Source organism: Drosophila suzukii, chromosome X, assembly GCF_043229965.1.
Source record: "Drosophila suzukii chromosome X, CBGP_Dsuzu_IsoJpt1.0, whole genome shotgun sequence".
Taxonomy (NCBI): Eukaryota; Metazoa; Arthropoda; class Insecta; order Diptera; family Drosophilidae; genus Drosophila; species Drosophila suzukii.
In genome coordinates, this window is record NC_092084.1 from 15,422,948 (window position 1) to 15,483,895 (window position 60,948).

The following is a 60,948-nucleotide window of genomic DNA, read 5'->3' on the forward strand; positions in this document are numbered from 1 at the left end:
TTAAGAATTTTTATTATTGGGGAGTTTTTGGCGTTAATCAGGGATTTTAAAATGTTTGTTGTTAGGAGGTCACGTCTATCTTCTAGTGGGTCTGCGCGTGCTTCGTACAGGATGTTGTCGATAGGTGTCGTCCTGAATGCGCCAAGAGCAGTTCTGAAGGCAGTGTTTATCGGTGATTTTACTTTTCGTAATGTTGTTTGTGGGCAATATCCGTAGATTGGAAGGCCGTAGTCTGCTTTTGCGGTGATGATTGCTTTTGTGACGTTTAGGAGTGTAGACGTGTTGCAGTTGAATTTTGGGCTTGAGAGGCATTTTATTATGTTAATTGATTGTTTGAGGCTGTGTGAGAGTAGTTCAGTGTGCGTTTTCCACCTGTATTTGTTATTGAAATGTACGCCAAGTATTTTTAGTGATGTTTCGTTTTGTATTTGTATGTTACCCGTGGATAAAGTGCAGTTGCAGTTGTGCTTTCTGCAGACGTGCAGGTGTTTGCATTTTGTGGTCGAGAGCTTGGCGCCAGAGTATTCGGCCCAGTCCAGTATGGTGGTTATGATGGGGTTAAGGTTTATGTTGATATTTTTTCTGTTTTTTAGTTTTAGTATCAAGTTAAAGTCGTCTGCATATGCGCTTAGGCTAATGTTGGGATGAAGAGTGAGTTTTTCTGCTAGTTGGTTGTATGCTATCACAAAGAGGATCACGGAAAGTGGAGAGCCTTGAGGTATGCCGTTTTGGATGGGTTGAAAGGAAGAGAGGTCGGAGTTGATACGAACCAGTATTTTTCTGTTTGTCATATAGTTTTTTATGTAGTTTGTTATTTTTGGTCCTGTTTTCCAACTGGCAAGTTGATTGAGTATGGAGTGGATTCCAATTCTGTCGAAAGCTTTTGCGAAATCTAGGGATATGATGGATGCGTGGTTTCTTCTTGAGATAGCTCTTGCTAATAGATGGTCAACTAGCAGTAGACTGTCCATAGCTGATTTACCTTTTCTGAAACCAGTTTGGCTGTTTTGGATAAGTTTGTCGTTTAGTACAAACCACCACAGTCGTTTTGCTATAATTTTATCAAGAATTTTTGATAGACATGAGTTTAGTGAGATTGGCCGGTATGAATTTAGGTTGGTTTTATCTGTGTTTGGTTTTATTATTGGTATTATAAGACTATTTTTGTAGGTTTGTGGGATGTAGTTATTTAATATTGAGTTTTGCAGGCTTATTATTCTATTTTTTGTTGTTTTACCTATGTTTTTTATCATGGTATAGTTAATTCTGTCCAGTCCGGGTGTATTTCCTTTTAGTGTGTTTAGTGCTGCTGCGAATTCTATTGGTGTTATGGGCTTTTCTATTTCTATTGCTCTTTTGCTGGGAATGTATGACAGGGTGTGTGTGTTATTAAGTGATGTTTGCTTTTGGTGTATGAATGTGGTGGTAAAATTTGTATCGGATGATATTTCTGAAAAATTTTTGCAAAATAAGTCTGCGATTTCTAGTTTGTGGGTGGTGTTTTGGTTTGTGGTTGGGTTAAATATGCAGTGTATGTTTTTTTGAGGGTTGAGTCCGCAAAATCGTCGGATGTTGCTCCAGATTGTTTTAGGGGGTGTTTCGGGTGAGATTTGGGAAGTGAAGTTGTTTATACTTTGTTTTTTATCTTGTTTTAGTGTTAGTCTAAATAGTGCATTTGCTTTTTTGTATTTCAGGATGTGTTCTGTAGTTATGTTTCTTCTTAGATCGTGCCATTTCTTCATTTTGTCTGCTCTCAGTTTGCTAAGGTTATTGTTCCACCATGGTACATTTTGGGTCTTACTTATAGGGTGTGTTTGGGGTATTGCCTTGTGGGCGCTGGAAAGGATTATTTTGTGGATTGTTGCAGCTTCCTTGTTTATGTTTGTGCTTGGTTGTCTTTGTGCGGAGTATTCTTCAGTTAGCTGGCAAAATTCTTGCCAGTTTGCTTTGTCGGTTAGAAATGTAGGCTTACGTGGAGTGACTTGGCGGTTCGATGTGTTGGAGGTGAAGAGGGTAATAATTATGGGGAAGTGGTCGCTGCCAAACAGATTATCTTCTGTTTGCCATTTGCTGTCGATTTGTAGCATTGGGCTGCTGAAAGTTAGATCAACGTTTGTTAGTGTGTTGTGTGTGCTAAAGTGAGTAGGAGACATGTCGTTTAATAAAATATAGTTTGATTGGGTTATAAATTTCTCTAATATTTTTCCCCTTGTGTTGTTCTGATTTGAGCCCCAGTTTTTGTGCCAACCGTTAAAGTCGCCAGTGATCAAGGTGGGTATGTGTGAGGTGTCTAGTACGGCCTGAAGGTTTTGCAGTGAGAAAGATTTGTTAGGTGCGATGTAGGCTGAGATAATTCTGAATTTAAGTTTGGAGTTCAGTTCCATGCATACCGCGTCAAAATCGTCGCTAAGGGTTATTTCTCGAGCTTGCAGTGATTTGTGGGCTAGGAGACCTACGCCACCGTGGGAAGATGAGGTGTTTTTTGAAATAAGTATATAGTTAATGGGTATGGGAATGTGACTGGTAAATTTTATATGTGTTTCTTGTAAGGATACTATAAGTGGTGTGTGTTTTTTAATGATTGTTTGAAGTTCGCCGTAGTTGTTGATATATCCATTCATATTCCATTGTATAATCTTCATAGTCATTTTAAAAGCCAGTAGTTTGTTGTTGGTAAAGGATTAGTTGATTGAGTACCTGTTTTTTGCTAACTGCTGCTAAAAGTGTCACATACTTTCTGAGTCGCTTATGTTAATGTGCTTGTTTTTGTTAAGATTTTTTGGTTGGTTAGTTTTGGTGGCTTTTAAGTTGGTTGTTAGTGTCTTGTTTTTGTCCTTAGAGAAAATACGTAGTTTCAGATCTTGGGTCCTTTCGCTTGCCATGTTGACCTTTGAGGTGGTAGGGGGGTCGAGATCCATGCTGATAACATCAGTTGTTTGGTGAGCGGGTGAAGTTTGTGGGGGTGGTGTGGTGTTTGTAAATTGAGTTGGTGTGGAGGTGTCTGTAGAGAGGTCTTGGTATGATGTTAGTTTTCTTTGTTGATGTTCGTGTGTTGCTTGCGTGTCATTGTTTTGTTTTGTGTGCTGGGGTGTGGGTGTTATTTTTGTGGTAGTTGTTGTTTTGGGGGTCTGTTGTTTAGATAGGACAGATGCAAAGCTGTTGCTAAGATGTTGGTTGCGACGAGTGTAGTATAGTTCTAGTGCAGTTTTGTGATCCACTTTTTGTGTAGTTTTTATTGTGATCAGTTCTTTTTGTTTTATGAATGTTGGGCAGCTGCGGTCTAGTGGGCTGTGTTTTGCGTCTGTTTCGAACATGTGTTTGCAGTTAATGCAGCATTTTTCGCTGTTGCATTTCTCATTTTCTTCGGTGTGGACTTTCTCGGAGCAATTCTTGCAAAGTTCATCGGGGCTTTTACAGGTTGGAGTCGGGTGTCCAAATCGTAGGCATTTTCTGCACCTTAATGGGAGCGGGATGTATGGGCGTACGCGGATCTTTTCGTATCCAATGTTCAGGGAGTCTGGGAGAGTAAGGGTTTCGAATGTTATTATAATTAAGCCAGTTTCTGTTAAAGCTTGATCTTGTTTTTTTAGGATTTTTCGCACTTCAGTGACTTTTTGATGTTTTAGTTCGTTTAGTATTTCGGTTTCGTCTATACTGCGTAATTCGTTGCAGTATATGACCCCCTTAGAGAAGTTCAAGGTCTTGTGTTCGGTGGCTTTTACTTCAATGTCTGCCATGTTTTTTATTTTAAGTTATTTGTTTGCTTGTAAATTGTTCTTAGTTTTAACTAATAAGTAGCCCGATCGAGTGTTTTTGCATGACTCCACTTCTCCTCCGCACGCGAAATCGATGGTTTTTTTAATTAGGAAGGGTGATACATTTTCAAAAGACTTATTGTCGGTTCTGGTGATTACAATGTATTTTGGTTCGCCTAGGTGTTTGTTGTATATTGATGTTCTACTTATGTCAGGCGGTTTATCCATTGTTGTTGTTTTTATTGGGCTGGCGCCCGGCACGTGGATTTGTGTTTGATGTGTTTGTTGTGTTTGTTGTGTTTGTTGTTTTTGATTGTTGCGAATTTTGTTTTGTGCACTTGTTTGTTTTTTTGCTGGTAAGCTAGCAAGAGCTGCTGTTTGCGATTAGCACTACGGGAGCACAGAGGTAACACGTCTTATCTCCAAGAAGTTTGAGGTGATACTGATTTATGATGATTAGAAAGCTAAGACTTTTATAAAAAATGAAGCCTTAAGTGCTTTTCAATTGTGAACAAGATTATGAATTAATCCGTACAGAAGTAATTAGTTTCTGAAACCAATTATAGCCAAAATAAACCTTCACTCAAGCCATTCGACAATGGAAAACATTGCGATTCATTGACTGCCTTAATAGGCATTAATTGCTTATTATTTATTAGCTGCTAAGCGTCCAGAAATTTAATTCAAATACTTTGTTGTAGTTTGCCGCACTCAGTCTATTATTCCTTGAGAGCTTATTAGTATCGAACAAAAGACATCAATCAAACGGGGCAAAATGAAATTTATTTCACTGAATGGAAAATTAGAAAATGAACTATTGAAATATGGCCAAGATCATTTAATTATATTGGGCCGTAATTAAAGAGCAACAAATGCGAGGACAATGATGTCTCGTCAGCAACGGCAATTCCACGCCCACGGATTTTCCTCCCAGTTTTTCCCCCCCCTTCTATCCCGCTTTTCCACCCCCTTTTTCCTTGGTCCGAGCGACGACTTAAGCTTCGAAAACACTTCTTTGTGTCACTCCGGTATTTAACCTGGAGCTTTTGCCGCCAGTGGGTGGCTAATTGGAAATTTAAATGCCGCCCCTGCGCCCACTGATGCTGCCACGCCCCCTAATCGCCCACGTACCTACTACGCTACTGCGGCAACGTCTCATGTCTAATTAAACGTGAAAATCCTTGACCTTTGAACCTTTTGTCAGAGAGCTTGGCTCAGGAAAACTCCAGCGAACGGGGGAAAATCGAAAGAACAGGAAGTGAAATATTTGCGTTGACATTGCTTTGACAGTATTTGTATGTTCACTTTGCACTGAGCGAAAATGGTGTGCTTATTAATAATACATATAATATAAAGATTACAAAAATAAGAAACTACGACACAGAAATAATTACAACGAAATTAACATTTTCATATTTTATTCAAAAATATTTTATGTTTTCCTTTTTTCAATAAAATATTTTTATTTTTTGTTTCTTAGAACAAATCTATTACATCCATAAGAAGTTTTCAATAAATTTCTTTTATTTTTCTAACATTTTGACATTAAAAATATTTTATTTCATGAGTAAAATAAGTTTAGGTTTTTGATGCTCACTCGATTATATTTTTTTTGCTGTTTTATTTAAAATATAAATCTACCATTAACTCATTTTAAAACAAGTAATTATATTTATTTATGTTTCACTATAGGCTTTACAATGAAATGTTCTTGAACGCCATAGGTATAAGTAATCTTACCCATACCATTTAATAGAACACACTCGTCTTTATAGGCAGGATTCCCGGAGGCCCCAGATATAAACTTGCCACCTTCCTTCAATGTCCTTATAATGTAGTTACTTTTTCTAATATTAAACTGTTAAGATCGAGTTAAGCATTTACCTTGTCAAGATCAGCACTTACCTTTTTATATGGAAGCATCTTACATATATAATATTATCTAGCTAAATTTCATATCTTTAACATGCTCATTTGTTTGCTGTTATTAAAAAATATCATTGATTAAATCGCATTCTCTAATTCATTTGAGATGATTAATTTATTATCGACTTTCAATGATTTTCTGCCAGTGTGGGTATCCCCTTTTCTGGTTTTCATCGACGGCAGTCGCTCATCTCGAAAACATGTAGGGGTAAGGAAAACATTTGCTATTGTTGTTCCAAATGGCGTCACTGTTGTTGCAGCAATTGTTGAAAACGCAATTTCGATTCGAGACGCCCCTCTCCGGGGCCTTCCCCTTACTTTTGTATTTCTTTTTTTTTTTTTTTTTTGTTCTGGTCCCCCCGAGCCACTCGAATCGCATTTCAGCTGGAGTGTGAATCATTTCCGTTCGAATTTGGTTCATTGCATGATTTTCACATTAAGAACGGGGAACGGTGGGGCAGCCAGGGGTTAAGATCTTGGCAGGACCCCTCGCTTGATTGTGTTTTCCTTAACTTCTTTTCGAGCGCAATTATTGACGTGTGCCCCTTGAAAAAATAAAACGGAAACAATGAGCGACTTACAACAGTCACGCTGCTTCTTTTTTATTTTTACTCTATTGATATTTAAGTAGTTCGCATACCCCTTTTGTATTTTATTTTAAAAATGACTTCAAGGTTGTTATGCCAAGTAGCTTAGGAAGAAATCGAAGGACAAAAACATATTAATAATTTTACATCACATTCTAATAATATAAATGCTTGTTTGCTTTATAGAATTATAAGGGCATTTTTACTTTAGAAAAAGCAATAGTCATACATATACCTGAGTTATTTTATTTCTTATTTATAAATTCATTATTACTTAGAATTAAATTAAATTTTAGTTGTACTAGAAATTAGTTGAAAATTGAAAAGGGCTCATTTTAAGCTTTATAACTAAACTTTACCAATATATAGACACCTTAGAATGAAATAACCCTCAATTAAATTATAGCACTTAAACTATAACCAAACACTGAATGGATAGCAAAGGGTCTGATAAAATACTCTTTACTTTTCCCTTATTTCTTTAGTTGGTATTATTTGCGCTCGAACGGTTTGAGTAGCATAATAATTGCCCTACTAGCGGCGGAAACGGAAGCGCTCATCACGCATCCCCCTTCCACTCGCACCACTGCACCTCTCGCTCGCACCCACTTGAAATCGAACATAAAAACCAAATTTTCGGCCTGACTAAATAGAAGTATCAACGCCGAAACTCAATTTCCAAACAACAACAAGCGGCGCGGGCTATATACAAATATATCAAACGCAAATACAATAACACGGGCATCAGGCGCTAAGCACACAAAACTTTAATATTTAAAATTTTCTATTGAAATGCCCGAGCAAACAGTCAAATACCTAAAAAAAAAAAAGGAAGCGGGAGGTAACAAAACAAATCACAAAAAATGTAAAAAAAAATACATAAACCAACGGAAGTGCCAAGCGTTACAGATTTTTAGGCCACGATTCCAGGCTGAAATACAGTGGCTTAAGACAGGAAAAACATTTAAATAATTAAACGTATTTTTGGTAATAAAAAATCAGCAAAACAATATGAGTAATCAAATTGTGTAGTTACCTTGAGAATTTAATATTTACATTTAATATGTATATTTTATTTGCTAAAAATTTTTATTCGATTTTGTGACAATTGTGCCCACTGTACTTCAGCCGGCGCTTCCTTCCAATTTTCAGCTGTCATCGGCCACAAAATAACAAAAACAAGAGCGACTCGAACAACTGCAATCATAACAACACTAAGGAGGCAGAACGCAAACAACAGCAGCAACAACATCGTAAAATTCCAACCGAAATGAAAATAAGAAACTAATAGAACAGGGCAAATGTATGGGGGAAGAAAGATACAAGATTCAAAGTCGAAAATGCTCGTTTTTGGATCTTCTGTAGTGCAGCAATTAGAGTAAACTTCCCTTTCAGCCATAAAAAAGCCTTTCCTCTGCGGCGATCGCATAGTGCCGTCTCTTTCACCTCGTGTATATGCCTCTCTCTCTGCAGGCAGCTTCCGTTGTTCCGCTCTCTATTATGCGGAAACATCTTTGGAGGCTCAACCACAGTGAATATTGCTTTAAGATCATTTTTCATCATTGTGTTTATTTAAGTTAAAATAGGTTATTTTTTATATTTAGGAATAAAATATAAACGTTTGCCTATTTTCTGAAGGTTAATTAAATATTAAATTACTTTCTCTTGATAAAATTTAATAGGTACAAAAAAAGGATTGGATTTGCAATTGATTTTTTCTTATAAAGCATTTATTGCAGCAGCTCAGGGTAACTTGGGTCCAATATCAGTTCTTAGCATGAAACCTTCACTATAAAAATAGTAATAAAATAAAAAAAATTTATTACAAAAATTGGTAAAAATAAATATGGTCACTCTACAGTGACAACATTATCGGTTACCATTGGATTTACGATTGATTTTTTCTTATAAAGCATTTATTGCAGCAGCTCAGGGTAACTTGGGTCCAATATTAGTTCTTGGCATAAAACCCTCACTATAAAAATAGTAATAAAATAATAAAAATATATCAAAAAAATTTGTTTAAAAAATATGGTCACTCTACAGTGACAGCATTATCGGTTACCACATTGATTAAGGAAATTTATTTCTATAATCCCCGCTCTAATTTCTAGCAAAGCAATATAATTTATAAAACCCACTGATTTAAGTTTGTTTTCAGTAATCTAAAATTCTTTGTTGAAATCAAAGATTTCGCATGTATTCCGTGTTCACTGTACCATTCATCTGCGGCTCATTGGCATTTGAAGCGTCTCGTGATTCCGTCGCCCCGTCTCTTTCACCGCCTTGGCTCCCTCTCTGTCTAAAGTCGTTTGTCGTTTCCACTAAGTAAGTAATCCCGATAAGTAAGAGGAAGAGGCGACCGAGCACCGAAACGAGCATCCAAAATCCCAGGAAATATGCACAAAAATGTACATAAATTCGTTTGTAAGGGGGGGTGACGGCCGAATCCGAAACTGATCCACATGGACACGTGTGTCCCGCTCCGTATCGGCATCCCTGTCGCACCGCCCAGGAGCCCATGCGCCCCCTCTCACTCTGTCCGCACCTCGGCATACCGCTCAACTACCTCATCTGCCGTTCTTGGCCATTCATTCCCATTCATTCAACGCTTCATTGCTGCGGTAATTGCTTCCAAATGCTTAAACGCTTGCATTGTTGCTGTCACAGGCAGCACTGAGCGGAAATCTGAGCTAGAAGTCAATATTAATAATAATAATGAATTAATTTTTTTTTAATTAATATAAAAGGATAATATTATATTACTATTTTGTAAGTTCATTTTTCTAAAACAAATGTTGTTTTATATCATCTCAGTTAAATTATTAATTTACAAATATTATAAAACAAACCAATAAATTTAATTTATAAAAAACTAGTTATGGATTGGGATTGTAATAAATTCTACTAGAATATGAAAAATAGAAATAAGTGGTGAATTCAAAATATCCTTTTTTAATAAAAAACGGATAACATTTCGAAAAAAATATGATTGATATGATATGATGTTATGAACTTTTAAGTAAACCTTCTTTTGAAAATATCCAGAAAATCCTTAAATTTCTAAAATCCTCTAACCTGCTTCAACTCATTTAAATTGTCAATCTCTATCTCTTCCCATTCACATGAAAATATTAGTTATTAAGTATACCTGTATTTATTATTATTCCTCCCTATACCTTAAGTTTTGAACTTGATTTTTATCAAAAAGCCAAGCTTATCCCATTTTCATTTACTTGTTTAGCATACATTTCTTTTGTTTTATTAAAAAAATATTTAATATAATTGTAAACCATGTATTATTGCGTTATAAAGGTGTTGCTAAAACCAAACTTTAATTTTTATTTTTTTTTAATTTTATTTCTTGCAGTGCACTGGATATCTTGGTGTCGTCCCCACTCTGTAGTATCTCATCCGACTTCCAGTTTTCGGTTTCAAGTTGGGATGTCCAACATGTGTCGTCGTCATTGATTTGTTGTTGATGGGCATGCGACGGCTGCTGAGCTGTGCGAGTGAGACGGGGCGATGGACCGGGACATCTCGGCCGTCTCCCTCTATTGACATTCGTCTGTCACAACCCAGAAATCAAAATCGAAAAAAACTGAAAAGCGAAACGAGATCCCGGCCCGAAAAATCTGAAAACGACGCCCCCTTTTTGTTGTTTTTAGCTTCTAGGCCTAGCGTTCATTCTAGTTTTTTCAGGAGGCGTTACTCGTAAATTTTGGTATAAAAACATTTCGCACTATCAAAGCTGGGACAAGCTCTGGAATTTTAAAAAAATTTTGGAGGTTTTAGGGATTGTTTCAATATTCGACAGCTTAAACAAAATAGGCTTTAAAAAGACAGAATCTTTTTTTAGACTGTTATCAAAAATAAAGTTTAAATAAAAGTTTGTATGTAATAAAAAAATATAAAAGTAGCACTATACATATATGTAATTTTCTTTCAGCCGAAAGCCCCAGGAGCTATGGCTGTCATTCCTTCCTGTAGCTTAATTATTTATATGTAAGCCTACAATGTACAAATAAAAATATTTTTTATAAATAGAAGCACAATTGAAGCTTTATGATATATTAAAATTAAATATACCTTAAGTCGCATAATTTTTAAAATTTTACACCTAAACCAAATCTAAATAAAATAAATATTTGTAGGAGTAATGAAATGTATTTATTAGATAAACAAATAAATCTTGTGATTAAATTAACTTTTATTGAAACATGAAAAAACAAACATTTAAAGTGGAGAGAAAACATTTAGATAATCATAAGATCTTATAAATAATAACACCTAGACTTCATTAATTGTAATACATTTAAACAACTATTAAGACATCAGAAACACAAATTTAAAAAAAAAAACAATTTAACATTGACCTTAAGAGCGATAAAAAAATAAAGTATTGTTATAGGTCTGTTGAAGAAGTGAATTGTGGGTGGATTGTGGCTGGTTGGGCGGTTCTTGGGTGGGAGTATGGAAAGTTCTCAGTTGCATTCTGGGCCAGCTTTTAATTATGGGCCTGGCCTTTGTTGTAAACATCTGTTGTGTATTCTTCACATTACCTCCTCTTTCCGCTCATACACTTTTTTTGCATGCGCATTTTATTTAAATTTTTAACCCCATTCCCAATCGCAGGAAACAATAAGAGCGCAGCCTGAATTGTCAATAGTTCTTCGAACTGGAAAAACTGGGGAAAGGGGGAAATCGCTTTCAAGTGCTTGGTCACGGAATCGCCGTGAAAACAGTGACGCCAAGTCAGATGCTGCCAAAAATGCAAGTAAGTTATTGGAAAATATATAAAAGCGCTATAAAAAAAACTTTAAAAAATAAAGAAAACAAACGCCAATTTTATATTAGTATGTTTCTCAATTATTTTAATTTTCAGAAAATTATAAATAAGTGACTATAAAAGAGCTAGAGATTTATCAAACAATTATAAGACAATTATAAACCATCTGAGGGGTACCTAAAATATATATAATAAACCTAAAGAAGAACTTTTATAATTCCCAACATACTGCAATGCCTTATGAAGAGTATGAGACCTAAGGTGTATTATTTGTTATAGTAATTTATTCGATAGGCAAGAACAATTTTCCGACTCCCACTGTGATTTCCCAGCATTTGGGTGACCCATTCTCCGGTGGAAATGGAAGTGGCAGTGGGACTCTTTATGCCAGTTTGTCTTATCAATGTCAAGAGTTCGCCTTCCCATATAACACTTTTCCCCCATGGGGGACGCCCCCTCCGATATATGACTTCACCTATTTACAGCCGAGTTCAAGCTAATAGTATTGCACCTCCGTAGATTCCTATTTAACAGGATTTAATAAAATATTATTTGTTAAATTGAACTGTTTTTAAATTTATAAAAATTGTATTAGTTTATTTAATTACACATGTAAAAATATCAGCTTTATAAAAACTGTGATTTTAAAAGTATGCAAATACAACATGCATTTTTATATATCGCCTAAATATTCAAAAAAAACTGAATAATATTAAAAAATAAAAGTAATAATTCTAAATTAAAGTAATTATATTTATTTCAAAATTTTGGAGATATTTACAGATTTTAGTTTTTAGCCAAGATATATATGTATTTTGAAAGGCAAAATTTTTTATTGGTAACCCTAAGTTCTCGGCTAAAGTTACGTGTTTTTTAAGGGTAACCGAAATTGTTATCATTTTGAACCCGGCTGTAAATATGGCATATATTTATATATATTTCGATGTGGGGCATGCTGTTGCTGCTGTCACTTTTGTGTGGCACTTCCGCTTCTTTTTTTTTTTTTGGAGCTGCATCTGCCGGCCACCAATCAAGATTTTAATGCGTCGGGGCCCGATGGCTAATTTATGCCGGGCTATAATATCACTTAAGCCCCCCGATATCTTCGGATATGGGGGCCCGTGAAAAGCGCAGAACTGTTACCAAAAACAGAACTGTTATATCCTTAACATTGGCAGCCGAACCGAACGACCGGCAACGACCTGGTTTTGGGGCACGAAGTTGCCGTCGCCTCGCTTCGTTTAAATTTAGTACAGGATGACAGAAAGAGAGGGGTATAGCGTAGAGCGAAAGAGAGGGAGCAACGCTCGGCTGTTTTATTTTTAGCAGGCCAAAAGCAACGGCACGCGAACTCCAAACAGGGGGGAACACTTTTCACAGGGGCCCCAAAACGGGAACAGTTTTCCACCGCCCACCCCCGCCCCCCTTTTTAACATTGTTTTTGCATGCGCGTGTGCCTCTGTTAGCGCCGGCAGCGCAGCCGACGCCGGCAGAGGCAGCGCGGCAACGATGGCCCAAGAGCGATTTTCCTATAACAAGTTTTTAGTACGTGTTCCGCCGTGTCAGCAGACAGTCGTGTGATTCGGGTGCGTCACGCTCGCCACAACAACAAGTCATAAATACAACAACAGCAATAAAAAACAACAACAACTACATTTTAAATATCACAAAAAATAAAAAACACAGCAACCTAAAGCTAATTTTTTGAAAGTGCAATCTGTGTTTGTTCCTAGAATCATTCAAATATAAGTCACAAAAAAAAAGTAAAAACCAAGACCAAAAATCCCAGAAAAATATCTTAAAAATGCCATAAAAAAAATCCGTTAATAAATCTTTGAAAAATCACCAAAAAAAAATCTCTTCATAACAAAAAATAAACTACTTTTTTTTTGTTATTGTGTGTGCCCCTGTGTTTCTGTGTGTGTTGGCCAACTTCCTGTGCAACCGGTCTGCAAAAAAAGAAAGATCCAGCCCATTCATTCAGCATCCGACACAAGTTGCACCTGCAACAAAAAAAAAACGAAATACAACTAAAAAAAAATAAAAGCAATTTATAGAAGTTGAAGTTGGCGACATAAACCCGTTTTTTGGGGGGGGGATACCAGGCAGCGCCTCCAAGGCCAAACACGATATCCACTTGGCCACAACAGAAAAAAAAAAGAAACACCTCGCAGGACCGCAAAAAAACGTGAAGAAAGAAAATACAGCAGTGAACGACTTTCCACATTTTTCCTGGACATTTTCCTTTATGGTAAGTTGCTTTTAAAGCACTTAAGTGATATGCCAAGACTTACACTTGGGCATAAGGAACTCTTACTGGAGTATGTTAAGTAATCCAAATATTCTGGCGGATTTTTTACACCAAAAGCTATTCTAAAAGATGTTTCTTAAAGTTATTTCTACAAGAGTTAAAAAAAGTAATAAAAGATTTTGTAAAATGTGATGTTAACTCAATATTAAATGGTATTTTTACATTCCTAAAGTATGAAATGTATCAAAAACTCGTATTATTATATTTAATATGATATAACATTGTATGAAAAACATTTTTATATCTTTAATCCTAGCATTAAACCTTTCACTCCTTTAATTTTTAAAGAAGCTCTCACAATGTTGGTTTTATGTTCGAAAGGTAAACTCAAAACGAAGCCCAGAGGGTTTGGCAAGGGTTAAGAGGTCTGAGCTCGGCTCGAGGACTTTTACTCAAGACCGAAAAATGTTTCTCCTTCATATTTGATGCAGCTAAGTATGCTATGCTTTATTTTCCCCCATTTTCCCTCCCAGCTTTTCCTTTTGTTTATCTTGCATTTAAAGGGCTGTTGCTTGCGAGTGCAAGTGAAATCCTAGCCCGGCCAATCAGCCAAACCATCAATCAATCAATCAATCAATGCAAAATGACTTGGAACTTTTTTTATGTGGCGTTAGTACATGGTAGAAATGTTTCAAGTCAATTAGGAGAGGCGTCCACGTCATAAATGTGGGCAAAAAATTGGGTAGGTGGGCGTTCTTTTTTTTTGCCACGGGTCAGAGGTCGAATTCCGCTTCCGGACTTTGCTAATGGAATGACCAGAAATGCCAGACTACACCAAACTAAGCAAATTCTTTTTGATGTGTTCTCACATATATTCTATGTATACGTATATAATATGTATTCCAGTGTATTTAGTGCCTTGAATATTTCATTAACCCTTGTGTATCCACAGTTTTGGCAAATCAATTAAATACCTATGTATTTAGTCATTTTAGGAATGTGTATTTTTATGAAAAAAGACTTCAATTATTTTAAGCGCATTAAAATAATATTAAAATTGTTATGGAAATCGTCTAAAACTTTATTGTATAAATTCCAATTGGTTTTGCTAGAAAAAATGTATGGTCTAACAAGCTATTCAATTGGGAATGCTTGTTACCCACTTCCAATTGGAAAATAAATGTAGAAGGCTATAAACTAATTAGAGAACTTATAATTACTTCTTGTATTCTGAATCAAATACGGTGAAACTTTTAAAAAATATTTATATAATGATAAACAAAATACAGGTAGTTCATTAGTAACCAATTATTATTAGGCGTCAACTAAATGTATTATTTAGATATTATTGGAATGCCAATTTATATGCAACAAACAAACAAGTAACACCTTTATATTTTTAAAATTACCATATATAATAACTTATATAGCATATAACTTATATATCGAAGCTATTTTCATGGGGCTGAGACTGTACGAGGCGACCATGGTAAAAAAAAGTAAAACCCCAATGGGTTATATTTCCACTTTGTGGCTTCACCTTTGACAGATGGGTATTTGATTTGGTTTAAATTCTCCTACAATTTAATTGTAGTTTCCGGGCGGTTCACTTGAGAGTCTGTGGAAAACCCCCTCTGAGTTTCCCACTCAATTAACTTTTAGCCAATTGCCAAAAATGACAAAAACCAACAGCAACAAAAAAAAATCTTGTTTGCCAATCAAATTTTTCAAGTGGAGACCACAACAAAGCAACTGACGAGGAAGAACGGGTAATAGCGAGAACAAAAATGGTTGGGGGAGGGGGCGGAAAATTCGGGAAAGTGTGGGTGGAAAACCTCAACAAACCAGACCAAAAATATTTCCCTCTTTCTCCTTTTTTTTTTTGGTGTTTCAAATTCTTTCTGGCGTTCTTCAAGTCATAAAATTTCAGATTTTTTCAAGTCGAAACTTTTCTAATCAAATTAAGAGTATGCCAAAGGTATGGGGGGCGGTGCGGTTTGTGGGCGTGGCAGTGTGATGCTGTGAAAGTGAAAATTATCTAAGTCAATTTAAAGTGGGTGCAGATATTAGGTATACAGTGCCGTACATAATTGTATGTTTTATATATTGTTTTTATTTAAATTTTACTAAAGTATTAAGAAACCAACCTATATTTTTTCACAGTTTCAGATTAAAAGTATCAAATGGTTGTAAAACAAATAATATATACATTTATTAATTTAAAAATGAGAGAAAATGGGAATTTTTTCAGGAATATAAGCCTTAATAATCGATAAGCAGAATGCATGAACAGAACTCAAAAGTAGAATAATAAATTCAGCGAACATTCGCAATGGCAAATGGAATCCGTAAAAATGCACACAACTTTACAGACTTCTCAACTCTGATCCCCAGCCAGTGATTTAACGACGTGAAACGCACTGTGCTGCCCCATAAAAATGTTCATCATCATTTGTTGCTTCGCCCAACTGCAAATGGGCAAAAGTTTACACATCTCAATGACCTTGGGTAACAGAAAAAAAAAAACACCCAAGCCCAACCACCCCACCACGCACCCACCTCCAAAAAAAAAAAAAAAACATATTTATTTATAAATGCGATGCGAAAAGCGAAGCGGGAAAAAATAGAAAAGTTTGCTGCATAAAACTGAATTACCGGAAATTGGCCAACAAAATAAAAGGGAAATAAACGGCAATGCGAAAAAATGCTGGAAGCTCTTGGTTTTGGCCAAAAGTAGGTGGCCAAATGGAGAAGAGGAAACGGAAAAGTTTTTTACCTACTTTGGCAAACGGGAAGAAGCTCTTGGCGAAAAGTGAAAAATACTCACATACATAGGTACCCAAATATTTATATAAATAGTACATATATATAAACAAGAAACTAGCGCAAAAACTTTTCCTACGATTGGAATAAAACAAGGAAATAGCCATTTAAAATGTAAATCTAAAAAGGTGGCAAATCCATATCGATTGTTATTTATGCAAAAAGCTGAAATAAAAAACGCAACAATTATTTACTCAGCATTTATTTTCATTAAATCAACTAAGCGAAGCTAACATTCACGCAAGGAATTATGATAAATCTATTTTAAAATTAAAATTCATACATATACACATTGTAAAGTAAGTTAAATAGTTAAATATTTAAATAATCCTATCTACATGGGATATTTTGTTAACTTATTTAGCAGATAAAAACGTCAATCTCTCTGTTTGGATAAATCCAAAAGCTTAATTCTAAATACATTAAACTTCCAAAAAATAGCAAAAAACAACCATAGTTGTTCTGTAAGGAAAGTAACTTATTTTATATTAAATTTCTAAAAACCTAGTCCGTGCCAAACTGGGAAATTATGGCTTTGGTTGCTGGTCTTTTCCCCTGCCCCAAAAAGTGTGCCATAATTTCTGCATTTTCTTGGGTTTTCATTTAAATTTTTGCGTGCCTTTTTGCGGCTCCTGCTGCTTTTTGTTGTAATTGCAAGTGCGCCACTTGCTTTTGACACCTGCTTTTCATTGGGTGGCTTTCCAGGGGTGTGGAATTTTCCCCGCGGCGGGGGGGTCATTTATTATGGCCAGCTTCTTGGCTTTTCCGACCCACTCCGCCACCCTCCCTTTCTTTCTTTTTTTAGCTGTTGTTGGCTGTCGCCGTTTGTAATTGACATGAAAATTTAATACCATAATTTTATTTTGCACTTGGCCTACACTCCACAATGGCCCAAACGCCCACCAAGCCCCCTGACCACGCCCACCGCCCACCGCCCCCCGACGCCTGGTGTTTGCCTTTGTGCTTTTTTAGATTAGAAAAGTTTCTGTCCTTGTTTGTAATTTTTTTTTATTATTTCTATTTTATGTATACATTTAGGTTTCTCTTTTACTTGTGTTTTTTTTTAGCTACGCCTATGCAGTCCAAGTTGACCAAAGGGCAAAGTTTTCGGTCATCTCAGGAGTTTTTAAAGTGAAGAAAACTGCAGTTTTCTCTTTTCTTATCATATTTGCCCTCGATCGATTTTTATACAATAAAAAAGGCATTTAATGAAAGCTATTTTATTTAATTTTCACAACTTTAAAAACCTTATTTACTGCATTTTTTCATTTTCAAAAGATATTTTAAACAGAACTAACTCCTTATCAAAAATATCAACCATTTTAATGCGGATTTTAAGATATCTTTGAATTAAAATATTTTTTACACATTTTTAAGCCTCTTAAAAATTAAAGCATACTTAATTATGATTAAAGCAGTTTGCTTGGCAAAAAAGGGGCTTAAATTGAGCTGCGATTGAGTTGAGTCCGAACTCACTTTGGTTAATTTTCATTTATTTGCCGGGGAGCATTTTCATTTCACTTTGCTGTCCTGAAAATGTTTCGCTGCTTTTTCCCGGCAGGGTTTTCTTTCTGCTTTTTTGCGTTTTGGTTTTTTTTTGGTTTTTTGTCTGAAGTTTGTGCCTCCATTTGAGCAGAAAATCGCGTCGCTGGCTGCCGGCGCTTTCTGCATTTGAATGACCTGGCAGCGAGAGAGCATGCTTAATAATTCAATTCATAGGCTCAGTCACGAGGAGGAGTCACGGAATACAAAACAAGGGACAGAAAATATGTACATATATACATTTGAGCACAAAAAATAAAGGGCCGGCACAAAAAGAAGTTCGCCACTCATCCTTCGTTATCCCTGAAGGGTCCTGGCAGCCTTAAACCGAGTGACACCGTCCAGGAAACCGGGATTCATGCCCTTGTCCATTTCACCTCCACATTAGGGGCAAACAGAATGGGAAACAAAAAAAATTATATTTATTTTTCACTTTTTTTCAGCCGAAACAGACTGTTTCTGCTGTTTGCCTTCATTTGCATATACAATTTTATACAACCTACGAGCGTTTATTTGCCGACATCCTGGCCATGTTTCTGTCCATCTTATTGCGCAACGCATTTTAGTTTGGCCCGAAAAACTAAAAATAAAGGCGGTAAGCCTGTCCTGAAAGCCGCGGTTACAATAGACTCTTCAATTACAAGCATCAAACAAAAAATAAACACAGTTTGATTTTAAATTTCATTGTATATAGAGAACATACTGGCTTTAAAAATATGACTAAATTAAAATATCAAAGAAAGACAGGACATTATCATCAAAAAACAAATAATAAAATAAATAAAAAATGCATAATAAAACAAAAACACAAAAATGACCGAATAAAAACTTCATAGAAGGACACCATTAATTAATTTTATAATTAAATTAAAATATAACATACAGAACGCATACTATATTGAATATTACAACATTGAAAAAAATATAAACAAACATTTTCTTGAAGAAAAAATAAATATTTAAATAAATACAAAACATTTGGTGTTATAAACTCGAAATAAAATCGCTTTTATGTTTTTCTAGAAGATCCCACTAAGCTTTTAAATCATGTTTTTAAGGCCCAGCACATGGCTGACTTATGCATATGTTTGTGTGCCGGGCAAACACCGGCTGGAAAATGCCTCTCTCTCCCGGAAAATTCTCGCTCATTTGTAGCTGGGAAATTGCTTGGGCTTGCAGGCTGCCCGAAATTTAATTTGCCTAAAATTGTTAAATGAAGCCAAACTTCAGGCGCAGACAAACACACACAGATACTCACACACACACACACAAGCAAGCTTAGTTTGTACTTATGCTTTGTTAATTTAGTTATGCCCAAGTATTAAAAAGAGATTTTTGAGCTCATTGAGCTTCACGCAGAGCCAACAAACTTTTCCCCCTCTTTATTTTGCTTATTTTCATTTTTTTCGCCATGTTGTGCGGCCAAAGTTTTGCACACATACAGTTATGCTCAAAATTATGGCATCTAATAAATACAATTTTCATTTAAAAAAATTTGGCGTTTAATTTATATTTAGGGCTTCTTTAAGGAGATATTTTAGAACCTAGGTTTTCTTCAAAAGAAGTTCATACACTTGAATTTGAAAAGGAACCTCAAACGTTTTGTTTAATGCACATTTAGAGCCAAATATATATATGAACACTAATATTTCGCCCCCAATTGTGCATACAGTGCGAAAAAATTAGGGACTCCACGTTTTTTGCGCTTCTTTGGCACTTTTGATTAAAGAAAGTTAAGGGGCGAAAACGAAAATAGGGCCAGTCAAAAGCTGGAAAATGGTCAGGAAAATGAAAAATAGTTTGGGGGGCAACCCGTTGACTATCCAATCACTTACTCCACTCATTCATTCATTCGCTCATTCATTCATTTCGGACTCAAACTCGGACTCTCGGGTCGACTTTGCATTTAAATCAATTTAAGCGTTTTACAGTCAGTTGAACCTTTTGTGCTTCATGTCATGTGCACACCGACACACACACACACTCACACACACACCTACTCATGCAGAGGAAAACCCACAGGCATAGAAACGGAAAAATGAAATGGGAAATGGGAGGTGGAAAAGCGAACGGGGGCTTCCAAACTGCACAGCAAGCCGACCGCAAAAATAGAGATGGTCAAAAATAGTTGTTAGTTCTTTGAATGATTTAATTAAAAATCTTAAAAAAAATAGTTTTAAGTCCTTAAAAACAGATTATATATATAATTATATCTTCTAACAATATAAATCCAGTATTACATATAGAAAATACCCTAAATAATACCAGCTAAATCACCAATGCCTGAATGTTACAATCATATGGTCACACTGTCTCTGGGCATTATTCAAGATTCGGCCAACAGAAATGCAACTCTGAAATCGTGCGAAAAATAAAGGAATACGATGAAGGAGTTAAGGATCGAAGCTCATTTTAACGACATGGATAGATACTGGGAATTCCTGCCAAATAATGCCTCAGATATTCATGGAAATGTGGTCGATTCACATGCGATTGGCATTTCGTAATCTCATCACGTGCTCATCTCTAGAAAGAGATGGCTAAGCCGGCGAGGAAAGAGACGGGTAGCGTGGCATTTCGAGAGCAAATTATGCAGACACTTAAATATGCCATAAAATTATTCGAATTCTGCATCAATTCTTTGCATTCGTATTCCTTCGTTCGTTTTCCCCCTTTTACTTTTGCCTTTGTTTATAACTCGAATTTTATTTATTTTTGCCCAACTCTCAGGGAAATGTGTAAAAAGATGTGTATACATTTGGCAAGGGTTCCCATTCGAAAGGAAAAATAAAAGTTCATTGGGTCATCGTGTGTGGTTAGCAAAATCGAAGATGGAAAAACACTTGGCACATGAAAATTATGCATCCAAAATGGGGAGTTTACCCCCTTAATTCGGGATATTTTCTTACATCGGAATCGGATATCCCTTTTTTTATTTACCCACATCAATTTCACTTTTGAAATAACTTCTCTTTCATAATGAGCTTTACTAATTTAACAATGTGCTCAGCAAATGTCAACTTAAATTCTGGTGATAAACAGATTTAAAATGTATTTTCTCTGCTTTGGCTGTGGCAATGATGATGATTATTATTATTATTTTTATTTTTTTGTGGCACCGCTGCTTTTGTTAAACCCAAACAAGCGTGTGAAAATTGCAGCTGTGTAGGGGCGTGAAACAGGATGCAGGACACAATGGTGTGTGCGTTGTCCTGGCAACAACAATTGTCACAATTGTTAAAAATTTATAATGATACTACGAACTTTTTATGGCCGTCTGGACTCGTGTAAAATATTAAGGCAGCCCGCACTAACAAATTTGCGAAAACATTTATTTACTCCGTATTATATGCTGCAACAAAAAAAAAAAACCAGCGAGCACACTTTTTTTTGCGCAAAATTAAATACAAATGCAATTTTTACAGTCGCACTGTGTCAACACTCGCTGTCCAAAAAGCTATCTCTTTCTTTTAATTCGCTCTGCTGTTTCGTTTTAATGAATTTGTATATTTATATGATGAACACATTTCACTGCCACAAAATAATGGTAACAAAAAAGGCAACTAATGATAATGAGGGGGAGTGGCAAAAAACGGCGTTTGGCTGCACAAACAGGTTGCATTTTGAGGAAAATAACTTTATTCAGGACATACAAAAATAGTAACATACAGGTATGCCTGATAAAAATATTTCTGTGGCATACTTGGTTAGAATGTTGAAGTTAAAAGAATTTTAAGAAATAGTTTTGGGTGCTAGTAATGGTAGTTTAATTTGTATTTATTTTTAAACTATTGTTAAAATATTAAACAACATGTAAAAGATTGAATAAAGGATTTGTTCGTTCAAGACAATAAACATAGCTAAAATAGTAACATCGCTTTCATTACCGCTGAAAATTAATTGATTCGCATTCGGATTTCATTTGACCACAATTGAATCGATTAGCAATCCCTCAACACCTTTCCCTAATTGCATTCCCAGCAATATTTAGCAAATTTAGAAATTGCCCAAAAAAATATTGATTTTAATGGGCGGGTATTAATTGCAAGCACGCCATAACGTGTACATGGCATGCTGATTATTTTCGCGCGCCGAAAAATATTCTAACTTCGGTTTATTGGGATTTGGCAATCGTTGAAAAACCGCCGCCGCACAATCGACGATGATTAATAGGAACAATGGGGAAATGCGGAGAAATTCTGTGCGGTGGGCATCAAATTGAAAACCCAATAAAACACTCAATTTATTTAAATTGCATGCGATTGACAATCCGCACAATTGGGCATAGATGCACCGCCGTCGAATGCACTGGGAAAAAAAAGGTTTTTATAGGAATAAAAATAAATTGCAGTCTTATTGAGGTTTATTATAAGCTAGGAATGTTTTTAATTTGAGCAGAATCCCCTAATTAATTTATATATTTATTGAAAAGTAATCCATAAATTCTTATACAAAGGGTCTTCATATTATACAATTTTTTAGTCCTTGAGCTAGGAATGTTTTTAATTTGATTTGCGTTCCTTAAAATATTTATAAAAATACATATTTATCAAAAAAAAATCAATAATTTCTTATTTTATATATAAAGTAATCCATAAATTCTTAAAAAAATAGGACTTCATATAAAAAAATTTCTTAATCTTTGAACTAAGAATGTTTTTAATTTGATTGGCGTCCCCATATATATTTATATACATACATATTTACCAAAAAGAAATCCATAATTCCTTATTTCATATTAAGGCACTCTCCAGATGATCTTAAATTTCTTGAATTTTTTATAATTTTAAATATATACTTTAAGTCTGAAAATTATTTCCGAAAAATGCTTAAATCGATTATGGACCTTTGTTTTTCTAACCGTGCGCTGTTACTGAAATTCATTTCATTTATTCCATTTCACGGGGCTCTTCCTTTTTTCGGCTTTGTCCCCTGGGCGTGCGAATGCGAATGCTTTATATATAGATGTTTATATCTGATTAGTTAAGCAGGACACGTAACGCTTACCGCAGCAAAAGTGACAACAACAAGCGGCAAAAAGGAAACTCTCGAATATGAATGACAAGCGGAATACAAAATGCGCGAAAAAGACAACAGAAAAATTGGCAAATAAAAACGTAAGCAAATCAAAAATTTGAGGCAATCGGAAAAGCTAAAAGCCAAAAAAAAAAACTCTAAAGAAAATTGGGCGGGAGAAGAAGTGTTTTCACAAGGCGAAAAATGCTGATTGGGCGAATATCCTCTTGACCAGGATTCAGAATTAGGCGAACAAAACATTTTGTGCAAAGTACACAAGCCATCGACAAAAATATATAAAATGAGTGGATGGAATATTCTGATGATGCTTACAAAAATATTTAAGGACAAAATGCCTCTAAGACTAGAAATGTGTGCAATATCTTATACACACACTATTTTATTTACAATTAATTTACTCGAAATTCTGGGGCATCTTTAAGTTTGCCTTGGGTCCACCTTTAAGTTTAACTTTGCTGTCTCCCCAGCTATCTTCTTCTCGTTTCTGAAACCAAATCTCCGAAACTGTGGCAATTGGTGGGCGTGTTTTGGGGAACCACCCCCTCTGGACTACGCCCCAGCATGCCATTCGTCATAAAACATAACTCAGCAATTGCCCATGCCCCAATGAGCCCACGTACGCCCATCAATTGTCATTTTTATCAGCGTACCATGTCGCGAAATGTTGATTTTTTTACTCTGCACTGAACAAAAAATTATAAAATTGGGTTCAAGTTTTTATATAATATTTTAAAAGTAATCAAGGAATTTAATATGGTATTTACTCTATTTAAATAAAAATCAAAGGTATCCAAAATGCTTTTAAAAATAATAAAATTGTATTTTTATTTACTTATTATATATAAATAAAATGAGTTTCTTCAAATGATTAAAATCTTATTTTGTGAATTCTTAAAAGGTTCTACTACTTGCTCCTACTTTTCCCGCAGTGTCTTTATTGCTGGATTTCTTTTTATTTGGCTTGTCCTCCTAAAAGAGGGCTACAAAAAAGTGGGTGGCAAGTCGGGATGTGGAAACAAAGTGCGTATTATTGACGCCCGAGCCCGTCTTCATTGTTGCTGCCGTACATGTTGCTGTTGTACATGTTGCTGCTGCCATTCAAAAAAATATATTAAAATGGGTGCGCAAATTTTTTGCGATTGCTGGATTTTTAAGTGGTTGTGGTGCAAGAATTGCAGAAAAAAAAGACAAGGAAATGATCTAAATAGAAGTTACTTTTTATGATTTTAGAAACATTTTTTGAAATATTTAAAAATATACTTCATATTCTGATAAACTGAATTAGTTAGTTTTAGTGTTTTTCTATTTACTTGTATGTAAGCTATATCAAATAATACACTTCCTTTGTTGTGAGACATTCTGGATAAATTTTTCTGAAGACACTTGCTTATAGTTTGCCCCATTTTAAAGCCTTCAAGAAAGATAAGTTCTTGAAAATGTTGCAGGTGCCACTAGCACATCGTTTGATGTTTTTCCGCATTCCTTATTCCCCTCTGCAGTTGCCGTAGTTTCCATCGCCCTGGTTTTTCACATTGCGGCCCTCGTCTTAACTTGGCTAATCAAAAGATTACTTGTGTGTGTGTGTGGGCGTCTTTGTCTGCGGTTGATTCCACTTCAAAAGCTGCCAAGCTGGAAAAGTTAAATACGCCAAGCCGATACTTTTGATTTTGACATGTGTGGGAGCTGCTATTGTGGCATTTTATAGATTATTCAAATTAAAGCCACTTGCAAGGTCGCAACAAAGTTACGGAATTTCATTTTTTTTGTAGATAAATCACTTCTTTGTGGCTTAACTTACATAACAGCCAGGTGTTAATTTAGTAAAACAGCTTCTTTTTATTTTTCTTTCCATTAAATATCAGTTTTTAGTTTGATATTTATTTTTTTAATAATTTTCCCAACACATAAATGTTCATAAATGGCCCAATTCGGCTGGCTTGCTTTTCTAATTTCCCATTGATTTTCCTTGTGGGAAACGGAAAATACTCCTATGCCCCCACATATCTGTATGCTCATTAATAATTGAGTTTTGCGAAAATAGAGCCGACTGAAGCCATTAGTGCATCGCCTCCGCCTCCCACAGGACTCATGAAATTCTAAACTATCTCCGCCCGACCCCTTTCTATATTTTCCCCACCGCCGCCCAAATTTTCCTAAACCCTGCACCACCCACCTTACCAAATTTATTTGTTTGTGACTACTTGTCTCTGGTCGCTTTTTCAGCTGCAGCCGATAAGGATGTTTAAAGTCGTGGCTCGGGCATCGTTAGTTCTCCATTCTCCATGATTTTTAGCCATTTTCCCAACAATTTCCCACCCAGTTTACCGCCCGTACTCCATTGCGTATACGCAATATTTCAGTGGCACCCCTTCCCAAAATAATGCCCATAACAAGGACATGGGTGGGGGCGAGGGGGGCGTGGCCAGCCTGGTAAGCCGAAATGTTTGCCCTGGTATCTGTTTTAGGCCTGGTTATCATTACCATTCCCTTACCAATCCCCTTACCCACTATTTTGGCCCACAAGAAAGGCAATGCGTTTGCTGTCTTGTCATATGATTCAATGAATTTTTCACACAACCAGGGGTGTGGCTAAAAGGGGGGCACTGTGGTGGTGCACTGCACACTGAGCACTGCAGTGTTTTAAATTTTTATTTACCTTATACTTTTATATGACAGAAAAATTGCAACAAAATAACAATATTATAAAAATAAATATAAGTTAGAAAATTAAAGTTCGTGATTTTTTTTATGTATTAGAAGTAAAAGATATATATATAGCATTATTTATTATTAGTATTACCCATATTACTGAGGTACAAAAATATGTAAGCTATAACTATCAGTACACAATTTTGGATTTTCCAAAGTGTCACATTAGTTATGCAAAAATGTTGATATTTTCTCCCAGTGTAACGATGTTCCGGCCAAATAGCATGACAAATGTATGCAACTGGGCGGCAGCCAGGCTCCAAAGGACGAAAAGGGAGATCGCTTGCTACATGCAAAGCCAAAAAACATTGCAGCCCAAGAACAGTGGCGCTGGCAAAGGGGGATTCCCAAAGGGGGGGTGGTGTTATGATTGTTTCACGAGCTGACAAATAGAGCAACATTGTTGGTGGAATGGCAGGAGGATGGCCATAAAGCCTCTCTTTTACGAAAATTTATGCCTCTCCCTGGCAATGAGCAATGTGCTTTGGGGAAAATCGTCATGGAGGAGGGCTAAGAGGGCGGTAAAATCAGGAGATACGACGGAGGCGTGGCAGGAACAACCATATGCTGCCTAACATTCGAGATCTCAAGGCGGAAAAAAATCATTCGCACAGTTAAAGCCAACTTTAACTGGGAAAAAGGCAAAAAAAAAACATATATGGACCACACAGAGAAAACTATCTAAGAACATTGTTCTTGAATTGAAAACATTGTCCTTGAATTGAAAACATTCGTTCTTGAATTGAGAACATTCGTTCTTAAAAAAACATTTTGAACATAAAAATGTCGTTCTACTTTCAAGAAAATTTTCAACTCAGATGATAACGTCAGAATTTTCACTTTTGAATAACTTCATGGTAACTTTTCCCCAAAAAAATTACAGGAAAAATCTTCACACAAATTGCAGAGCTTAAATTCATTTACCTGACCAACGACGAGTTCCCCCATTCAATTTCCTTTTCAATATCCTCTAATCAGCCCCAAAAAGTGTGCTACAAATTTTGCCATTTCCTTTAATGACTCCCCTGAAATACGTAAGTATATAGTATATATGTCTATCTATCAAAATTAATATTTCATAACGAAAGCAGAAGAGGAAGAGGGAGAGAAACAGCCATTTGCTTGGCACATTAATATATTTATCAAAATCGTTTCCTTTCGCATTTTTTCCTTTCGACGAATATTGTTTTTTCCTTCTTCGTCCTTCGAAACGACGTGACATAATTAGCAAAAGGAGGGAGAATACAGCACGATAAAATATATATATATATATATTTATAAATATATATAGGGGGCGTGGCCCGTGGCATTAGGGCGTAAAAATATTAATTTCCACTTAAATGAAAAATTATGCTCAATTTGAGTGCCGACGCAGCAAATAAATTTTTGCACATAAATTTCCATGCGCTAATAACAATAACAATAATAATCAGCGATATTACGAGGGGGATTTTTGGGTGAGGGGTGGGGGCAAAAGGGGCGCTGTGGAAAAGGGGGAGTGGCAGCTAATGCCCGGCTATCGTTGGGCGATTAAAATTTTGTTATTAATTAGATGCGCCCGGTGTCGTGTAATAATTCACAGCTCATCTATACACAAATATTGCACATGTGTGCGTCGGTGAGTTGTTAATGTGTTGGGCATTAGTGAAAGTGTGCGTGTGTGCGAGTGTGCGTATGAGTCATGGGGCAATTAAAGCACAATGTCCTAAATGTCCTTTTAAATCACGAGTCGCGCTTAACAAATGCGATTATTACATTCGCCCTAATTAAAGAGAATTTGGATACCGATAAGCGTAATAATTGATGGTCAATGTCATCTTAATAATCGATAAGTCATCATATATCGCATTTATTCTGGACTATGATTATGGTGATATTTACTCATGTGAACAAAATGTAAATATATTCATTACAACATTATTTCTGAATTATAAGCACAAATTAATCATTTGAAGCGTTATAGTTGATAATGTGTTATCTAAATAATCGATAAGTTGTCATATATTGCTTTTATTTACCAAAAATATTATAATTCAAAGTAATACATAACCAATACAATTTTTATACAACAGCGAAAGTCGTTTTTATAAATAACCTTAACAATCAAAAAAAATTGATATCGATGATGTTATCGTAATTTTACCGATACAAAAATAATTTACTTATAAATTTGGTGGTATTTACTATAAAATTTAATAGAAAATGTAAGTACTTTCTAAGCAAAAATATTTCTTAACTATAATCACAAAACCAAGTAAATTTGTTTATTCGATATATTTATTTACGAGGCTGGGACTAAATAACATCCTTGGGGATTCAATGGTTTATACATTAAGTATACTTGTTAGCTGTTATCGTACATTTAAATACCCAATAGACAGGGAATATATGTGGCTAGCAATTGAACAGTTTCCAGAATTTCGTGGCCTCGTCTGCCGTTCTGCCTGCCAAAGATATGCCTGCATATACACCCCCTTCAACTACACCCATGGCCGGGGGCCTCTATCAATTTCAATTGCGTTTACTGCCGCTGGCAGTGTAATCAGTTTTTCGCTTATTGCCGCTAACTTTGCCCGCACACAACGAGGTCAAATCAGACACGACACGCCCACCGCCGCCCCCTTTTCGACGCCCCTGGAAATCCACTCATAGAGCCAGAATATTGGATAATTGGGCTATGCGAAAAATCAGCCACTAACATTTGCACTTCTTTTGCCAAAACCAAAAACCTTTATACACACACTTTTTGTCAACTTTATTTACTCAATTTTGTGCCCCTCTTCATCCACAACACTATTTTTGCCGAGTATTTCTCTGGTGTTTATTTATATTTCTTTCTGTTTTTGTGCATTTTATAGTTTAGTTTTGCCGAAAAATGTTCTTTTGTTCATTTTGTGTATCTGCAATTGGCGAGAAATGCAAATTAAATCAATTTTGTTTTTGTAATTGGAACTTGTCAATTGCTTTGATGTTGTTGCCTTGCCGTTCTTTATTTTATTTTCGGCTGTTTTCTGTTGAGCAAATAAAACGGGTGGTATACAATGGCAGAAAAACAAAAAATATAAAAACAAATACGATATATAAAATTGACATAAGCTAAAGAAAAATATTGCTGACAAAATCGTTATAAACATTGCTTTTCAACCTGTTCACCTGATTTTTTCTCTATTTTCAGGTGAGTTGGCAAACAGAGATTTCGAGTACATTCAATGGGCTGTGTAAACTTGATAAGTGAGTGTACTTTAGTAATTAAGTTATTTTTACAGGGAAGGGAACAGTTTACAGAAAATAAATAAACTCAAGAAAATTCCTGTTGATTTAATCAAATTCCAATTTTTTACAACTTGCTAAACAATTTATTCATTTTAAAATATAATTACATACATTAAACCAAACCAAACCAATGTACCCCTACTTGTAGAATACATATTTTAGTCGGTTACAAACTTTTTTTGATTGTAGGTATGTTTATAAAAAATAATAATAAACCCCTGAAAGGATGCAAGAGACTGGGAAAAAAATTTCATTCTCCTCCATTAAATTTATTCACTTTTTTCGCAAGTTTCCATCTATTTTCCAATTTATTTTACCCCCCTAAATAATTTTTTGTAGTTTGTTTCGAAGACAGATGCGGCAAGAGGTGAATTCATTTTTAATTAAAAACAAGCCACGCCCACCGCAAAAAAAAAGTGAAGCACGCAAAAAAAACTGGCGAAATATAACAACTAGGGATAGAATATATAGTTATATATAGAAAACCACAGGCCCCCACGTTTTCTTTTTTTTTTGCCATCTTTAGTCATATTCATTTTGAGTAGAAAATTTTCAGCTGTTTGAATTTTTCCCTGCTTTCTTCTATATTTTTATGCATTTTTTTTCGTTGCGACAGCTTTTCATTTGGCCATGGAAAACCCCTTTTCCATTTCCATTTCCCAGCATCCCAATGAAGCACTTTCTGGCTTAATGCCTTCCTAATTGAAAGTTGCAAAAATTACAGGTGAAACGAAAAGAGACAGGTATAAGCCGAGGGAAAGAGATGGCAGAAAGTTTTTGCCCAGCAAACCGCAAATAATAACAAGAAGTAGTAGGAAAAGCGGCTGCGGAGAACAAAGCCCAGTAAAAGAGGAAAAGAGATGTGGGAAATGGGAAAAGCGGGACGGAAGTGGGTGGAAAAGCGCCGAGGCAGTCGAGGTATTGACTAGGAAAATCCTACAGTAGCACCTGAAGGATAGAGAAGGGAAAACCCGCCAAAGACAGGAGAAATATAAAAAAAGAATATAGAAGAAAAACTTTCTATGGTATCGTATATTTATTTTCAAAGGATGAACAATTTTTTTATTTATTTTCTAACTTTATTAGCTAAGTCAATTAAAATTATAAAAAGTTAAGTTTTTTTTAATTTTTTTACTAACGTTATTAAAGAAAAGTACGGGTATTCCTACACCGTTAATTTTAATTTTAATAAATTGCAAAGGTAGTCTGGAAAACTTCTTTCCCTTAAATGAAAGGACACAAAAGAAGAAAAGGACTTTGCAGGCATAACAATTTGACCGAGATTTTATCAGAAATTATTTCCTGGGGCAGTCGAGTGGCACTAATGCGCTGGCCTTGACTGTGCCCGCCGAAATGTTGAGGTAGGCTAAGCGGCTTATCTGCTGACAAATGCATTGAAATCGGGTTCGAGCTCGAGTTCAATCAGGGCAGGTCGCCACCCACTTGAGGCCCACCTTAACCCTCAAAACACCCTCCAGCCAGACACTTAACCCATTCCAATTGCCAAATGCCTATTAGTCGACGGGGGCCATTTAATTAAGTGGGCGTGGCAATTGATTATAATCGGCGGCTACCGAAATCGAACGACAAACAAAACGAAAATCGAAGTCCAAATCCAAATTGATTGCCAAATTGGTGGCCAAAAAAAAAGAAGGAAATAAATAAATAAATAAAGGGTGTAGGTCAAAATGCGCGTGACCTTGTCGGCCATTTTGTACAGCAGCATTTCCTCTGGCCATAAATAATTTATTGCAAATTTTCCCCTCTTATTAATTTGCCAACCGTCGAATGGAAAATAAACAGAACCCTAAGGCTTTAAATAATTCCATTAACCGCCAAATAGAAATCCAAATTACGCAAATAAAACAGAATTCCAGTAATTTATTATGTCAATCAGCCGGAGGCTAATTTATCGAGTAAAGAAGCTTAAAATTATGCAGTTTCATTAAGTTTATGAATGCCCCCTGTAGTTTCCAAAATACTTTTTTAGTGCATTTAAATTTAAGAAATATTTAAGATTTTATTACAATTTATAACCACATAGTGTTTAATATATTTATGAGTTCATTACGTTCATTTATATTTCATTGCTTGACCTTTCCCACTTTTTTTATGGCCTTGAGCTCAATTATTTACTTCAACACTTCTGTTTGGGTTTATTCAATTCAAATTAAGTGATTAATTGACTTGCGCTAAGTCAACAGGAGTTAAGAACTTTTCAAATTGTCATAATTATTCAAAATTGTTTTCTGCCAATTTGAATACAGCCAGGCACATATTTTTGTATGCCTTCTTCGAGCGGCGATTCCAGAAATGTTCTTTCCTTTAATCACGCCTCTTTGATTAATGGCTCTCCGGCAATTGACAGGAATTTTTGTTTGTAGTAAAATAAGAAGTGGAAGAACGACGAGGAGCCAAGAAAATAGAAACAGGGCCCAAAATGTTGCCAAGAATTTTTGTGGCCCAGCCAGAGACAAGCGACAATGAGACAAAATTGTCGCAGATTTTTCTCTTTCTTCTGGATTCTTTTTTTTTGCTGCCCTGCGGCATTCAAATATGCAACAGCAAAGCGGCGGAAAAGCGGAAAAAATGGGGAAAATGGGTTGGGGAAAAGCCTGGGCATGCCAAAGGTAGCTGCCAATTTATTTTGCATTTTCTTGGGTGATTTTATCCATCTACGTTCTTAAAGCCTTTTCTTATACCCTTTCAAAGAGTGTTAGAAAATATTAAAGTAAAGGTAAAAATTTCATTCTTTCTTGGAGTTTTATTATAACAAACTATTTTCTTATAATAGGAAATTTTGTTAATTTATAGGATATAGTTTTGAATTCAAAATAAATGAGTAAATGTCTCAAATTTTGATTACCAACTTAATAGCTTTTAATCAGGTTTTATAAATTGACTTCTGTCACGAATTGAAAAGTCAACCTAGGGTATTTTCCATTCAATTTTTTCGTTCTATGTCTTGTGTGATTTTTTTTCATATTTTTTTGTATTTCTTGGCCCGGTTTCTTCTCGTTTTTATCGCGACATTTTGCTGCAGCGACTTATGCATGTACGAGAGTTCCAAGGGGAGGGAAATGTTGGAGGTTTTAGAATTCCTGCATAAATCGCATTGATACGGGGGGCGAAAAAAAAAACAGGACGTCTAAAAACGGTAAGGAATTTTTCCTTTTGTTCGGCGGCAGTCTTGGCCACGTTTTATGGCCACGCCCCCTCTTAACCCACGAAAGCCCCGCCCCAGTCTGCTTAACCTGCACGTGATGTGAAAGAATCGCTATCCCAGCTGAGCCCAGGACGTGTCCTTTCTGCACCGCCAACGATTCTTAGCTCTTAACTCCCGACTGCAGCTCCAATTCAGATCTCAGCTGGAGTCTCCATTCGCTCCAGGGCACTGAGAAAAAACATGGGTGGAAATAGCTTGGAAAATCAAAATGATTGGGTAGCTAAAAAAGTAGGATAAATGTGAGATTCAATAATAATAAATTGTTTTATTTTAGATTTATTTTCTTGTTCATAATATATTACGGATCTATTTATTTTATAAATGTTTGTCAAGAATAAATGTATCTTAAAAATGTATGTTAAAGTATCTTAAATTGATCATTATTTCATCGTAATTTTCCTCAGTGAATTCCTAATGATAAGTCTGAAGTTTCCTGCGGGGTAAGTTGGCCAAGGGTTATGGTTATTTCCAGGACTCGGCTCCATGTGAGTTCATGTGACAAATGAGCCAGCAGCCAGGATTCAAGAGTGCGGAAAAGAAAGAAATTTGTAGATAAAAAGTGGTTGAAAATGCAGGAGAAATAGTGGCAAAAGCGGTAAGAGGAATGGCCAAGAAATGCATTATAAAATTCATACTTGTGGTATCAATATTAGATCAGAAAAGCAAGCATTTCACATTCCTCTTTTCATATTTCCTAACATTCTTAAATTTCTTAAATTACAAATAAATTCTTATTAATATTGCCCTCAATTCAACTTCCTTTTCCAAACTAAGCAAAATAAATTGGCTTAAAGCCTTGCCAAAAAGGAATCCAACTTTAAGCCAAATTTCCCCCCTCTTGCCCTAACAAAATTTTCCCAACATCACTGATTGACTGCCAAAAGCGAATAATTCAAAGTTCCTGGCAAACTTTCCCTTTTGTTCCTGCCATTTCGTTGCTTTTATGCTCTCTTGTTTATTTTTTTGGTTTTCGGTTTTTTTCTTCGATTTTTTTTTGGGCTTTTTGTGGACTTCTTGAGCCTAGAATTTATTTTTATGACTCACGCACTTTTGCGGCTTCCGCTTAGCTGCTGCTCCATCAAAATGGAGCCATCAACACCTGCTTAGAGCGAGGGAAAATGGAAAATGCAGAGGGAAAATGCGGGGGAAATGCTGGGCGTAAGAAAGTGAAAGGACCAAAGCGAGAAATATTTATTTCGCAGGCAGAGAAACTTGGCTTTGAGTTATGGCCGGCAGTCGGCGAAACTCAATTTGAATAAATTGTTGAAACAAAACTCAAACATATATGCACTCAAAAAAAAAAAGAAGAAGAGTAGGTGGGTAAATCTCGCTCGCACACACACACAGGCCAAAAATAAATAAAAACCTACACTCAAACAAAACTCAAACAGTACGAGCAAAGCCATAAAAATCAGGGGGTAAGATGAAGGAAAAGTCCTGGGGAAAAAGGATGTGTAGAATGGGGGCAGTGATTTCTTCTTTTCTCCGAGTCCATCGAGGCTGCCAAACTTTCGCGCAGCGACTTTAAAATGAAATTTACAACATGGAAAAGAGTACTTTTCCCCCCTTCTTTTTATTTTCTTGTTTGATTTTCTTCCCTTTTATTTTTTATTTTGATTTTTTTTTGTTCTGCAATTGCCAACAGTTTGAAATGTAAAGTGTACTGGTGGCCATGTGAGAGGTTTTTGCATGTGTGAGGAATCAAGGCGCATAAATTTCGAAAACAGCCAAACAATAAGTACAGAACAAACTCGGATTAAAGGAAAAAAGAAAAAAGATTCAAGGAAAATAATATATATATTTAAGTAATATAAAGAAAAGATTTTGAACACCAATATTTAACAGGCAGTAGTACATAGTATTTTAAAAATCAGTAAAAACTACAAGTTTTTTTTTTCAAAATGGCCCAGTAAGGATTCTTGTAGGGTTCCCCCTAGATCACAAAAAAAAGAAGTCAAACAATTTTTAGATGGATAAGTTTTTTTAAAGATGTTTTCATAGAGAATACTTTGAATTCTTTATTGTGATCTAGAGGCGTTCTGACCATATTTTATCTTGAAATCAAAGGGTGACTTTAAAAAAAAATAAAATCGTTTATAAAGTTAATCATTTAATCATTTAAAGTTATATAAAGTTAAAGTTACAAAAATAAATTAAAATGAATTCTTTAAAAATTCAAAACTTAAAAATAAAATGTGGAACCTTGAAGTTTCTAGCGAGTGTTCACTGTACCTCCAACAAGCAGAAGCTGTAGCCGCCCACGCGGCTTTTAAGCTTATTTACTGCTTATATATTTTAACACTCCCCGTTCCAAACGTCCTGCCCAAACAAACTGACACAGCTTCTCTGGGACATTCGAGTGCCCCTAACGCCACCCCTGGATTTTCAACACCCTATCCCCCTCGAAATCGCCCTCTCAATTCGACAACAGCGAGAAATGAAACCGAATAACAACAACAAGCGATTTCCCTCGGCCTTGCCCCCGCCAATATATATATTTTATTTTTCGGCAGCACTTCCGTGGCAGCCTAGCCGCCCTCACCCCTTCGACCTTCTACGCCCCTGCATCCTTTGCCCCGAATCCTGAATCCCGAATCCTGCATCCACCCCCCCTCTCGATGGCCCTCAACATGACAAATGGCTGCAAATCGTCTTCCTGTCGCGACCGCCGCGTTGACAGCAAATGGTTTTTCTTTTCTTTTTTTTTATTATTTTTTTTTGGGGGGAGAGGGGTCTGGAAAAATATAGCATGAAGTTTGGTGTATTTTTTATCGCTATTTTTCATTATTTATTTATTTATTTAGCATTTCTTGTATATTTTCGCTATACTTCTTTTCCGACGCCTTATAGGCAGCACGAAAAATTCTTATCTGCGAGTTTTCCGGGTCTACTTTATATTTTCTCTTAGGGGAACTGCCCTGTAAATAGGGGAAAATGTAATTTATAAGACGGTCTCAACTTTAAAGGTACCGAAAAGAAATCAAAACATTTGATCTGCAAATTAAAGTCCAAGTTAAGACTGATTTAAATTAAGGCATTTACCTTGAGAGTAAGGCGAAACATTTGGGACACTCGAAATGTCCCCCAGAAAGCACTACACTTTGATTTAAACCGCAACGCCCACTGGCGGACCCCGATTGAACCCAACATGAACCCAGACCCTAACCTTTTCCAAATTGGTAAATTTGCGAAATTCAAGCGTTTTGAGGCTTTGCGACCTTTCAACCCCTCATATGATCCCTTTAACCCGCCAAAATGTCCGGGAACCGCAGTCTTGTCAACTTATTTAGTGCTCGGCCGCAAGACCCAATCACAAACACACGAAAGAGATATTAGCTAGAGTGAGACGGAGCATAAGGGTTGAAGGGACACGGGGCATGTGGGGCATATAGTACAGGAAAACAATGCACTGGCAACACGCAACCCAAAAAGTGAACTAAAGTTCACAGGCGGAAATTTCGCAGCGACCGCAGCGACCAGAAAACAGGACCAAAAACCAAAACCAAAACCGAGAAGCCGGCGTGGGGTTAACGGGGGCGTTAGGGGGTTAAGAGCGACCGCCAACTAAACATTACGCATACACCTCGTTGTCTGCGCACAAACACACACTTGACCCACAGATGTGGCTCGGATAATAGCACTAATACACACAAAATCCTTATGCAAATCTTCACTCTAAAATGTTTAGAAAAGGTATAAAATTTAAAAAAATGTTATTAAACATTTTTCTTATACTTTGTTCAAACATATCTTAAGAATTCAAAAATTTATAAAAATTTTTTATATGAGAAAAGATGCCATAACAAAAGTATAGGTCAGAAAGAGGAATGTCATACCTCGTTGAGCTCGTTGTTTAATTTCCAATCGATTGGCATTCTAACCTGAATTTTTTTTATTTTTTGCCATTTTTCGAAAAAAAAAATTGCTTCAAAAAATGAGAAAATTGGTCAAAAAATAATTTTTCCTAAGAATGATGAGGATCGTTAGCATTTTAAGCAAGCTGTTCAAAACAGTCGGTCTTTTAGCTGTACGCTTTAATTTGGCTGAGCTACGATGGAAAAAGCGGAAAAAAATTTCGCATTTTTGACAAATATCTGAACTTCGTATTTTTGACAAAAATTTGAACCCTTTTTTTCGACATAAAAATTCAGTTTTTTGGCTGCCAAAACAAAAGTATTTGTCAGAATAAGGAATGTCAAACCCTGCTGAGCTCGTTGCTTAATTTCCAATCAATTGGCATTCTAACCTGAAAATTTTTCATTTTTTCCCATTTTTCGAAAAAAAATGATGCAACCTCTGCAAAAAATGAAAAAATTGGTCAAAAAATAAATTTTCGTAAAAATGATGAGGATTGTTAGCATTTTAAGAAAGCTGCTCAAAACAGTCGGTCTTTTAGCCGAACGCCTTAATTTGGCTAAGCTACGATGTAAAAACGGAAAAAAATTTTCGAATTTTTGGAACCCTTTTTTTCACCAAAAAAGTTTTATAGTATTATTTTAACCCCGAGTGTGTGAAATTCGAAACATTTAATAATGAATATATTACACAAAGGTCACAATACCAATCTAAATATAAATACCTTCACTCGATATTGATATATCGATATTATTCACCATCTCTGCTTTCTTATTGTAGAAGATTGTTGGATGATGAATGGAATTGATTTAACAACGAGTGTATTGAAGCCTGACCATTTTATAATAAATATATATTACACATAGGTCCCAATATCCATCTCAACATCCATCCTGTCCTAAAACTTTAATTCGATATTGACATATCGATATAATACCCCATCTCTACTTGGAGTAATCACTTATGATATCTCTTATTGTAGAAGATCGTGCCAATGAATGGTATTGTTTTAACCGCGAGTGTATGGCAGTCTGACCATTCGGCGGACCAGCGGCAGCTGGAAAAGCTCTCACAAAAGAAGCAAACAAAGCGGAAGGAAATAAAGAAAAAAGTGGGCGACGACCTTTTCACGAAAATTCATTGTCAAGCCGTGTGTGCCGAGGAAAATGAGGGAAACCCGGGGGGAAAATGGGGGGGGGGGGGGTGTGAATGAGAGGGAGAATGAGTGGACCTGCACCTGACACGAAACTGTTGACGAAGTCGGGGCCACTTCAAACAGTTTTCCCCACCCAGCGACCTCCCGAGGCCGTTTATTAAAACTAATTAAAATGTTTAAAACATTTATAGAACAAACGGAATGGAATGGAACGGCTGGAGAGGAGGGGCTGGGCGTTTGGCAGGGGAACAATACACCGGCAAGGACATCCAAGGGGAACCAGTCCTTAATTGCCGCAATTAACGTTGGCAACAACGCCACCACCCAACGGCCAACACCCACTCTTGAATTTGCTTTTTATGCCAGAACAAAACAAGAAAATCCATATAGATTGCTCTTTAAAATAGCATTATTTAACTTTTTGTGGAGGTTCTTTTATTTTGACTTATTCGGGTTCGCTTAACACGTCGAAATCATATAGCAAACATGTTTAAGAAAATGTTCTTAAAATTTTTTTAAAAATATAAAAACTTTATAAACATGTTCACAAATGTTTAATTGAAAATCGAATATATTGTAAAAAATGTTTATGTATAAAAGCTATTATAAAATAAATAGATGCATTTTTTCAATTAATCATTTTATATTTACATTGTTACAAACTTTGGAATTTTTTTTGTATGGGAACTCAATAACCTGGTGTGATAGCATTAGCTGATGTTCAATTTTAATTATTATACTTCGCTGTCCGCCTGGCAAATGAATTTAACCTTATCATTGCAGCGCCAATCACTCATATCTCCGTTTTGCAGTTGAACGCACCGTTTTTCATTGTTGGGGCTATCGGACCTCCAGGTCAAAATTTCTGCCGGTTTTCCCGAGGCCACTGATAGGAACTGGCCGGCGGTCATCAGATCATTGATCCCAAGCCAGTACCAAACATGAGGTTTAATTTTATCTTGGATGGACAGCAATTCCTTTAGGTCCTTAATGCCTGCCAAAAAGCCGCCCATCCGATGACAAGCGACTGCAGCCTCATGCCAAGTTTGATTAAGATTATTCTCAATATAGAAATACCTCTCGCCGATTTTCTGGAACATCGGTGGGATGGGTTTTGTAGGGATTTCCGTAGTATTGCTTTTGGTGTCTTCTATTTTAGAGAGTGTGCTTTGTAACATATTTATTTGGGCTGCCATACCGTTGAATTTCGCCTGGAAATCATCCTTGGTGATAGTCTTGCTTAAAGGTTCCAAAAGGGCATCCAGCTTGGTTTTTATGGCTGATTCCTGTTCTTCCATTTTGGTGCGAAGCAACTGCAGTTGGTTCTTCAATTCAGAATTTTCAACCCTAAGTTTTCTTTCGGTTTCGTTGAGTCTCGCCCCGAATTCTCCTTTTGTGGTGATATTTTTCAAAGAATTCTGCACTGCTATCCGCTGTGCCTCAACCGTAAACTGAACTGCCAGGAGTTTGACCCTTAAGGCCTGCTGCTCACTCTGGATCCTTTCCAATTTCGAGTTGGTCACGGGTATCAAACCAATCATGGGATGCAGTTTGGTCAGGCAGAAGTCCCCACACTGATTTGGTGGGTCCTCTAAAAGACAAATGGAGCGCCCATTGTCCTGTGAGTTCGCTGAGATCACCTGAAAATTCAGGATTATTAGGACGAATCCAGAAAAATATATCAGCTTCAGCATTTCGAATAATTTCAACCTATGCAAGGGAACTCTTAAAACGTACTGAAATTCTTCTGGGCCTTTGCAAATGAGGAAACCTTAAATAATGCTGATAGAGAAATCAAACTCAAAAAGATTATAGGCGGTACAATCACTCCGGATGTTTTGATGTCTGCTTCAGAGATAACGTAATAAATAATTTCTTTTAATTCTTGGAAATTAGCACACACATTTTGTGACCATGGGAATGAATCATACTTTAATTTATAATCGAATCCAATTTTTGCGTCCTGTGAAAAGGGATAATACTAGAGTTATTTTCCCTTACGTTCTCCTTTCCTGCAGCTTAGCAGAGATCCTGGCAAAGTCGCCCACAATTCCCTTTCGCTGACCTCCTATAACTTTCGTTTGCCGGATTTTCCCGCTAGCTTTCCCGCCGCCATTCTTCGAGGGACCAAGATCTTTGTGCGGCACTTCATCAGTCCCCTCCGCTCGCCATATCCATTTCTGAGCTGTTCCCATTTTTGTTTCTGCCAACCATTCAAAAACTGCCAAGGAGCGGGATTTTTCTCCTTTTATTTTCGCCTTTATCCAGCCGATTTTCCGTTCATCTTTTCTTTTTTTGGTTTTTTTTATTTGCATTTCTGCTGCTGACATCGATTTGGCCGCTTTTCAAGTGCACAATTCTCTTTCATTTCTTTTTCCACACGTCTCCTCTCTATTCTCTGCACTGGGGTTCCTTTGTTTTCTTCGCGATTTTTTGTTGGTGGATATCGTTGCGCGACATTTGCATAAGCCCGCATAGAGCCACGCCCCCCGCCCTGCTTATCCACGCTGAGAGTGCACTGGGAAATTCAAGAAGACTTTAAAATACGACGGGACTCAGTGCTAGAACCCTGGATATTAATCGTAAAACGAAGAAGTTGGGAATTATAACGGTGCTTACGAAAATATAGGGTCACACTGTACAGCGACGACAAAATATGGTCACATTGCATTTTTCTGAAAGGTATAGAAAGAAAGATTTAAAATGTTAATAAGAGAATGAAAAACGAACACTTTAGGAAATTTATTTCATATTAAGAAATAACATGTTTAATTTTTTATTTTATTCAGGTTTTGATTGTATTTGATTGTTTTTAATGGAATTTTTCCAACAGTGCATATTTGTCATATGGTGTATAAAACCCGCCCAGCACCCATTGCACTTTATTATTTACTGCATTTCCAATATCGCCGCCGTTGCAGTTGCACCACCCCCCGAAACACCCACTGCCACCCATTACCACCCCCCCTCGAACGTCCTTGCCCCGCTACTCGTGGTCCAATCATGCGCAAGGACAAAATGCATTTCCAAATTGATTGAAGGCGCGCTTCAGCTAGATAACTAATCAATAAATTATTGAAATATTATGCCAAAATGAATTTATCAATGCATAAAAATCGAAATATAAATTTTTATAAGTCTAAATGGACATGAAACATGCAAATGAAAATTGATTAAAAATTTAATTTTGAAGTGTCGAACATAGTTACTAAATTACTCAATAAAAAGGCAATACATATTAATATATTATAAAAAATAATAGGAAAAAATGTCAAACATTCTTCTTTTATGGCAGCAAATTTTATTAAATATCTTTCTTTTTTATACATACATATATTATTTACATTTATTTATAGTATATTTTCCCTACATATACATACACTCTTCATTTATATTTTTTTAAGCCGCAGGGCGCTGAAATATATGCAACATTTTCTGTTATTCAACTGCGCCAAATCATTTTGCCAAAGAAAAGCAACAAAAATAAACAAATCGTTCCAAAAACAAAACGGAAAAGTGCAGAAAAATAGAAAAACCAAATGCATGTCCTAATTGATGACAGGGCAAACATGGGAAAAGCATGGAAGAAGAAGAAGTAGTGGAGCCAATAACAACAACGTGGGGAAAATCGAAACTTAGCAAAACAAAAGCTAAAACCGAAACCGAAACAGAAACAGAAAACGCAACGAAGTTTTGCACAATTTAGTGTACAATGTTGCCATTTATTGTTGTTATTGCTGCTGTAAAATTGACTTAACTGTACTGCAACAGCAATAATAGCAGCACCCTATCCCTGAGTCACCCCAAGCCTACACTGTACAAAATAAGTGACATGTAATAGAAATACATTTGAAAAATGTAATTTCCCATCTTGCAGAAATTCAAAGTAATGCTTGGTCACACTGTTAGTTTTCAGCAAGCTGCATGGTCACACTACAAATTTCGTCGAATCATCAGAATAGCGTTTTTATTTTTTATCTTTCCTCAGGCATAACATATAAATCTAAAATAACTTTCTCACAAAACAAAATATAATATTTTTTTCTGTGCATAAAAGCATTAGAAAATCCCTCCTTGGTCTAACCCTTTTTTATTTGTTGCTACTGGTTGGGGAACTTTGTGCCCATTATTGATCCATGGCATATAGGAGAGACTATTCCACCTTAACCGAGGGGCGTAACCTCGCTCAACTCTCGACCCCCCTGCCCTTTTAGCCCCCCCCAACGCCCCTCATGGGCATGCCTAATACGGGTCTTTATTTAATTTAATGCCATTTTGTGCTGCCACCACACACAAAAGGGATGAAGCCGAAGGAACAACAACCGCAGGAGTAAGAAACAACTTAATATTCATAATAATAATACGAGCAAATAGACTCTCGGAGAGATAGGAAAACATCAAATGCCATGGAGGGAAAAATAATGTGGATTTTTCGGCTACATTTTCCTTTAAACGTGGTACAAAATAAATATATAAAATAACAAAATTATAAAAAAAATAAGAATATGTTAAACAAAATATTAAAAAATTAAAATCATGCATAATACATTTTTTTTTTAAATTAAGAGGCTTTAAATACTTAGGTATATCAGAAATGAGTCTATATTATATTATAACTCTTCTTCCCTTGCAACCTTTGACAGGTTCTTTGCAACATTCGTTTACATTTACCTAAAGTTTGAGTAGCTTTCTCGAAATTACAGCGCCTTGTAATTTTAAGTGCGCACTCAGCAGGACCTTTTTTGCACCTTCATTAGGAGATTTTTATTTTGTTTGGATCGTGCACCATTGGCTCTACCATTTCCCTTAAGGTACACTGTTCAAAATTTAAAATTGAGATTAGTATTAATTAAATGAAAAAAATATCTTATATTAAAAAACTTTATAAGAAGCAGATAAGAGAATGAATAAAGACATAACAAATATAATGATTTTTATTCAATAAATATAGCAACATCTTGCAAATTCGATGGATATAGCATGGTCACACTTTAATTTGTTTCAAGCATTAAATTGAAGTTGAATTATTTAGCAAATTAATGGCAATGTAAAATCACATGTCTATTATATCATTTAATAGGTTAACTGAAGTACATAACGTGTGTACATAAATACGAATGCTTTAAAAATATTGTTCAAAAAATCAATTTCGCCAGTGTGGCCGTATTCATTACTGCGTGAATGATTCATTCGATAGTCGCTGCAGTTGCTGCCATTCCCATGTAAAAGTTGCTCCACTTGGGCCCATGTATATGTATTTCTGTCTGTATCTGTGTGTGTGTTTAAAAAAGAAATTGTTTATTATACAGCAGAAGGCGGAAGGCTGCGCTGCATTCGCCTGCTTGCAACAATAACACAAAAAGTACAAAAAATACTACAAAAATGATAAAAACATGTCCGCTTGGGCGCCTTGTCTTACCACCCCCCCTCCCCCCCTCCCCTTAAAACCCCCTCTAAATTCCCACGACAGCAGGCGCCTTGTTGCACATGAATAGACACGCACACACATGCAATTACCCCCCCCCCCCCCCCCCTTTCTTTCCTTTATTTTTCCGTACTTTGCTTAAACGCTTTAAATTGTTTTCCATTTTCCCTTTTTTCTCCTTTTTTTCGTTGTTGTTTTGGGGGAAGAAAATTTGTACCTAAGCGCATTTGGGGAATTTAAACTCATTTTGTGAGCCTTTTGGTAAATCGCTCAGGACCTCGTCCCTTTTTCCTACATTTACTAGGGAATACACTGAATAAAGCGAAATTGAGAGCCTCTGCCAAAACACTTTCCCAAATTAGTTTAATTTAATTAAAACGTCAAAGTTTACATAAAAATAAATGGTAGAACAAATTCATGATAAATTTTAAACATGCAAGTTGTCAAAACTTTAAAAAAGTTAGCCTTAAATTTAAACTTAGCGTATAAATAATATATAAAAAGTTATAACTAAAATCTTGACCATAATTGAACTTTACAGTTAGTAATTTAAAACGTAATAAAATAGCACAGCTATTAATTAATTAATGCAATTGGCGTAACTATTTAAACCAACAACCAGCTGATGTACCAGTAATGAAATATTTCCCCTGGAGTTAATTACACAGTTAACTCGTTTATTCGCAGGAATTCGCTGGATTCCAATTGAATCAATTTCCAATTAGAATTTCACAACGCTCAATCACTTTGCAGCGCCATCTAGTGTAAATATTGTTAAGCCCTTGGTCTGCGGGTCAAGAAAGGCCAACATTTGAACTTTACTCGCGGGGGCGAAAGAGACGGAAACGTTTAGCAAGGCGTAGACAGGGGCGGGGGTTTTTTTTATTTTTGTAAACCATTTTCAAAGGGAATATTGCTCGGGTTCAGTCGGTACTGTAATAACTTTAATAAAGTAATACTTTGGTTATATCATATCAATATTTTATAATATATGCTATATTATAATTATAATAATATAATACAATATACTTTTAATATAATATAACAATGAATTGTTAAAAAAAAGTTTTTTAAAATCTTTGTTTTTAATATGTTTACTCTGAGGATTTAAAATAAGCACCCTTTGCTTATATTATATTATATATTATAATATTACAATGAATTGTTATAACTTTTTTTTCGAAAATGGAAAAGAATCTCGAACTCTAGATATTTTTATTAAGAGTTTTAAAAATTGGCAGTTCTTAAACAATAACTTTGAAATTTTTTACAGCCCCTTACTAAATGCCTGCGTGCGCCTCTGATCTATTGTATATTAGAGGTGCCAAAAGGGCGTGGTGAAGAGATGGGGCGAGGGGGGCTGAAACCGGGCGGTGGGGGTGGTGCGCTTTGCTTTATTGTTATAGCGCAAACAATTTCGTGTCATCCGCAATTAGGCAGGCTTCAGGCTCAGGCTCGCGTAATATCGATTTAATTGCGCCCGCTCGCCAAAGGGGGGTTAAGATGACCCATTAGGGGGTTAAGGGGGCTGATAGCACCCAGCATATATGCATGATGTATCCAAATACAACAACAGCAACCACAAGGTGGACAAAGTAGCCTCGGCGAATTGAAAGAAAAGCGAATGCGACACGCAAAGATTCAAAAGACGTAAATGAATGATTCGACTAATTTGAATACCAGTCATGCAATTAATGAGTGAGAAAAAAAACAAGAACATTTAAATTTTAAAAATGTATTTATATAGTTTACGATTAAATTAAATACATGTTTTTAAAGCTCTAAAATAAAATATTTTCTTATTTATTTAGTATAAAAATTGTAAACTAAAAGTAATCTAAGTCTTAATAATAATTTTCAAGTGAAGAACTCTCCACTAACCATATTTCTCATCTTTCCTTTACTTACAGGTAAGACGTGCTTCTAAAGATATAAGATTGCAAAAACTTAATTTACCTAGATTAAGTAGTTGGGTAAGTTTAATATTAGCTTGTTAACTTTTGTGGCAACTTTAATTTAGACTCACTGCCACTTTAAGGGATTCACTGTCCCCATTATTCTGGAAATTAAGCTGCAAAGGCGCAAAAAGAAGGACACGTTTCGGCTTCGTTGTAATCTGCTCTAGATCCCCAAAAACCCCCCATTGGCCACCCCCCTGGAATTTCCCGCACTACATGCATAATTGAATTTAGTGTACCGCTCAGTCTCAGTCTCATTCTCACTCCCCGTCGAACTGAATGAGGTTCCAATTTGATTGCATTAACATTTGACATCGTCAGGAGCGCAGGACTTCTGGTCATGGATGGCGGAGACGTGCCACAATACAAAGGGCACAGCGCACACGCCTGCACTGGCAGAAATAGGGGGGAACTTTGTAATAAATTCGAAATCATTGGAATTCAAGAATTAGATAGAGGCAAAAACAAAGATTAAGAATAAGGAATGGTTTCCACAGAAAAAACATTTTTAAATGAAATTTCTAGAGATTGCAAATCACTTATGCCCTTATTACACTGTTTTTTACTAACTGACGGGAATTAGTTTAATAGGTCATGGAAACTTAAACATAATTTATAGGTATATAAATTCCTAAAATTTTTTAAAGCTGTAGACCCATTTTGCTTTAGGTGGCCCTGTCTTTTTTAAAGAGAATCTGATAGCAGCCAAAAATCCAGCAAGTGTGATAAGGCTATAATATTGAACAATCTTTCTTAAAATCACTTTCTTAGGTTAAAACTTTGGAGAAAAAAAATCACTTGTTGAAAAGAAATCTCTAGTCTTTTTTAAATAAATAATAAAAAAAAGAATGTTAAAGGTAATAATCAACTATAAAGTTAATGCCTCCAAAACTCTTTCACAGTGGTGAAACTTATTCTGCAAACTTGAGTGAGCAAAGGTAGCGACCTCTAAGCAACCGTATTTTCTTTCAGTGATCCCACACAGATGTGTGCATACATTAACAAAAGGTTTTCGTCCTTTCTGCGGCTGCCTGTGTTTCTGATGGTAAAGTTGCTTTGTTGCCGGCCTCCGTTTAATATGCAGGATTTTGTTATTAATATTCAATTAAAAGGCTTCAGCTGGAGTGGTCTAAAAAGGGGGGGGGGGGGGGGCGTGGTAGCGGATGTGGGGGTTTTGGGGAAAGATGGGGGCGTGGCCGTTGGCAAGTGCGAAGGCGGCTCGAAAAGTTTTGCTTAACTCCTCGATGCTTTTTCCTTCTTTGCTTTATTTATCTTTTGGGCCCCAAACAAAAAAAAATTGATGAATTTATTGGTCCTGCCACGCCCCCCATCCCCCTTCTCACCGACGCCCCTGACTAATTTATGGCTGCTGCTGATGAGCAGGAAGAAGAAGAACAAGTAGCACCAGCTGAGCAACATAAATTTGATTACGATTTTTGTTTTTTCTAATAGTGGGAACAGTTAAATGCCCCTAACTGTTCTCAGTAGTTGCTTTTTGGGGTAGCTCGGTTTTTTTTGGGATTCAGATTTTGGTCAAAAAATCTCATTTTTTAGTGGTTTTTCAGTCGTAGTTTAGCCAAATCAAGGCGTACACCTAAAAGACCGACAGTTTTGAGCAGCTTGCTTCAATTGCTATCGATCCCTATCATCTTAGGAAAAATTTATTTTTTGACAAATTTTTTCATTTTTTGTAAGGGTTCGGTTTTTTTTGAGATTCGGATTTTGGTCAAAAAATCTCATTTTTTAGTGGTTTTTCAGTCGTAGTTTAGCCAATTCAAGGCGTACACCTAAAAGACCGACAGTTTTGAGCAGCTTGCTTCAATTGCTATCGATCCCTATCATCTTAGGAAAAATATATTTTTTGACAAATTTTTTCATTTTTTGTAAGGGGGTAGCTCGTTTTTTTTTGGGATTCGGATTTTGGTCAAAAAATCTCATTTTTTAGTGGTTTTTCAGTCGTAGTTTAGCCAATTCAAGGCGTCCACCTAAAAGACCGACAGTTTTGAGCAGCTTGCTTCAATTGCTATCGATCGCCACCATTTTAAGGAAGATTTATTTTTTGACAAATTTTTTCATTTTTTGTAAGGGGGTAGCTCGGTTTTTTTTTGGGATTCGGATTTTGGTCAAAAAATCTCAATTTTTAGTGGTTTTTCAGTCGTAGTTTAGCCAAATCAAGGCGTACACCTAAAAGACCGACAGTTTTGAGCAGCTTGCTTCAATTGCTATCGATCCCTATCATCTTAGGAAAAATTTATTTTTTGACAAATTTTTTCATTTTTTGTAAAGGGGTAGCTCGGTTTTTTTGGGATTCGGATTTTGGTCAAAAAATCTCATTTTGTAGTGGTTTTTTAGTCGTAGTTTAGCCAAATCAAAGCGTACACCTAAAAGACCGACAGTTTTGAGCAGCTTGATTCAATTGCTATCGATCCCCATCATTTTAAGAAAAATTTATTTTTTGACAAATTTTTTCATTTTTTGTAAGGGGGTAGCTCGTTTTTTTTTGGGATTCAGATTTTGGTCAAAAAATCTAATTTTTTAGTGGTTTTTCAGTCTTAGTTTAGCCAAATCAAGGCGTACACCTAAAAGACCGACAGTTTTGAGCAGCTTGCTTCAATTGCTATCGATCCCTATCATCTTAGGAAAAATTAATTTTTTGACAAATTTCTTCATTTTTTGTAAGGGGGTAGCTCGGTTTTTTTTGGGATTCGGATTTTGGTCAAAAAATCTCATTTTTTAGTGGTTTTTCAGTCGTAGTTTAGCCAAATCAAGGCGTACACCTAAAAGACCGACAGTTTTGAGCAGCTTGCTTCAATTGCTATCGATCGCCATCATTTTAAGAAAAATTTATTTTTTGACAAATTTTTTCATTTTTTGTAAGGGGGTAGCTCGTTTTTTTTTGGGATTCAGATTTTGGTCCAAAAATCTCATTTTTTAGTGGTTTTTCAGTCGTAGTTTAGCCAAATCAAAGCGTACACCTAAAAGACCGACAGTTTTGAGCAGCTTGCTTCAATTGCTATCGATCCCTATCATCTTAGGAAAAATTTATTTTTTGACAAATTTCTTCATTTTTTGTAAGGGGGTAGCTCGGTTTTTTTTGGGATTCGGATTTTGGTCAAAAAATCTCATTTTTTAGTGGTTTTCAGTCGTAGTTTAGCCAAATCAAGGCGTACACCTAAAAGACCGACAGTTTTGAGCAGCTTGCTTCAATTGCTATCGATCCCCATCATTTTAAGGAAGTTTTATTTTTTGACAAATTTTTTCATTTTTTGTAAGGGGGTAGCTCATTTTTTTTTGGGATTCAGATTTTGGTCAAAAAATCTCATTTTATAGTAGTTTTTCAGTCGTAGTTTAGCCAAATCAAGGCGTACACCTATAAGACCGACAGTTTTGAGCAGCTTGAGAAGGGTTTTCGGTTTTTTGGGAAATAAAAAAACAGTTTTAAGTAAATTAAAGCTTTTAAAAACATAGTTTTCTACTTGTGAACTTTATTAATACATATATCTAACAATAAAAATAAATGTTTCTTGTTATTAAAATATATTTTTTATCAGCTTTAAAATTATTTTGATAATTGTCTAATTGTATTTACTTGCTTTAGCATTTTTTCCCATTTTATTTACACTTCATCTTGAAGTTATTCGCTTTATGAAAAGTAAACTTCCGCCAGCAAAAAAAAAAAACAAAAAAAGGATAATAAACGCATGACAATCCAGAAAGTGTGTGTGTGTTGGTTAATTTGCTCGAGTGTGAGCGTGTGTGGCGTAGTTTTCCAAAGTGGAGGAAAAACTTTTGTTTACCCAATGCTGGGAATGAAAGATATTTCCAGCGAAAATTCCTTCGTGAGGGATCTAATTAACATAATGTTGGGAACACCCCCGCCCACTTTTTTTCCACCATCTCTATGACACTGCATTTGTGAGAGTGTAGGTGTGTCTGTGTATTTGCTTGTGTGTGTCATTAGCGTTTTCGTGGCATGTGTTTTCCGCTTTTCCCATCTCCGGCTTATTTAGCCTTCGTACACTTTAAGAAAAACTATATAAAAATGTATAAATAATAATTACCAAGATATTTTTAAAAAACCCAGATATAATATTGATTATTTAATATATATATTCCATTTTTATATTTTATTTATTTTTTAAGTGTTTATCATTCCTGTAAATAGTTCAATATAATAATAAAGATTTGAAAATTTTTTAAAAATAGGTCTTAAAAAATCGACATTTTTTCTTTGCGTATTTCTGTTATCTGTCTCTTTCGCTCTGCTGTATACCCGTCTCTTTCGCTTTTCCTTTTGCGGCGGCATTTTCAGCACGTGCGTTTCCAGCAATAACAACATTAGTAGCTAAACTGAACCCAACTAAAGTAACTACAAAGGCAACAGCAACAACGCTGACAGTCGGCAATTACAATAAACAAAACAAAACGCAGTGAATTCTGGAAAATGGGGAAAATGGAGAAAACTAGAGGGTGTGAGGAAAAGATACAACAACAGAAAGGAAATGGGTTACTCGTACAAAGGAAACGAAAAGGTGGGGCCTCGAAAAATGTACAATGCCCTGATTATTATTATAAGTAGAAAAAGTACAGTCAGAAGGCGATTAACACGAAGCAAATGCATTAGAAAGTATTTACCAACACTTAATGCATTGAATCCAAGAAGAGGCTAGGCACTTATCTAAAACTTAACCAACACCTAATTGCATATGATTTTATGATAAAATGCTTGTGTTTAATTAAAGATAGCTATAAATCACTGTTTAAATAAAATTAGGTATTTCATAGCATAACTTTTCTATTAAGGAAGACATATTCTAAAGCACTTTTATAATTGCTTTCAAGGCACATAATTTTCAATTTGATATTTTCTTTATTTGGCTTAAGCCATAATTTTTATTGGCCAATCCCATTTTACATTTCACCCAACCCACATTATTTTGATAGGAGCTAAAGGTTAATAAACCTTTATATTTGTCCTGTTCCACTTCACATAACTCTGGACAATCGTAGTGATTATAGTAATTCATGATCTTAGGGACAATAAAAACCAAGTGACACAGCGATGGCAGACCGAAAGTAATTTTAATGTCTCGCCTGGAAGTACATAAAAGCCGAAGTCGGGGAAAAAAGGAAGAAGAAATGCCCAATCCTCCGTGTCCCAAGCACGCAAAAGAAATTGGAGGAAATTTGTGTGTGCTGAGGAGTTGGGGGGGAGGGGGTTTGGGGGCTAGAGACTATTGGGGAAGTGGTTTTTACTATCCAACGAGAATCTACCGCAACTAAAAACAAAAGTTATGTGTGCACGAAAAATCATGTCCAGTCATTTCCTGTACAACTTTTGGTCGAAGGACCCATGGGGTCCTGCCACAAAAAAGGGGGGTTTCGGGGGCCTACTACCCCCCACCCCACTACCAATCCCAAACCCTCAAGCCAAGCGGCTTTCGTTCGGTGGCCTTTTATGGTCATAAAAATTTTATTATAATTTTTAATAATTTAGGCAAGCATATTGCTGCCAGCGAAGCGAACCCGAAGCTTTCCAAAGTTTTTCCACAGTTTTCCTTTGCCTTTTGTCCAAAACCCTCCCCCCGCACCTCTTTATCACCTGGCATATACGCACGCCGGGCATTTCCGGCTCTATATATGCCCGGACTTTTCTGGGGGGACGGACAAAATACGGACGGACACGGATACGGACAGTGGAGCACAGTAGTCGCAGTCAAAGTGCAAATGCCGTAAATCATGGCGCTGGTAAACAAGCAACAGAGCAACAGAGACCCGCACGGAAAACAGGACGAAAATAGTCGAGCGGTATGCGAATGGCACCGCAAATATCCTGGAAAAATGTAAATCCATCCCCCAATAATCACTTTAAAATGTAACACCAGTTATGACCCAAAAACAATCAAATAATATTTTTTAGCTAACCTTTAATTTCCAATTTAGCTCCTTTATCGGTAGTGATTATAGAAATTACAGTTCTTTCACTTAAGCTTAAATACTTTTTAAATACATTTTGTATAACATATAATTTAAGCATTGTACATTGTTTTCATAAAATATATATAGACAACAAAATATTTATCACTTTTTATCTGTTTTTAAATAATATCAAAGCCAATTTGGAATTTCTTGGAATAACTTATAATTAAAGGATCTTCAAAAATAACCATTCTAAGCAATTATTATCATTAAAACATATCTTTTTACTCTGTTTATTTCGGTAGTGTTTAGAAATAAAAGAAACTCAAATAAAAAATAAGAAAAAATATTTGAAGGAAACCAAGATACAGATACTTTTTCAATTGTCAATAAAAATCTGTTTGAAATTTAAATACCCTTCTTCTTCGAGGGTATCGAAAAAGGAAAAAAACCCCACCGAATAGCAAAAGGGTAGCCGTATAGCCATAGCCGCAGCTAAAGCGATAGCGATACGGATTGGTGGGATATGTACGCTGTCTTTCGGCGCGTTTCGCTAGCGTTTTAAGCGCGTTTTTGAGCTCCGTTTTTCCGAGTTTTTCGCGCTTTTTTGTTTTCCGTTCTGTCGTTTCCTTTCTTTTTTTCCTTTTTTCTTGTTGTTTTGTTTTTGGGCTTCCAAAGGTGGCGCCAATTTGATGAAATCGTTAGCATTACCTTTTGGTTAGTTGTCGAAAAAGGGGCAAAAGGGGGTACAAAAGGGGGTTCAAAAGGGGTAAAAAGGGAAAAAAGGGAGATTTTCCGTTGTTAGAGTCAAGGATAAGGTGAAACCCAAACAAGCACGGAAATTTCTCACGTGTGCACTCGATAAGGATTTAAAAATTGTTTCGCCAGGCTTTCAAGTGGTTAACTTTGGTCGACAATTCTTAAATATTTAAAGCCCTTTCAAGACCAGAAACAGCACAGTTTTATAACAGTGTTTATATTTATATTTATAATTAAATGGAATTTTAATGTAATATTATAATATTAAACAAAGCCAAAACTCCAATGCTTTAGCGCTAAAATCCTAATCAATTATTCCTTTCTTGATAAAACTTAGAATCGAAACTAATCAACAAAAACAACAAAAAATACTGCTCTCAATTTGTAATCCATATGTATAAATAAATATTAAATATATTTGCCTTTAAAAATATATTTTTGCCAAAGTCAACTGTTTGGGATTTTGTATAAGAAGCCATTTTATAACAAACAAGCATAGATTAGTTTCTGCAATTCCATTTAACAGTGGCAATATTTTCCTGCACTTTCAACTGGCATTTCCCGCTGCTTTAAATGTTCTTAGGTCAGCACCGATTTTTCCAAATAAAAAAGCCAAAGGAAAATGCGAAAAGCAAACAAAAGCCGCAAATGCCAAGGCCAAACACCGACTGACAAGGGGATGAAGGCGAAAAATAGGAAGACGTCCTATCCCATATGTCATACATATGTTTGGCGGCCTGTTTGTTTATGGGGGCCGCATTCAGTTGTTGGAAAATGGAAATGGGGATATGTACACAAGCCCAACGGAAAATACAAAAAAATAGGCGACACAAAGTGTGAAAAAACGCGTTCAAAAACCGCTGGAAAAAATGGAAATGGAAAAAAAAAACTGCATAAGGCAGAAATGCGTGCAAAGTCCGCTTCGAATACATTTCAATTTTAGCGACATGCAGAGAAATCAGAATGCAAGAAGTCATATATTCTTTAGAGATGTTACTAAAAAATATATTTATTTTAGTGGGAAAAATAATAATAACTTAAAAACCAAAGTCTTTCATCAAGATTTACATTTTTCTAGATTTTTATTGGCATCTTCTGACGATCAAAATTAATTACAGCTTTATGTAGCTGTTCTAAATAAAATATTATTTAGATGTTATTATATACTTATACATATTATTATGAAAAATGTTAGTGCCTTACCTAAAATTACCTTAATTTAATTTTTTTCAATTTATTGTAGGTCTTATAAATGACTTTTTGTTTGCTTTTTTTTCCTGTACACCAGATGCAGTTACATTTACAGCTTAGCAGCAGTTGCAGTTGCAGTCTGCTGCAGTTGATGGCACAAATCCAGACAACTGACAACCCCACATATTCCGCTCCATAATACCAGATTCTTTTTTTCATGCCATTCTGGCCTTTCATTTGGTTTAAACTTGACCCACAAAACGAATTTTATTGCATTCGTTTGCCATTCGAGAAGTGAAAGGTGAAAAGGGCGGAAGGGGGTTTTTAAAAGTCGCATCTCCTTTGCAAACGCCCTGGCTTGTAATTATTTTTTACAGCATCTGTTTTCATCCAGATTTTATTCATTGCGAAACGGAAAGCTGTAATTTAATCAGAGAAAAACATAAATAGCGAAAAAACTTGAGCGAATAAAAAGGGATTATAAAAAAGAAGCAAGACCACAAGAACAGGATAGGTTAAACAAATGTGGTTTGAAGTACTTAATATAATTTTTTATATTTTTACTAACCAACTTTAACATTAGCACCATAATTTATTCTGTTTTATATTTATGCTGAATAAATTTTTAAACATAACATTTAATATTCTTTACATTTGACATCTACACAGTCATTTTTGTGCCACCTAGCGGTCACAATTAAAAATGGCGCCATCTATTAGTGGGTTTTACTCATGTAGTGGAATGTAAAAATGTACATTAAATTTACACTATATTTGAAGACGTTTGTAGAGTTTTTTGAAACTTTGATGAGTTTTTTAAATATTTGCCAATATTTTTATGAAATTTTTTTCTATTAACAAGGAAATTTATAGAATCTACCCAGTAAATAAATTTTACTTTCGAAATCAAAATATTTTGTTGCATACTTATAGATTCTTTTATAAGTGATATAGAAGTAATTCTGTAAATTCCCTTGATAAACTAATGTTTTTGACATATTTTGGATATATTATAATATTTAAGTTAGCTTCATACTCACCCAGCGTTTTCCGTTTTTCTTCCTTCCAGCTGAGTTAACAATTGCCTGGTGAAAATGAAGAGAATGCGCAGCAGTCGCCTCCTGGGGCTGCCACTGGGCCTTCTGCTGATCCTGACGCTGCTCCTCCAACCGATTGCCGTCCAAGCCAAGTCGAAGAAGAACAAGTCCAACCAGAACTCACACCACAGTGACTCCTCCTCCGCGTCCCTGAGTTCCTCCTCATCGGCGGGCTCCTCGTCCTCCTCGAATGATGAGAACAAACCGAAGGGCGGCGATAATGGGGGTCAGCACTTCGCCATGGAACCCCAGGATCAGACGGCTGTCGTGGGCTCCCGCGTAACACTGCCCTGCAGGGTGATGGAAAAAGTTGGGGCCCTTCAGTGGACCAAAGATGACTTTGGCCTTGGCCAGCATCGGAATCTCAGCGGTTTCGAACGCTACTCGATGGTGGGCAGCGATGAGGAGGGGGACTTCTCCCTAGACATATATCCCCTGATGCTGGACGACGATGCCAAGTATCAGTGTCAAGTGGGTCCGGGTCCGCAGGGTGAACAGGGTATACGATCGCGATTCGCCAAGCTTACGGTTCTGGTGCCACCGGAAGCTCCGAAAATCACCCAAGGGGATTACCTGGTAACCACCGAGGATCGCGAAATCGAATTGGAATGCGTTTCGCAGGGTGGCAAGCCCGCCGCCGAAATCACCTGGATCGATGGTCTGGGCAATGTCCTCACCAAGGGCATTGAGTACGTCAAGGAACCCTTGGCCGATTCACGTAGAATTACGGCCAGATCCATATTGAAATTGGCACCCAAAAAGGAGCATCACAACACGACGTTCACATGTCAGGCACAAAATACCGCCGATAGAACCTACAGATCGGCGAAACTCCTCCTCGAGGTCAAGTACGCGCCCAAGGTCACCGTTTCGGTGGTGGGTGGTGCCCTGGCAGGCGGTAAAATTCCTGAGGGCGCCGAGGTGATCCTAAGTTGTCAGGCCGACGCCAATCCCCATGAACTCAGCTATCGTTGGTTCATCAACGATGAGCTAATGACCGGTGATTTTACTACCAAAATGGTGAGTTTCTTTTAATAATGTCCTGGGAAACAACCCCTATAACTTTAGTTATCCCTCGCCAGATTATTCACAATGTAACGCGGCAATATCACGAAGCCATTGTCAAATGCGAGGTGGTCAATGCAGTGGGCAAAAGCGAGGAAAGCGAGACTTTGGACATAAGTTGTAAGTAATTTCCTATTATTAACTTATGTATTCCATATTTTTACTCACACTTTTCTTTGTTTTTCCCACTAGTTGGTCCAGTTTTCCGACAGCGCCCCGTTAGTGTGGAGGCCGATCTGGGCGCCACTGTAAGCATGCGATGTGAGGTGGCTGGCAATCCCACGCCCGAAATTGAATGGATCAGCGAGAACAATGATCGGGTGGGTATTTAAGATCTATGCAACTGAAGAATTCGCGGTTGAAAGACATTTCATAACTCAATATTATTTTTCATAGTTCAAAACCTTTTTCATACTTTGATAAAAGTTTTTGTTCGATCATACCGGGCTAAAGAATTCGCGGTGACGCCAAAGTAATAATATCGACATTCAATATTTCGAGATTCACGTAGAAAAATCTGGCAGCTTTGTTTGCCTATTTCAAATATATTTAAGAATAATATCATATGAGCCAAAAGAATTCTCTGAAATATCTCAGTAAATAAAGACTGTGCATTTGATCATAACAGACTAAAGAATTCGCGGGGACGCCAATGTTTCGATTTTGATATTCACCTTGAAAAATTAGGGATCATGTCTTAGTAAAATTAGCAAATCCAGTTTACATAACCTTGCTTGACTTACGATTTACAAATGATCATTATTGATCACTTGTAGAAAATTCATATGAGCCTGAAAATTTTGCAATAAAGTCCAATCGCTGTGGTTTCACGTCCTTGAGATATATAGCGACCACTTTAGTAACATTTGCTGATTATTGATATTACTAAACTCGGTAGACAAACATTATTATCCAACTAATATTTTACCATATGAGTAATATCATAAAAAGCTGAAGAATTCGCGTTTATAATAGTTACTAATATATTATCCCTTATTTTCCAGGTTGTTGGCACAGCTGCGGAACTGAAGCTGAAGGTGAGCAGCGAAACGGCTGGCCGCTACTTCTGCAAGGCGGTGGTCAACGGATTTCCCGAGATCGGAGCCGAGGCCACGGTCTATGTGAAGAGAGCCCCCATTATAACATCGCACAAGGTCCAATTCGGCGGTGTTGGTGGCCGCGTTAAGATCGATTGCCTGGCCTTTAGTATACCCAAGGCGGAGCATATCCTCTGGTCGTTCGAGGGCAAGATCATCAATATGAGCAGTGCCGATCCGGATATATACATATTCGAGGAGCACCATTTGCCGGAGGGCGTGCGTGCGGCTCTGATTATCAGGGACAGTAAGGCCACTCATTTCGGGAAGTACAACTGCACGGTGATGAATTCGTATGGCGGTGATTCATTGGTGATAACACTGCTGCGAGAACCGGGAAATATACCCGTACCACTGGTCGTAATGGGCTCCATGTTCTGCGTGGCCACCATCCTGATGATCGTGATGATCATCATTGTGTACAGAAAGCGGCGGAGTAGCAAGAAGCCAATGCCGGCGGATGTCATTCCAGAGGCGTCACGCGGCGGGGATAAACTAAACGAACTGAAGAGTGAGCTGCGATCGAAGGCCTATGATGTGGAGTATTCGGAGGCAGGGGGTGATGGTCTGGCCATCAACCTAACCCAATCCCCAATGCCCGATGTCCAGATGAAGGGCGCCACACTCGGCGTTCCACTCGCCGGACCCGTGAAGTTCGATGAACGATTCTCGGGCGATTTCGGTGGCGATCGCTACAATCGGCAGTGCCACATCAAGAATCTGAAGAATCAGCAGGAGACGGCCTACAAGGGCAGTCCCCAGGCCAATGGCTATGCCCACTACTTTGAGTATGCCCTCGATTATAGTCCACCTGGCGAGGGGGCGGCCGTGGTGGTGGGTGGCGGTGTTGGTGGCGGTGTCGGTGGTGCCAAGGTCAAGAACGGTGGCATGAACTCGGCCACGCTGCCCCACTCCGGCGCCTCTGTGAATGGGGGCGGTGCCGGCAATGGGGGCGGGGCCAGTCTGCCACGCAACCAGCGACACGAACTTCAGCAGTCCCAGCAGGCAAACGGATTTCTCGGTGAGTTAATTGCTAAATTTATTTATTTTCGTTAAAGAAAAAAGTGAATAACACTCCCAAAAGTACAACACAAAATATCGTTTTTAATATTCAGGTTATTCTATTTATAAAAGTCAATAGACTATAGACTTCTATGTATTAAAGCATACTTTTAGACAGCTTTTTTCGAGCCTCTACAAATTTTCATAGCAATACACGTAAAGAAAAATCACAGCCTTTATAAGTTATCTGCATCGAAAAGAACACTCTTTAATACCATCTAGAATAATCATATATACATTTCTCTAAAACTAATGGAATTTCTGAACTTTTGCAGGACAACCGTTACTTCAAAACGGCATCGACAGCCGATTCAGCGCCATCTACGGTAATCCCTACCTAAGGACGAACTCCTCGCTGCTGCCACCCCTCCCACCGCCCAGTACCGCCAATCCGGCGGCCACGCCCGCTCCGCCCCCCTATCATGCCGCCCGCCACGGCCACGCCCACCATGCCAATGGTGGACTGAAGCATTTTGTGGGCGGGGCGGTGATTACAACGAGTCCCGTTGGGAATTTGAATGGTGGAGGCGGCGGGGGCGGGGGCAGTTCGACGCCCATTGGCGGAGGGGGCGTGGCAGCGGGGGGCAGCGTTAGCGGTAGCAGTTCGAATTTAACCGCCAGCAGTAATACCCTGGCGGCCACGCCCCTAGCGGGCGGTGGCGGAAGCAGCGGCCAGTGTGCCCAGAGTCCGTCCGGGCAATTTATACTGTCCAACAATGGAAAAGGACATACGCAAAAAGGACCTCTGGCCACACACGTTTAAATAGGAATATTACCCGCAAAAACTGGCAAAGGCAGAAAATGATATACATATACATAAAGCATTAGCATATCCCATGAATGTATTAAAAAGCAGAACTTCTAGTGTGTAACCATAATTTTTTTTGTCAAAAAATATTAGCGTAATTCTGGCTCAAGTGGTGTTAACTATTTTCGAAAGGGTCTGGCAAGGAATAACCAACTTCTATAAATATCATGGCTGAAATTTTAGCACTAAGGACGATTTTTTTTTTTTTTGTAAATTTGTATCGTACAGATCCCAAGAAAATGGTTAATATTCCTTAAGTAACCATGAAAATATATGTAAAAAATAGAAAAGAAAACAAAAACCGTATTGTGATTTATAGCGTTAATTATTTTATGGCAAAGCTCGATGAGTTTTGGAACAGCAAATTATATCAACTAGTGCAAATCTTAAGCTACTTATCGAGTAAAAAAATCGTATATCAATTAAACACGAAACGTATCGAAAAGAAATGAAACAAAATCATAAACCAACTACAAAACTTCAAAAGTTAATTTTAAACAGCGAGTTGCATACAATTTTAAACAAAACCCGAAAATCAATTCAATTAAATAGAAACATAATTATAACATGCCTGTAGTTAGTTTCAAATAAAAAAAAGGAAAATAAAATGCAAAAGCAGCAAGCAAAAACAATTTTCTAAGCCAAAATTTATCAAATTTTTAGACTTAAATATATATAAATATGAAACATACGAAACAAAATGAATGCAGTGAGAGAAACTTTAAAACTAAGTGCTGTATTTGACCTGTGACCCGGTCAAGAAAAGCCAAAAGTAAATGGAAAGTTAAAACCCAAAACCAACTTTTATATTTTGTCCTTATTTTTTTGCAAAAAAAACAATTTTTTCATTAATACGGGATGATACAGTATTAACACAATTAAAAAATCCCCAAGAAACAGAAACACTTGATAAAAAAATGGCAAATTTGTCAAAATATTATTTTATATATAAATAAAAAAAACCGCCATTATAGTTACCAATTTAAAACTTGATCGGGTTTCAAGGTTCACAGCATCCAGCATCCATGTGAAAACTTCAATATTTTTTGCGTAGACTTTAAGCGAGTAAATGAAAATGAAAATTAAATCAATTATGTAAAGAAACAAATGGAATACTGTATATCGTATATATAGAGCATAAATGTGTATGTCAACGCTTGAATTAAATGACTAGCTAAGATTAGAGAGAGTGTTTGTTTTTTTTTTGTCTGCCTAGAGGTTTAAGCCTATTTATAAACGTAAAAGAAAAGTACATGTAAACAATTTTAAACGTAAAAAAGAAAACTTAAAAAAGCTTAGCAACAATTTGTAAAACATTTGAGCGATCTACCAAAAAACGCAACTAAGTGTAAAGCGTAAAATTTTTAACACGAAATGCTGCCTTATGATTCCTTGTTGGGTTCTTAATTCATTAAGCCAATACTGTAATTACATTTTTTTTTTAAATATACACAAATATACATATTTATCTAAAGTAATACAGAAAATGCTTTAAATGTTCTTCATTTATCCTGATTTATTCACTCGAATCTATTTCTATTCTTTCCTTGGCCCATTTGCGCAGAGCTTTTTAAATGGAATAACGTTCCGAAAATCGGAAATAAAGATGGTGTTACATTTTTTGGATAATTGTCAAACGATTCAATTAAAAGTTCAATTACATAGACGTTACAAAAAAAAAACGATACAAGACAAAAAAAAAGAAAATTCAAATGAAAATCCTATTAAGCCAAGTAAATTATGATAAATGCAAGAAATGTGTATGTAAAGTGCAGAATGCAGAGGAAACGGTTCAGAAAATGAAAACTAAGAACGTATTGCGTGCAAAAAGAAAAGAAAATGAAAATTTAACTTAAGTCGAGAACAACTCAAATTAGTTGAAATAAAAAAGCAAGAAAAAAATAAAATAAAATATTTAAAAATGCTAAAAAAATGAACACTTTTACTCGGGTGGTGGGTTCAAAAATTTTGAAAACAATTGGAATAACTTAATTTAAAACAGGCATTGTTTCAAATTTTTTGTGATTTTACGATATATATACTGCAAATTAAATTGGCAAAATGGCCGACTTTTTGCATTTTTTTCAAACCCGTTTGCAGGAACGTAATCAAAATTATAATAATAATCAAAAATAAAAAGTATGAATATAGTTTAGTGTTTTTCAGTGATTTAAAAAAAATGTGAGTACAGATTGAAGTTGTTTTCCATTGAATCAACAAGTGGAGAACCAGAATTCAGGCCTTTTCAATTCATTCACGCATATGCTTGAAACCCATTTCAATCATTTCTAAAATCTATATATTTTTATATCGAATAAATTACATCGTTCAGCTTTAATATTTAAATTAAATGCAAAAATCATCATAATCAATACAAAACATATTAAATGGCAGGATTTATTTTGAATATGTCTTCTTAGTGGTCTTAGTGGTGAACAACGAAACTAAAATGTATTTTTTTCAATTTCCAATGGCAGAGTATATAAAAATATGATCCATTTTTGCCATATTATTTGCTCATAACCAATAGTATTACTTAGAATTATGAGAATGTCTTCGGGTTTTGATTTCAGTTTTTTATGGCGACTTTGAAGCCTTAAACAGGAGGTCTTGATTCTTGGGAGAGTCTGGAGACTCTAAGTTCAGTTGCTCATCGAACTCCTCAATATCTATGTAAGCATCTAGGAGCCCTTCCGATTCAACCCAATCATCCAGGGAGTTCGGTAGTGCAGCACCAAGAGTCATATTAGCGAAAGAGGTCGTGAGATCATCGAAATCAATGTTACGCCGCGGGGTATCATTGTCTACATCGCAGTCGAGAAGCCGTTCCGCAGCCCTACTTTCTTCACCTAATTTCGAGGAAGATGCCTCCGACATCAGGCATTCCGTTTCCTTTGAGGGTGGAGATTTTAACTTCCTCTCTTCCGACAGCCGCACCCAGTTCTTCCAAGTACGCGATGAACACGTCAGATCGGGATCGTATAAATCCACATATTTCATACAAATGGGCAATTCGGTGAAAGGTGGCGACGGTACTAAAATCGGGGCATTAATGGTTTGAATTATTTATCTAACTTACTAAAGATGGCTTACCACGACGAGAGGAGTTGAGAAGAGGTGTCGGTTGTAAGGATGCATTTATCTCTGGATCTTCTACAGGCATTGCGGCCCTAAATAGAAGAAATGCCATGTGTTAAAGGTACGGAAGGCATTCTGGCTGTTCAGCTTTAAAGGAAAATATATGCCGTTCTTACCTGTCAATAGGCTCTACTGGTTCAGATAGGCGTATGCGCTTGCTCTTGGGCTGCGTTGTCTTCGTGTTTCTATCCATTATGGCAGGACAAGTGTCTACAAGTGCCTCAACCCAATTGTATTAATTTCAAGAGGCGATCTAAATTTTAAGCCGTCAACTTTTTTCACTAAATATATCAGGTTGCTGCGTTAGCAATTGTCGTTCGATAAAACCTATCTGCTGAAAACCAGAGTTGTCACTCTATTTCCTTAAATATCCATGATAATGATATCCTGATAATGAAAAACAAATACTACGTGTGTGTACTTCCGAAAAAATTTAAAACTGTCCACAGCTGTTGGAAAATGTAGGAAGAGACATTTAGGGTCGTTCACTCAATTGGCGC

At 36.4% G+C, this 60,948-nt stretch overlaps 3 protein-coding genes across 3 annotated transcripts; 1 reads left to right on the forward strand and 2 right to left on the reverse strand.

The window, feature by feature from the left end:
- Positions 1-12,595: 12,595 nt before the first annotated feature.
- Positions 12,596-59,017, forward strand: kirre (kin of irre). Its single transcript, XM_036819857.3, has 6 exons — positions 12,596-13,308; positions 53,251-54,298; positions 54,361-54,463; positions 54,536-54,663; positions 55,348-56,461; positions 56,778-59,017. Exons 2-6 carry the CDS (start codon positions 53,276-53,278, stop codon positions 57,263-57,265), a joined length of 2,856 nt encoding a protein of 951 aa, XP_036675752.2. The 5' UTR covers positions 12,596-13,308; positions 53,251-53,275; the 3' UTR covers positions 57,266-59,017.
- On the reverse strand, positions 37,097-38,667 carry LOC108019223 (C-type lectin domain family 4 member F-like). Its single transcript, XM_017087020.4, has one exon. The coding sequence runs from the start codon at positions 38,621-38,623 to the stop codon at positions 37,664-37,666; it is 960 nt and encodes a 319-aa protein (XP_016942509.3). The 5' UTR covers positions 38,624-38,667; the 3' UTR covers positions 37,097-37,663.
- A 678-nt stretch (positions 59,018-59,695) lies between the features above and the next one.
- On the reverse strand, positions 59,696-60,748 carry LOC108019037 (uncharacterized). Its single transcript, XM_017086653.4, has 3 exons — positions 60,565-60,748; positions 60,404-60,480; positions 59,696-60,345 (listed from the first exon to the last, which is right to left on the reverse strand). The coding sequence occupies exons 1-3, from the start codon at positions 60,639-60,641 to the stop codon at positions 59,888-59,890; spliced, it is 612 nt and encodes a 203-aa protein (XP_016942142.3). The 5' UTR covers positions 60,642-60,748; the 3' UTR covers positions 59,696-59,887.
- Between the last annotated feature and the right edge of the window lie 200 nt (positions 60,749-60,948).

Bases quoted from the DNA above. Each gene is read 5' to 3' on its own strand.
- kirre (XM_036819857.3), top strand. From the start codon at position 53,276: ATGAAGAGAATGCGCAGCAGTCGCCTCCTGGGGCTGCCACTGGGCCTT. The intron at 54,299-54,360 runs GTGAGTTTCTTT...ATCCCTCGCCAG, and splicing joins GTGATTTTACTACCAAAATG to ATTATTCACAATGTAACGCG. The intron at 54,664-55,347 runs GTGGGTATTTAA...CTTATTTTCCAG, and splicing joins TCAGCGAGAACAATGATCGG to GTTGTTGGCACAGCTGCGGA.
- LOC108019223 (XM_017087020.4), bottom strand. From the start codon at position 38,623: ATGCTGAAGCTGATATATTTTTCTGGATTCGTCCTAATAATCCTGAAT.
- LOC108019037 (XM_017086653.4), bottom strand. From the start codon at position 60,641: ATGGATAGAAACACGAAGACAACGCAGCCCAAGAGCAAGCGCATACGC. The intron at 60,481-60,564 runs GTAAGAACGGCA...TCTTCTATTTAG, and splicing joins CCAGTAGAGCCTATTGACAG to GGCCGCAATGCCTGTAGAAG. The intron at 60,346-60,403 runs GTAAGCCATCTT...CCCCGATTTTAG, and splicing joins TCTCAACTCCTCTCGTCGTG to TACCGTCGCCACCTTTCACC.